General features: G+C 35.5%; 1 long non-coding RNA gene across 1 annotated transcript; it reads left to right on the forward strand.

Moving 5' to 3' along the window:
• Positions 1-20613: 20613 nt before the first annotated feature.
• Positions 20614-31005, forward strand: LOC134853854 (uncharacterized). Its single transcript, XR_010164375.1, has 2 exons — positions 20614-23589; positions 30418-31005. It is a non-coding gene; the product is annotated as an uncharacterized LOC134853854 (long non-coding RNA).
• Positions 31006-72089: the final 41084 nt, after the last annotated feature.

The raw sequence follows: 72089 nt of genomic DNA on the forward strand, positions 1-72089 counted from the left end.
ATTATTTCTCCTAGCAACATATTCTTAACTGTAGTTGATCTAATGGTAAAAAGGTTTTTCCGTAATTCGAGGTTTGCCTTCTTCGTTATCACTTTCTTGTCGTTTGACCTTGTGTCAAGATTGTAGCTTTTGTATCATAATGTAGCTTTTGTAGCTTTTGATCATGATGGTTATAATCATAATGGTCGTAATGGTTGTAATCATTCTGGATCATAATGGTTGTAACCTATTTTTAACAATTCGATCATTGTTCCTCGCCTTCTGCGGTATTCAAGTGACGGTAGGTCTAGTTTCTTCAACACTTCCTTGTAGCTTCGAGTCAATCACTTCTCCTGGCAACATATTCCAATCTGTAGCTGGTCTATTGGTAAAAAAGTTGTTTGATTTTTCCTTGTAGCTTCGAGACAATTAGTTCTCCTTGCAAGATATTCCAATCTGTAGCTGATCTAGTGGTAAAAAAGTTTTTCCGCAATTCCAGGTTGGCCTTATTCGTTATCACTTTCTTGTCGTTTGTCCTTGTGTCACGATTGTAGTTTTTGGATCATAATGTAGCTTTTGTAGCTTTTGGATCATAATAGTTATCATCATAATGGTCGTAATGGTTGTAATCATTCTGGATCATAATGGTTGTAACCTATTTTGAACAATTCGATCATTGTTCCTCACCTTCTGCGCTATTCAAGTGTCGTATGTGCTAGTTTCTTTAACCTTTTCTTGAAGCTTCGAGTCAATTACTTCTCCTGGCAACATATTCCAATCTGTAGTTGATCTAGTGGTAAAAAAGTTACTTTAACCTTTCCCTGTAGCACTGATCTTGTGGTGAAAAAGTTTTTCCTCAATTCGAGGTTGGCCTTATTCGTTATCATTTTCATATCGTTTGTTCTTGTGTCACGATTGTTGCTTTTGGATCATAATGTAGCTTTTGTAGCTTTTGGATCACAATGGTTATAATCATAATGTTTTAATGGTTTTAATCATTTTGGATCATAATAGTTGTAACCTAATTTGAAAATTTCGAGCGTTGTTCCTCACCTTCTGCGCTATTCAAGTGTCGTATGGGCTAGTTTTTTTAACCTTTCCTTGTAGCTTTGAGCAATTACTTCTCCTGGCAACATATTCCAATCTGTAGTTGATCTGATGGTAAAAAAGTTACTTTAACCTTTCCTTGTAGCTTCGAGTCAATTACTTCTCCTTGCAACATATTCCAACATATTGTAGCTTTTGGATCACAATGGTTATAATCATAATGTTTTAATGGTTTTAATCATTTTGGATCATAATAGTTGTAACCTAATTTGAAAATTTCGAGCGTTGTTCCTCACCTTCTGCGCTATTCAAGTGTCGTATGGGCTAGTTTTTTTAACCTTTCCTTGTAGCTTTGAGTCAATTACTTCTCCTGGTAACATATTCCAATCTGTAGTTGATCTGATGGTAAAAAAGTTACTTTAACCTTTCCTTGTAATTTCGAGTCAATTACTTCTCCTTGCAACATATTCCAACATATTGTAGCTTTTGGATCACAATGGTTATAATCATAATGTTTTAATGGTTTTAATCATTTTGGATCATAATAGTTGTAACCTAATTTGAAAATTTCGAGCGTTGTTCCTCACCTTCTGCGCTATTCAAGTGTCGTATGGGCTAGTTTTTTTAACCTTTCCTTGTAGCTTTGAGTCAATTACTTCTCCTGGCAACATATTCCAATCTGTAGTTGATCTGATGGTAAAAAAGTTACTTTAACCTTTCCTTGTAGCTTCGAGTCAATTACTTCTCCTTGCAACATATTCCAATCTGTAGTTGATCTAATGGTAAAAAAGTTACTTTAACCTTTCCCTGTAGCACTGATCTTGTGGTGAGAAAGTTTTTCCTCAATTCGAGGTTGGCCTTATTCGTTATCATTTTCTTATCGTTTGTTCTTGTGTCACGATTGTTGCTTTTGGATCATAATGTAGCTTTTGTAGCTTTTGGATCATAATGGTTATAATCATAATGTTTTAATGGTTTTAATCATTTTGGATCATAATAGTTGTAACCTAATTTGAACATTTCGAGCGTTTTTCCTCACCTTCTGCGCTATTCAAGTGTCGTATGGGCTAGTTTTTTTAACTTTTCCTTGTAGCTTTGAGTCAATTAATTCTCCTTGCAACATTTTCCAATCTGTAGCTGATCTAATGGTAAAAAAATTTTTCCGCAAATCGAGATTTGCCTTCTTCGTTATCACTTTCTTGTCGTTTGACCTTGTGTCACGATTGTAGCTTTTGGATCATTATGTACCTTTTTAGCTTTTGATCATAATGTTTATAATCATAATGGTCGTAGTTGTTGTAATCATTTTGGATCATAATGGTTGTAACCTATTTTGAACATTTCGATCAATGTTCCTCTCCTTCTGTGGTATTCAAGTGACGGTAGGTCTAGTTTCTTTAACTTTTCCTTGTAGCTTCGAGTCCATTACTTCTCCTGCAATATATTTCAATCTGTAGCTGATCTAATGGTAAAAAAAATACTTGAACCTTTCCTTGTAGCTTCGAGTCAATTATTTCTCCTAGCAACATATTCTTAACTGTAGTTGATCTAATGGTAAAAAAGTTTTTCCGTAATTCGAGGTTTGCCTTCTTCGTTATCACTCTCTTGTCGTTTGACCTTGTGTCAAGATTGTAGCTTTTGTATCATAATGTAGCTTTTGTAGCTTTTGATCATGATGGTTATAATCATAATGGTCGTATTGGTTGTAATCAATTTGGATCATAATGGTTGTAACCTAATTTGATCATTTCGATTATTGTTCCACGCCTTCTGCGGTATTCAAAAGACGGTAGGTCTAGTTTTTTTAACATTTCCTTGTAGCTTTGAGTCAATTACTTCTCCTGGCAACATATTCCAATCTGTAGTTGATCTGATGGTAAAAAAGTTACTTTAACCTTTCCTTGAAGCTTCGAGTCAATTACTTCTCCTTGCAACATATTCCAATCTGTATTTGATCTATTGGTAAAAAAGTTACTTTAACCTTTCCCTGTAGCACTGATCTTGTGGTGAAAAAGTTTTTCCTCAGTTCGAGGTTGGCCTTATTCGTTATCATTTTCTTATCGTTTGTTCTTGTGTCACGATTGTTGCTTTTGGATCATAATGTAGCTTTTGTAGCTTTTGGATCATAATGGTTATAATCATAATGTTTTAATGGTTTTAATCATTTTGGATCATAATAGTTGTAACCTAATTTGAAAATTTCGAGCGTTTTTCCTCACCTTCTGCGCTATTCAAGTGTCGTATGGGCTAGTTTTTTTAACTTTTCCTTGTAGCTTTGAGTCAATTAATTCTCCTTGCAACATTTTCCAATCTGTAGCTGATCTAATGGTAAAAAAATTTTTCCGCAAATCGAGATTTGCCTTCTTCGTTATCACTTTCTTGTCGTTTGACCTTGTGTCACGATTGTAGCTTTTGGATCATTATGTAGCTTTTTTTAGCTTTTGATCATAATGTTTATAATCATAATGGTCGTAGTTGTTGTAATCATTTTGGATCATAATGGTTGTAACCTATTTTGAACATTTCGATCATTGTTCCTCTCCTTCTGTGGTATTCAAGTGACGGTAGGTCTAGTTTCTTTAACTTTTCCTTGTAGCTTCGAGTCCATTACTTCTCCTGCAATATATTTCAATCTGTAGCTGATCTAATGGTAAAAAAAATACTTGAACCTTTCCTTGTAGCTTCGAGTCAATTATTTCTCCTAGCAACATATTCTTAACTGTAGTTGATCTAATGGTAAAAAAGTTTTTCCGTAATTCGAGGTTTGCTTTCTTCGTTATCACTCTCTTGTCGTTTGACCTTGTGTCAAGATTGTAGCTTTTGTATCATAATGTAGCTTTTGTAGCTTTTGATCATGATGGTTATAATCATAATGGTCGTATTGGTTGTAATCAATTTGGATCATAATGGTTGTAACCTAATTTGATCATTTCGATTATTGTTCCACGCCTTCTGCGGTATTCAAAAGACGGTAGGTCTAGTTTTTTTAACATTTCCTTGTAGCTTTGAGTCAATTACTTCTCGTTGCAACATATTTCAATCTGTAGCTGATCTAGTGGTAAAAAAGTTTTCCGCAATTCCAGGTTGGCCTTATTCGTTATCACTTTCTTGTCGTTTGTCCTTGTGTCACGATTGTAGCTTTTGGATCATAATGTAGCTTTTGTAGCTTTTGGATCATAATGGTTATAATAATAATGTTTTAATGGTTTTAATCATTTTGGATCATAATAGTTGTAACCTAATTTGAACATTTCGAGCGTTGTTCCTCACCTTCTGCGCTATTCAAGTGTCGTATGGGCTAGTTTCTTTAACCTTTCCTTGTAGCTTCGAGTCAATTACTTCTCCTGGCAACATATTCCAATCTGTAGTTGATCTAATGGTAAAAAAGTTACTTTAACTTTTCTCTGTGGCACTGATCTTGTGGTGAAAACGTTTTTCCTCAATTCGAGGTTGGCCTTATTCGTTATCAATTTCTTATCGTTTGTTCTTGTGTCACGATTGTTGCTTTTGGATCATAATGTAGCTTTTGTAGCTTTTGGATCATAATGGTTATAATCATAGGGTTTTAATGGTTTTAATCATTTTGGATCATAAAAGTTGTAACCTAATTTGAACATTTCGAGCGTTGTTCCTCACCTTCTGCGCTATTCAAGTGTCGTATGAGCTAGTTTCTTTAACCTTTCCTTGTAGCTTCGAGTCAATTACTTCTCCTGGCAGCATATTCCAATCTGTAGCTGATCTAATGGTAAAAAGTTACCCTAACTTTTCCTTGTAGCTTCGAGTCAATTAATTCTCCTGGTGACATATTCCAATCTGTAGCTGATCTAAACGTTAAAAAAATTCAGCAATTCGAAGTTGGCCTTCTTCGTTATCAATTTCTTGTCGTTTATCCTTTTGTCACGATTGTTGCTTTGGATCATAATGTAGCTTTGGTAGCTTTTGATCATATACGTTGTAATCACAATGGTCGTAATGATTGTAATCATTTTGGATCAAAATGGTTGTAACCTATTTCGAACATTTCGATCATGGTTCGTTGCCTTCTGCGGTATTCAAGTGACGGTAGGTCTAGTTTCTTTAACCTTTCCTTGTAGCTTCGAGTCAATTACTTCTCCTGGCAAGATATTCTAATCTGTAGCTGATCTAATGGTAGAAAAGTTACTTGTAACTTTCCATGTTGCTTCGAGTCAATTAACTCTCCAAGCAACATATTGCAAACTGTAGCTGATCTTGTGGTAGAAAAGTTACTTGTAACTTTCCATGTTGCTTCGAGTCAATTAACTCTCCAAGCAACATATTGCAAACTGTAGCTGATCTTGTGGTAGAAAAGTTACTTGTAACTTTCCATGTTGCTTCGAGTCAATTAACTCTCCAAGCAACATATTGCAAACTGTAGCTGATCTAATGTTAAAAATGTGTTACTTTAGCCTTACCTTGTAGCTTCGAGACAATTAGTTCTCCGGGCAACATATTCTAATCTGTAGCTGATCTAATGGTAGAAAAGTTACTTGTAACTTTCCATGTTGCTTCGAGTCAATTAACTCTCCAAGCAACATATTGCAAACTGTAGCTGATCTTGTGGTAAAAAAGTTTTTCCACATTTCGAGCTGTCACGATTGTAGCTTTTGGATCTTAAGGTAGCTTTTGTAGCTTTTGATCATAATGGTTGTAATCATAACGGTCGTATTGGTTTTAATCATTTTGGATCATAATGGTTGTAACCTATTTTGAACATTTCGATCCTTGTTCATCGCATTCTGCGGTATTCAAGTGCCAGTAGGTCTAGTTTTTTTAACCTTTCCTTGTAGCTTCGAGTCAATTACTTCTCCTGGCAATATATTCCAATCTGTAGCTGATCTAATTTTATAAAAGTTACTTTAAACTTTGCTTGTAGCTTTCAGACAGTTAATTCTCATGGCAGCATATTCCAATCTGTAGTTGATCTAATCTTAAAAAAAATACTTTAACCTTTCCTTGTAGCTTTGAGTCAATTACTTCTCCTTGCAACATATTCCAATCTGTAGCTGATCTAATGGTAAAAAAGTTACTTTAACAATTCGTTGTAGCTTCGAGACAATTACTTCTCCAGGCAACATACTCCAATCTGTAGTTGATCTAATGGTAAAAAAGTTACTATAACATTTCATTTCCTTGTAGCTTCGAGACAATTATTTCTCCTTGCAACATATTCCAATCTGTAGCTGATCTTGTGGTAAAAACGTTTTTCCGCAATTCGAGGTTGGCCTTATTCATTATGACTTTCCTGCCATTTGTCCTTGTGTCACGATTGTAGCTTTTGGATCATAATGTAGCTTTTGTAGCATCTGTTCATAATGGTTGTAATCATAATGGTGGTAATGGTTGTAATCATTTTAGATTACAATGGTTGTAACCTATTTTGAACATTTCGATCATTTTTCGTCGCCTTCTGCGGTAATCAAAAGCCGGTAGCTCTAGTTTTTTTAACCTTTCCTTGTAGCTTCGAGTCAATTACTTCTCCTGGCAACGTATTCCAATCTGTAGCTGATCTAATTTTAATAAATTTACTTTAAACTTTGCTTGTAGCTTTCAGACAGTTAATTCTCATGGCAGCATATTCCAATCTGTAGTTGATCTAATGTTAAAAAAAATACTTTAACCTTTCCTTGTAGCTTTGAGTCAAGTACTTCTCCTTGCAACATATTCCAATCTGTAGCTGATCTAATGGTAAAAAGTTTACTTTAAACTTTGCTTGTAGCTTTCAGACAGTTAATTCTCATGGCAGCATATTCCAATCTGTAGTTGATCTAATGTTTAAAAAAAATTCTTTAACCTTTCCCTGAAGCTTTGAGTCAATTACTTCTCCTGGCAACATATTCCAATCTGTAGTTGATCTAATGGTAAAAAAAATTCGTTGAACCTTTCCTTGTAGCTTCGAGTCAATTACTTCTCCTTGCAACATATTCCAATCTGTAGTTGATCTAATGGTGAAAAAATTACTTTAACCTTTCCTTATAGCTTCGAGTCAATTACTTCTCCGTGCAACATATTCCCTTCTGTAGCTGATCTAGTGGTTAAAACGTTTTTATGCAAATCGAGGTTGGCCTTATTCGTTATCACTTTCTTGTCGTTTGTCCTTGTGTCCCGATTGTAGCTCTTGGATCATAATGTAGCTTTTCAGCTTTTGATCATAGTGGTTGTAATCATAATGGTCGTTATGGTTGTAACCATTCTGGTTCATAATGGCTGTAACCTATTTTGAACATTTCGATTATTCTTCCTCGCCTTCTGCGGTATTCAAGTGATGGTAGGTCTAGTTTCTTTAATTTTTTTTGTAGCTTCTTGTCAATTTCTTCTCCTTTCAACATATTCCAATCTGTAGCTGATCTATTGGTAAAAAAAAATTTCCGCAATTCGAGGTTGGCCTTATTCGTTATCACTTTCTTGTGTTCGTCCTTGTGTCACAATTGTGGCTTTCAGATCATAATGTAGCTTTTGTAGCTTTTGATCATATAGGTTGTAATCGTAATGGTCTTAGTGGTTGTATTCATTCTGGTTCATAATGGTTGTAACCTATTTTGAACATTTTGATCATTGTTCCTCGCCTTCTGCGGTATTCAAGTGACGGTAGGTTTGGTTTCTTTAGCCTTTCCTTATAGTTTTGAGTCAATTACTTCTCCTAGCAACATATTCCAATCTTTAGTTGATCTAATCGTGAAAAAATTACTTTAACCTTTCCTTATAGCTTCGAGTCAAATTCTTCTCCGTGCAACATATTCCAGTCTGTTGCTGACCTAGTGGTAAAAATGTTTTTATGCAAATCGAGGTTGGCCTTATTCGTTATCACTTTCTTGTCGTTTGTGCTTGTGTCACGATTGTAATTTTTGGATCATAATGTAGCTTTGGTAGCTTTTGATCATATACGTTGTAATCACAATGGTCGAAATGGTTGTAATCATTTTGGATCATAATGGTTGTAACCTATTTCGAACATTTCGATCATGGCTCCTTGCCTTCTGCGGTATTCAAGTGACGGTAGGTCTAGTTTCTTTAACTTTTCCTTGCAGCTTCAAGTCAATTACTTCTCCTGGCAACATATTCCAATCTGTAGCTGATCTAATTGTGAAAAAGTTTTTCTGCGTTTCGAGGTTGGCCTTCTTCGTTAACAATTTTTTATGTCGCTTGTCCTTGTGTCACGATTGTTGCATTTGGATCGCAATGTAGCTTTGGTAGCTTTTGAATCATAATCGTTGTAAACTGTTTCGAACATTTCGATCATTGTTCCTCGCCTTCTGCGCTATTCAAGTGACGGTTAGTCTAGTTTCTTTAACCTTTTTGTGTAGCTTCGAGTCAATTATTTTGCCTGGCAACATATTCCAATCTGTAGCTGATTTAAGGGTAAAATTTTTTTCCGCAATTCGAGGATTGCCTTGTTTGTTATCACTTCTTGTCGTTTGTCCTTGTTTTACGATTGTAGCTTTTGGAGCATAATGTAGCTTTTGGATCATAATGTTTGTAACCCATTCGAACATTTCGATCATTGCTCCTCGCCTTCTGCGGTATTCAATTAACGGTTACTGTAGTTTCTTTAATCTTTGATTGTCGCTTCAAGCCAATATCTTCTCCTGGCACAATATTCCAATCTGTAGCTGAATTAATAATAAAAAAGTTTTTCCGCAATTCGAGGTTGGTCCTCTTCCTTATCGCTTTCTTGTCGTTTGTCCTTGTGTCACACTTGTAGCTTTAGGATCATAAAGTAGCTTTTATAGCTTTGGAGTCATAATCGTGTAAATGGTTTTGAACATTTCGATCATTGTTCCTCGCCTTCTGCGGTATTCAAGTGACGGTAGGTGTGGTTTCTTTAGCCTTTTCTTGTAGTTTCTTGTAGTTTCGAGTCGATTACTTCTCCTAGCAACATATTCCAATCTGTAGTTGATCTAATGGTGAAAAAATTACTTTAACCTTTCCTTATAGCTTCGAGTCAATTACTTCTCCGTGCAACATATTCCAGTCTGTAGCTGATCTAGTGGTAAAAAAGTTTTTATGCAAATCGAGGTTGGCCTTATTCGTTATCACTTTCTTGTCGTTTGTCCTTGTGTCACGATTGTAATTTTTGGATCATAATGTAGCTTTGGTAGCTTTTGATCATATATGTTGTAATCATAATGGTCGAAATGGTTGTAATCATTTTGGATCATAATGACTGTAACCTATTTCGAACATTTCGATCATGGTTCCTTGCCTTCTGAGGTATTCAAGTGACGGTAGGTCTAGTTTCTTCAACCTTTCCTTGCAGCTTCAAGTCAATTACTCCTCCTGGCAACATATTCCAATCTGTAGTTGATTTAATTGTGAAAAAGTTTTTCTGCATTTCGAGGTTGGCCTTCTTCGCTAACATTTTTTTATGTCGCTTGTACTTGTGTCACGATTGTTGCATTTGGATCAAAATGTAGCTTTTCGTAGCTTTTCGTAGCGTTGTAAACTGTTTTGAACATTTCGATCATTGTTCCTCGCCTTCTGCGATATTCAAGTGACGGTTAGTCTAGTTTTTTTAACCTTTTTTTGTAGCTTCGAGTCAATGATTTCGCCTGGCAACATATTCCAATCTGTAGCTGATTTAAGTAAAAATTTTTCCCGCAATTCGAGGATTGCCTTTTTTGTTATCACTTCTTGTCGTTTGTCCTTGTGTTACGATTGTAGCTTTTGGATCGTAATGTAGCTTTTGGATCATAATGTTTGTAACCCATTTGAACATTTCGATCATTGTTCCTCGCCTTCTGCGGTATTCAATTAACGGTTACTTTAGTTTCTTCAATCTTTCATTGTAGCTTCGAGCAAATTACTTCTCCTTGCAACATATTCCAATCTGTAGCTGAATAAATAACAAAAAAAATTTTCCGCAATTCGAGGTTGGCCTTCTTCCTTATCGCTTTGTTGTCATTTGTCCTTGTGTCACGATTTTAGCTTTTGGATCATAAGGTAGCTACTGTAGCTTTTGGTTCATAATGGTTGTAATCATAATGGTCGTAATGGTTGTAATCATTTTGGACTATAATGGTAGCTTTTAAACTTTTTGGATCATAACGATTGTAACCTATTCTGAACAATTCGATCATTGTCCCTCATTTTCTGCGGTATTCAAGTAATGGTAGGTCTAGTTTCTTTAACCTTTCCTTGTAGCTTGATGCCTGCACCCCTTGTACCATTCGTGTCACCCGTCGTTGCACATTTGCGATTAATCTTTTGTTCTTCTTTAATCGCGGGTACCAGGCTTGATTACCAAATTCCAAACAAAGCCACATGGATAATCATTTTAATGATTTTTTCTTAAAAACTGCAATGACCGAATTTGCCTGTTCAATTTTTGCAAAGATATCAGAGTCAAAGTAGAGTTCATTATCGATGATCACTCCAAGGTCTTTCTCTCCTGTTTCAAGCTGTTTATCGCAAAGTTCAAATTAATTTATTTCACGATTTGATCTTCGATTTGAGATTATCATATGTACACATATATCTTCATTAAAATGCAAAAGACTATCTTTTGACCATTCTTCCAGTTTGCTTAGATCTTGCAGCAATTCAACGTCTTTGTCACTCTCAATAGACTGCTCCAGATGAAAATTCGTTTCTGACATGCATTTCAAGCTATTCTGGTCGAATGTCACAACATCAACACCAGCCTAATTGTTGTGATAAACTAACTGTTTTGAAAACTTATTTTAAGTGATAAGTGATAAACTTATTGTTGTGATAAACTTACTTTAGCTTAATTGTTGTGATAAACTTATTAAAAAGATTTGTTAAATTTGATGTTTGTACCTGCTTGTGGAGCATTTCTTTAACCTTTCATTATAGCTTCGAGCAAATTACTTCTCCTGGCAGTTATGGCTTTTGGATCATAATGTAGCTTTTGGATCATAATGGTTGTAACATATTTTGAACATTTCGATCATTGTTCCTCGCCTTCTGCGGTATTCAAGTGACGGTTCCTTTAATTTCTTTAACTTTTCCTTGTAGCTTCGAGCCAATAACTTCTCCTGGCAACATATTCCAATCTGTAGCTGAGTTTATGGTAAAAAAGTTTTTCCGCAATTCGAGGTTGGCCTTCTTCCTTATCGCTTTTGTTGTCGATAGAGCCATTTCAAGTGGCTTTCTGTGGGAAGGAGGGAAACTGGAACTGGCTTGAAGAGTCTGGCAGTGCACCGCTGGACCTACTGAGCTCGGTTGAGATTGTTCCTGGTTTTTGATTTTTGTAATTCGAAAATTTAAATTAATTTTTTTGTCTTTTTTTTTATTTGCTGATTTATAAAATTCGTACTAACCGCTTATCATGGGTTAGTTCAGTCCCCTAAAGTCCAGTCAAAATCCTTTTTTTACCTTTATGCTGCGTCAAGATGAGGAGAAACAACAAAGAGTGTACAAGCAAAGATTGCTTAAAACCTGCAGGACTGATCAATTGGATTGGATGTGATTGTTTTTCTAGTTGGTATCATATCATTTGTGTTAATATTTCTCTTAGCGACTCTAAGAAGACCCAATGGTTTCAATTTCCCTTATGCGTTGATGTAAAATCTGTTAATAAAGCAACAATAGCTAATGATTTAGTGCTAGACAATTATGTTAATACAGCCATCTCAAAGTTCCGAGTACTCAAGAGAGTACCAAAAAACTCGCGTGTTTCCTTGGCGGAAAATCTGTCGGACAAACTAAATGAAATCGTCTACAATGTAGAAGATGTTAATAAATGGCAAATTTTTTTAACGTCGTTCTCGTTTTTTTTTGGAGCAACCGAAAAGAAATGGACGCAAACAGACCCAAAAATTCGAGCAAATGACGTGTCACTTCCAAAACCCCATCCCAAAGTTTCAAGCCTGCCTCTGAGTGACCTCGAGCAGAGAATAAAGCTAATAAGTAGTAAGCTCAATGAAGGAAATGTAAAGGGAGGAATAAGGCTTGCTACTTCGGTTGACAAATTGGCTCCTTTTTCATGTGATAACTATCAAAAATTGTTGTCTAAGCACTCTCAGCGAGCCAAATTTGTGTAGCAAATAAAATTAGTTCCTCAAATTTTTAAAGATCTTGTTAGTAAGTCGAATGGCAGTGCAGGACATAATTTTCTGAAAACGCTTACTAAGCTGATAAACCTAAATGCGCTGGAAGCAAGGCCCTCTCCCAGCGAAATTTTTTTTCCGGAAACGTACAGGAAGGATGAGGTACCAAACGAGGAGCAGAAATAGCTGCACACTCGTTTCGAAACCTAATTGAACGCTACGACAATCCAAAATCCACTGTTTTTTTAATACTAGATTTTAAGAATGCCTTTAACTCTCTAAATAGAGAAACAATGCTAAATCATGTTTATTCAAATCGCCCCGAGCTGTACAATTACACCCATTGTGCGTATAGCAAACCTAGTTACCTTTTTTATGGAAGCTCTGTCATAATGTCAGAAAACTGAACTCAGCAAGGTGATCCTGAAGCCCCACCCCTTTCTGCCGAAACAATTCAGACACTAGTCAAACAGTTGGAGTCGAAAATAATAATCTAGTATTTAGATTATGGAAATTTAGCCGACGACTTTTAGGTAGTACATCGGGACCTTAAAACATTCTGAAATCGGAACAAATTTATGGCCTGAGCTTGAACACTGAGCAGTGCGAACTTTGTTTTTTGGGACCGGCTACGATTACACAGTATAATTCAATTGAAACATAACTTCGAAAAATATGCACCTAAATGAAAACATAAAGAAAAAACGAACTCCTCATTTTAGGATCTCCAACCGGCGAACTTTGCCCAGAAGAATTGCTCGACAAAAAAATTAAGGAGTTTGAAAAAATCTCGGATGTCATTGACAAACTAGACGCCCATTATGGTTTTTACATCCTAAAAAACTGCTTTAGCATGCCAGAGCTCCTTTAGTTTTTGCGTACGAGCCCTTTTTTTAGCAAAATGATTTTTTGGAACGTTACGACAAATTACTAAGAATTTCGTTATGCAAGGTCATTAATGTGAAAATGGATGATAACCAGTTTTTACAAGCAGTTCTCCCGGCAACTAAAGGTGGCTTGGGCGTTTCTTCCCCTCGTCTACTCGCTTTATCCGATTTCTTAGCCTCAGCAGTAGGAGCCAAAAATGCCTTGAGCGAAATCTGTGGTTTGGAGCATGTGGATGGAAACTATGGTGATGCGCTTAAATGGTGGTTTGAACTTGGAAAAAGTGAAATGGCTCCGGAAAATGAAATCAAAAAAAATTGGACAGAGCCAATTTTTGACAGCGAAACAGCAGACTTGATTTTACGACTCGAACTAACGGACGTAAAAAGATTCAACGCGTTCAAGATAGATTTGGCTCTAAATGGTTGAACGTCATCCCGTGCAAAAGTTTAAGGTTAAAATTGTCGAACCAACAACTCAGAATTGCGATAGGAATTCGATAAAGCTCAAAAATATGCGAACGGCATAAATGCGTGTATGGAAAAGACGTTACCGAGGATGGTTGGCATGGTCTTTCATGCCTCGAAAGTGCAGGGAGATTCTCTAGGCATTCAAACCTGATTGCCCTAATAAAGCAGAGTTTATCTTCTACTCATAATCCATCTGTTTTAGAATCACGACACCTCTACAGGACCAATCAGAAGCGACCAGACGGTTCGACGCTCGTTCCATGGGCTGTGTTGAAATACTCGCCTGTGACTGGTCGTTTTCAGATATGGTTGTTTCGAACCAAAAGACTCTAGGCGAAACTGTAACTGCTATTTTCGAGAAAGGAGTGAAATAATATTGACTTATGGCTTTTAACTTTTTAAATGAAATCGAAAATAATGCGGGTAAAACAAACGTTGTTGGTTTTGACTTAAACCACTTTCATGGAAAATAAATGATAAGAAATTCTTTTTGTTTTAAACATCGAGGCGTACTATTATAAGAGGTGATGGACGATTGAAGCTTCCAAGTACCAAAAATCTTGATGGTTTCCGAACAAAGAAAAATGCTCAATATCAGTGGAAAACTCGAAAATTTTCCTCTATGGTGGAACGATTCCTAGCTTATATTGAAGATAAAAACCTAAATGTAGAATCTGAAAAAGTTAGCGAAGCCAACAGAGATGCTGTTCAGAGGAAGTGGTATCAGGAAATCCTTATGCACCTCAATGATGCTACTTTGCAGATGATCATTGCTCAGAATAACAGAAATGGATTCGATAAATGGAAATACTTAAAAAAAACATTTGGGCAGATTGGAACAAGACAAATCATTGTGTTTTGGCAAAAGTTTCTGGAACTCAAGAAGAACGGTGAGTCGATGATAGAATTTCTAAACAAAGTGGACAACATTGTGTTCAAACTACAATCTGCCGATGAAAAAATCAGCGACAACCTGAAAATAGCCATAGTTTTTAAAGCATTGCCACAAGAATACGACTATTTCATAGCTGCATTACAGTTCCAGCAGATATCGTAACTACAACTGAAAGAGCGACTGATTGAACGATAACTTGGGAGGAGCTCAAACAAACAAGATACGAGTTCTACATCCATTGTAGCTCCACCGATTCATAGAACTGGCCGAGGACGATACAATGGACTAACTGGACAAGAAAACAAGAAAAACTTGTACTATACAAAGTGTGGACGTAACAATCACACTGCTGACAAGTGCTATGCAAAGCAGCATGTAAACAAGCAAAATTCAAGCAACCGTCAGGGCAGTTTCTCTGGGTTTGCACTAACTGCAACTTCAAATGATTCGATGGATATTGTGATAGCATGTGGATGCACGAACCATATCATTCCAGACAAATCAATGTTCAAGACGCTTCTTTGCTGGAAGGTGACGGAAGTGCGATGTTTAATATTAATGGGGGATGGGACGCAACAGCGAGTACATGGTGTTGGAGAAGATTGCCTCCCATTCTACGATTCTAATCAAGCTAAGTACACGTTTAATCTCCAGCGCGCATTGTATGTGTCGAGCTTCAAATTTCATTTGATATCAGTTTCCTTTCTAGTTAAGCTAGGAAACACAGTGATTTTTAATCAAAATCCGCATATACGTGTGGAACAACAAAAAGCTTTTTTATTTAAAGAGATTCTTTGCTTTAAATATAGTGCAGAAGAGACAAATATGTCGGCATTTTCTATTGCTAATCGACATGCAAGGTTTTCACATGCAAATTGTGAAACATCGAAGAAAACTGCCAGTCAAGCAGTAAAAGGCATGGTTATTTCCGGTTCATTGGCAACCGATAAGTGTACTACGTGTTCAGAATGTGAGATACCTACGTCTGACATATCTAAAAACCCTCAAGTGAGGGCAACACAAAAATTTGAACTAGTCCACAGTGACGTTTGCGGATCTTTTCCGGAATCATTTAATAGAAACAAATATGCAATATCTTTTATTGACGACTTTACAAGATATGCAACAGTATTTTTATGGCCTCTAGAGGCGATTCGTTAGCAAAACTACAACTTTTTCTTAATACGGTGGTCCAACCATGTAATGTAATTGAATTTACACTCAGGTCAGATATTGGTGGGGAATATATTTCACGCAAATTTCAAAACTTTTGCAGGAATAACAGCATTGCACAGCAATTTACAAGTCCTTATTCTCCTCATCAAAATGGTATAGCTGAGCGCTATTGGCGTTCAGTTTTTGACAATGCACGGGCTTTTTTTATCGTCAAAGTTACCAGAATCTTTTTGGGTAAGGGTACTGTAGTATACACAAGAAATCGTGTACTAACATCTGCTATTAATGATGATGAAACACCCTACGAACGTTTTTTGGAAAGCAACCCAGTGTTCATCATTTAAGAGTTGCTTATGTATATCAAAAATTGAAACCCACGAATGCAAGTTATTACCCAAATGCAAAAAGGCAGTTTTTACTGGTCATGACGGTTCAAGTCCTGCATATTATTTATTTGATTTTGTTAAAAAGAAATTTTATCGGTCTCGTAATGTGACATTTTTTGAAAAACAATTCCCAGGTCTCGATAACGGATCAAGGCCTGCTATTGTTTTGCTTTTTCCGGGGGGCAATGATTCAGTGGGGGCTGTCACAGATTCAGTGGGGGTCAAAAATGCACAAACAAATGCAACTGATGCAAATGAAGTTTTGCCTACACTTGAACAGCCGTTATCACCGACACGGGTAGCTACTTCTACAACTATTGATACTTCTCAAAATGTATCTTCAGCACCTAGTCCTCATAATGTGCAAATGGAGATTCAAGATACTCCAATTTACTTAGATACCCGTGAAAATTACACAACTCGCGATGATTTTGATATATCTGATGCCATTGAGTCTTCTCCTCAAACTCCAACTGCAGACAATCTGCAAAATATTACTTCTCCCACTCCTGACAGTTCGATAAAGTTTTTACCAAAACGGTCCACATCATCCAAATCAAGAGAGCAATCTGGGAGTGATGAAGAACATTCTACTGCTTTGGGAATTGACATTCCTACAACTAATAGGACTGGTCGGATGTTTCGAAGACCTGCATGGCACTACGATTGTGATTTTTCTACTGATGAAAACTGTAATTTTGCAATGGCTGCTAGCGTCAATGGTAAAGTTCCACTTAATTATGAGGAAGCAATTTTGTCACCTGATGCTGAAAAATGGCAAACTGCAATGCAAAATGAATTCAAAAGTCTTGTAGAAAAAAAAACATGGGATCTTGTGGCTTTACCTTCTGGAAAACCATTAACGAATGGGTTTAGCAAATGGGTTTTTGATATAAAGCGTAAAAGCGATGGTTCAATTGAACGATATAGCGCACGTTATGTGGCTAAGGGATTTAGTCAAATTTATGGACAAAATTATACTGATACTTTTTCACCTACTATTTTGAGTCTGGTGAACATGATGTATGCAAGCTCAATAAATGCATTTACGGTTTAAAACGAGCAGGAAGAGCTTGGAATCAGTTTCTAACAAAATTTTTATTGGAACTTGGTTACCTAAGAAGCTCTGTAGACACCTGTTTATTTTATCAACCTAAGAAAATGAATTTCATTGCTGTGCATGTTGATGACATGATAATTTTTGATGTTGACGAAACTTCAGTGCAAGAGCTGATTGCCGATCTTGGTAAGTGGATTCGTATTGAAGATAAAGGCGTTCTCAAATGGTTCTTGGGAATAAAATTGAAGTTAATGAAAAACGTATAATACTTTCTGGCAAGCAGCAAAAAAGTACTACGCTATTTACAGGGCACGAATTATTTCTCTTCTTATTCACGACATGATAATGGTCTAGGTGTTTTTGCGTAAAATGATGCCGATTGGGCAAGCGGCGTAAAGACCAGAAAATATGTATCTGGCATAGTTATTGAAAGATACGTCAAAAATTTAATCGAAAAATAGAATATGCAAAATTGCAAACCATTTTATGAACCTGTGGTTACATCTAAAAATGAAACTGATGATAAAAGTCTAACAGATCGTTCCCTTTTCCAGCAGTTTCTGGGGGCGTTATTGTATTTAGCTGTAACAATTAGGCCGGATATTGCTTTTGCAGTAAACTTACTCTGTCAAGCGTGCAAAAGTTCAACAGTGCAAACTTTTATTGCAGCAAAAAGAATATTACGTTATTTGAAGGGCACGCAATGTAAAGACCAGTAAATCTGTATCTGGCATGGTTATTAAATTAATTGAGTCAGACTTACCGGTATTTTGGCGGTATTTTGGCAAGGTTCGGTATCATTATCTACAAGTGAACCGGAATATATGGCTCTATCTGACTTGGCTCAGGAAGTTTTGTTCGTGAAACATGTATTTGAGAGTGTTAACTATAAAACTACTCTCACTATTTTTTAGTGACAATCAAGGAGCAATCTGTGTAGCTCATGAAACAGCTTCAAGATCGAGAGCCAAACATATCGACATTGAATTACACTTTGTTCGAGAACAAGTTCGCTCTGGTAAGATGACATTAAAATATCTTCCTACTACAGTTCTGGTTGCGGATGTCCTGACAAAAGGACTTCCACGTGTTCCTTTGGCGCAGATATGCAAGCTACTCTTTGGAAATGCCTTTTGAGGGGGAGTGTTGAAATACTCATCTGTGATTGGTCAATTTTCAGACATGGTTGTGTAGAACCAAAAGACTCTAAACGAAACTGTAACTGCTATATTCGAGAAACGAGTGAAATAATATTGACTTATGACTTTTAACTTCTTAAATGAAATCAAAAATAATGCGGGTAAAACAAAGGTCATCGACATTAAAGTCCCCGGGGAGGCTTTTATTAATCGTAAAGTCCCCGGGGATGCCCTTTGTGAGATCGAAGCTGTGTCAAAAGCCTATACTAAAAGGGCGAAACAAATACCATCTGACAAAGGCGTTGAGAAGGCCCAAAAGTATCTGAAGAGTAATGGATTAGTTGCGGTACCGTATGACAAAGGCGTGGGTTTTTGTGTAATGAGAAAGGACACCTACGAGAACAAGTTGTCGGATACATTAGATTCAAATCAATTCAGCAAAAGTAAAGAAACAAAGGATGCGATTGTTTTGAAGATAAAAAAAAGCATCAATAAGGATTTTTTCGCTATGAAGAAAAAAGACGAAATAAGTGAGAATCTCTACTCAAAGATGAGGTCTACTGGGGGCAGCCTGCCAGGCTTTATGGGTTTGCGAAAGTGCATAAAGTGGTTACTCAATTAAGACCGGTCCTCTACTTGCCTGGTAGCTCTTATTATAAATGAAACAAGGTTTGCAAAAGTTTTCGATAAAATTGAGGGCGCAAACATCGAAACCAACTCATTAAATGCGAGAGAAGTCTTGGAGAGCACTAATCTTGAGCCCAATGAAAATTTTATATGTCTAGATGTGAAGAGTTTGTATACCAATAGTCCACTGAAAGGAGCAATAGACATAGCTCTGAAAAAACTGTATGAGCAAGAAGAACCACCATCAATTGCTAGGAAAACCATGAAGAGACTGTTGAACATGGCAGTCAGTCAAGTCCATTTCAAGTGCAAGAAAACATGGTACGTTCAGAAAGATGGTTTGGCAATGGGGGCATCTCTTGCCGTTATTTTGTCAAATTTTTGGCTGAAGCAGTACGAAACTGCACTATCGAGGGGTTTTCCCGAAATGTTTTTGCCGAGAAAGATCTTAACGGAATATGTCCCGAGTGCAATAAGAAAGTCACGTACAGGTCAAAAGGTGTAGAATATGAATGCTGTTTGAACTGGTATCACGTAAAATGCGGTGATATATCAGATGATGAGTATCGAAATATAAGTGAAACCGTCTGATTCTGCAGAAAATGCATCGCAATAAGAGAGAAAAATATGTCGGTGCATCAAGCTAAGTTATTCCTCCGTTACGTTGACGATATAGTAAGAACAGTGAAGGGTGATCCTGAAAAAGTGCTACGTGCTGCAAACATCCAAATTTACAGTTCACAATAGAGACACCAAACACAAACGGAAAATTGGCATTTTTGGGTGTACAAATTAGTATTGATAAAAGCAGGAAAATTAACTGTGGGTGGTATCAAAAACCAACAGATACACGTACCATACTAAATTTTACAGGCTGCGCCCCTTCGAAACAAGAGAAGTGTGGTTGAAGGAACTGTTCACCGGGTTTTCCGCAGTACATCAACATGGGAAGAATATGATAAAGTATGAAAATCAACCGTGAGCAGTGGTTGGATAACCAATATCCGGAAAATTGGTCGTCGCGGGTTGCATCCAATGCCCTTGAAAAGATCATCAGGGAGGGCAAAAACAAAAAGAACATGGCTGAGAAAAAGAAGCCCTGTGATTATAGCAAAGATTCACCACCCATCTTGATGTCCAATATAGGGGGAATCACAGTCGGACATCAGCAAAAAAAGTGCGCCATACCACCAATGCGCTGATAGTATTCACGACGAGGAAAATGAAAACTTGTATGCCCTCTCTAAAATCCTCCTTTTCCAGTGAACTGAAATCAGAAATGGTGTGCAGACTTGAATGTTGTGGTTGCAAATCCATCTATAATGGTCAGACGATCCGACATCTGACCACAACGATTGAGGAACAGCGAAAAAACGATACCCCAGTTGGACAGCATATAAGGCAGTGTGATAGTGAGAGTGGTAAGTCTGAGTTTAAATGGAAATTAATCGAGCAGGCGTCCAGCAGCATCAAGTTACTTACATTAGAGGCGCTGCACATTAGGAAAAAGAGACCGACAATTAACACGAGTTCAGAAATAGGGAGCTGACACTAAGGCTATAGTTCCAGAATCAAAAATTCTGGCTAAAACAAAAAATTTTGAAATAATTCACATGTTAGCATAAAAATTAGTGACAAAACGAAACTGTAAGATTAAAAAAGGTGAAAACTCTCAAAAAACTTGTGACAAAATGTTTAAAATTGTTACATAATAGTTGTTGCATAGTTTCAGTAACATTTGTAAAATTTTGATTAGTTGAATTTTTAAAATTTGAAATAATGATGTGTTTGACACTTTTTATGATCTTTGATCATTTTGTACAGATGGTTTAGAATTTTTAAAACCTGAAATTGCACAAAAAAAGGCGAAAACTGTTTTTTTTTTTGAATTTACAATTTTAACGCATTCTCAAAACAATTTTATTTTAAACATAGAGACGGACTATTATAAGAGGCTGTTGGTAAGCAGTTCTTGTAGGATGTTACGGTAGTAGACTCCTTAGCTCCTTGTAGGATTAATGCCGGGTCTGTTTGTAACCCTGGTACGGCTGCCGCTGAAGCGGAGGAGCGAAAAAATGACAAAATCAAAGATCTTGTAGATGATGGATAACTTTTGAGATTCAGGGCCAGGGAGTTCAATTCCGGTTCTATTTCCGGGGGGTCAATTCCAATTCCTTGTAATTCAATTCCAATTCCTGGAGAGACTAAAATTCAATTCCAATTCCTGGCTACTTTCCGTTGCCACAATATCACCTAGGTTGCAAACTCTGCAAACTCAAGTTGGATTTCAGATACCAAGCATATTGAAATAGTACGATTGATCATGTAATTTAAGTTTGTTTTCAAGCATTTTTACGTTTATTAAGATTAAGACCGAGCCATTTTTCAAGATATCAGTTTTATTTGACAATTTTTGACGTCAATTCCATGTCAATTCCAGCCAAAAATTCAATTCCCATTCCCGAAACTGGAATTGACCCCAATTCCCAATTCCTGTCAATTCTCAATTCCAACAAAAGTCAAGTACTTGAATTCCCTGTTCAGGGCGCGGCCGGCCCCAGCGCAGAAATTTTTTTGAGCAAGCTTTGTAAGAACCTAAGCATATACACTGAGGAACACAGAGCAGGCAGCTTTTTTTTAAACGGTCTCCCTGGCAATACAGACTGCGAACGCTGCTTGCGTACTCGGAACAAAAAATGACAAAATAACTGACGAAATTTTTTAGTTGTAACACTTGTTTATTATATTTTCTCGTGTCGAGTTGCGTGTTCTAATTGAAGAAACGTAACCCGTATCGATTTTAATTGAAAAGGACTTCAACACTTGTCATCTCCTTTTATCATTATCACTTCCATATCTAGAAAATTCCAAGGATTTTGACTAAAATACGTAATGAAGGGACTCCTGACTGTAACCTCGGTTACTATGACACTTTTGACCTTCTGATTATCCTTTTAAAAAGAGGAGAAGAGAAAAAAACATCAACACTAATCATCTCCCTTTTATAATTATCATTACCAAAAAACTAAATTACAAAAGGGGCCCTTCCGTTTAGTTACGGCAAGTGCACAAGCTGGATAGGGCCATACCAGCGGTATCAAAATGCATATATATCAGCAATGAAGTCATAAATCAGCATTAAATGCATCGTCATAATGTTAATTTATCTTAGCCGTCCTTCCTCTACAATAGCGCTTATGGAGTTGTCGATAAATTGAACTTTGCGTAGCGATCTGCACCCCCTTATACAAAGTATAGAGCTCCTCAGGAGCGCGAAGCTTATTTTAGTTCTTAAATACTTGATTACCATATCTTGAAAATTCCAAAGATTTTGACTGGAATATGTGATGAAGGGACTCCTGACTGTAACCTTGGTTACTATGATACTTTTGACCTTCTGATTGCCTTAAAAAACGTAATCGATCTTAACGAAAATCTAATTAATCTATAACATTCATCTTTTGATCATTTGAGTTGCTCAAGGTCACCCATATTGTTTTAATTTTTTTTGACCTACTGATGATGTTCAAAGAACTGTTTTCGGTGGATGTCTGTCAATACAAGTTACGCTGAAATTAAACCATCCGGAAAGCATCTGATTGAGCGGAAGCTACGTAAAACCTATTTCAAGTTAGAAGAGCCTAATTTGAAATATCAACCCATTGTGTATGAAACGGAATCATGGCCCAGAATTGATCTCAATACACCCCGAGGATATTGTCCGTTTATCTGTTCCCGCGAGGAGCACCTAGAACGACAAAAGTTAAATAGAGAACCTGGCAAGGGATTGCCGGGTACTTACATACAGAAAGATAGAGAGCTTATCAAACGAATCATTACTTTTTGTGAGTGTTGCTCAGTTTCACTTAACAACCTGGCTAACCATCTTGAGTCTGAAAGTCATAAGGATTTCGTATCCAATGAGAAGTACTTTCTCCTAATTGATAGCCTTTTGAAGGAAATAAACAATACCGGACATTTTTTCCTCTGTGTTTTTTTTGACCAAGAGTTTGCATTCGAGAGAAGTCTCCTCAATCATGAAGGATCAGTTGAAAACACGGATCAAGCAGAAAACAAAGAAAACTGTTCTTCCGAGCCGATTCCTCAAGAAGGACTGGATTGTTTGAGTAAAGGTGACAAAAGCACTTGCAATATAGGGCAAACAGATTGCAGAGAAAAGGACAGTTTCAAGCAAATTGGTAATTCTGGTATTCGGGCAAAAGAAACTTATCAGATAGACTCAAAATTCTCAAAACCGAAAACGCCGGCAATTGAGAAAGTTTTGAGCTCTGCTTTTTCTCTTCAAAACTTCAATATTTCGGTTTCCCCCGGGTCTATGATTATTACACTGGGAAGAAACAACCCGAGTTCTACTGGAATTTGCAATGATATAAGGTCGAATACTTGTGATCTGAGAAAGCGAAAAAAACGACTTTTCAGTCCAATCAAGGGTGATCAGATTGTAGACAGATCGAGCATCATCCAAGATGTAAAGAGCTTACGATTAATTCGGAGCGGTTTTGCCGATTGGGGAACGAACAAAAAGACGCGCAGGATTTGTCATTCGACATCTGTCAAGAAGCATCAAACAAATATAAATAATTCAATTACGCAAAATTTCCATACTTTTCTGAAAGGTCCCGCTGACGATTATCTCGTTGTGAAGTCCGATGACACTACTCCTGAAATAAGTGAGGAATCTTTCACAGACAGCTCGGAAAACTTTCTACGTGATCGAGGTCTCGTGGGTTGTAGCGAATACGATTCTGAGTGCGCTTTTTCGCCACAAATTGGGACAAAACAGAGTAAAAGAAACAGCAACAGTGTCTTCAATTTCGACCAATATGATACTCAGAAGGAAACAGAAGAAGGGCAATTCGAAGAGGCAAGCAATGGTAATTTTTGAAGCTGAGGCTATTAGGCATTTGATTACCGTTCAAACCAAATAATAGATAAATTTGTTTCAAAGCTCAGGTTTATGTTCCACATCTCTCAGCTGAAAATTTCACCTCAAATCACATAAATAAGCTAGAGAAATTAGGCGATAGCCATTATTTCAGTCACTATATAGAAACGAACGTATAATCGTTTCTAGTTAACACGGTGTATTTGATCTTTTTCTTGCTTTAAACGTTGATTTGATTATAAATTAGTTGGTTGCACGTGTTTGGTATTTCAGTTGTTCATTTTTCCAATTTTATGTTTGCTGAGTTCAGGTTTTCAATTTCTTTCTCGGAGTTTTCCTGATTGCATATGAAAAATTGAAGTCTTCTAAGATGGTTGTCAATTGTCAAATTGGCGTATAACACTCGACCTCATTTTGCAGTTGCAAAATACTTTCTTTACTTGTACTTTTCCTTTTAGCGTCTTTTTGTCCCTTCTTCTGAAGAGGTTAGACGGTTTATGACAGCTCTCCATTCAGCTCGGTCTTCAGCTGCAGTCTCGTGTAAACCAGCGGCTGCCATATCTTGCATGAGGCACTTTCCAGGTTTTCTTGGGTCTTCCTCTTGGTCTGCGACCTGGTGCCTCTGTGTGCATTATTTGCCTTAGCGGATTATCTTGATCTTGTCTTCTGTGGATGTTGCCAAACCAGGTCAATCTTCGCTTCCTTGTCACCATTAGAATATCCTCTAGACCACATCTTCTGAGGGTTTCTGAGCTTGGCATTCGGTCTGACAGCGACACATTGCAGATCATTCTGAGCATCCGGCGGTCACACTCTGTAATAACTGTTTTTTATGTGTGAGTGCCCACGTTGCAGCTCCATACAAGATGGTTGAGCGGATGCAGGTATTGTATGCCCTTGCCCGATGCGACCAGTTGCATTGGAGTTTTCATAGTTATCTATGTCTTTTCTGAATGTCATGTTTAATAGTTCAACACTCGTTATTGCAATTTATCGGCTTCGAAAAAAATATTTGGTCTGAATTAACACGTCTTTATTTGTTGCCAAATCAATCAACTTGGGCTGTTTCACCTGACTGAATGTTTGCAAAATTTCTATTATAAAAAACGGCAGTCAGAATACGCTGTGGATGCAGTGTTCAACTGAACACAATATTTTATTCTGCTTAGTGCAAAGTTTGATAAAAAACACTGAGCTGAGATTATCTTCCCTAACGCGAGGTGCTGTCAGGCTAGATACAGTGTTGGCAAACTGGCCATCAAAAATAACTCTCCAAGTTTTTGTGGTTTCCGAAAAATGGCGTTTTCATGAATTTTTGTTTTGGGGTTGCAAATCTGGCCTCCAAATTTTACTGCTCGAATCCTTTTGGTTTCAGAAACAGCATTTTTTGATCAAATAGTTTTAATATTAAAGAAAAATACTTACGATTTATGAACTTCTGTTTCTAAAAGTGGGGTGCTGTCATAGTAGATACAGGAGATGCAAATCTTGACTCCAAATTTTTTTTGCTCGAATTTTTGTGGTTTCATCACTTGCCTCTTTTCCTGATTTTTTATTCAATTTTGTACGAATAACGTTGATTTAAAGACAACATATTTTAAAAAAAACACGAAGTTTGAGGGTTGCAAATCTGGCCTAAATTTGTTTTTGCTTGAAAACTTTGCCTTTTGCAATATGGCGTTTTTTTCTTTTTTTTTTGTAAAACTTTGATTCAAAAAATACCATCAAAACATGAATCTAGGTTCCTTATAAAGGGTTGCTTTCAGGGTAGATACTGGATAGCAAGTCTGGCCTTCCAAGTATTACTGCTCGAATACTTTTTCTTTTCGAGATAAGGCGTTACTTTTTGATCTTATCAATTTTTGGAAAATTTCCAACCCCACTTTATAGTGCTGTCAGGGTACTCCGAGGGATTGCGAAATTGGCTCTCTCTGTTGTTTTCTTTATTAGTTTCCGATAAATGACTATTTGAATTTTAATTTTTTGCCCTAATTCTCAGTAATTTAAAGATTTTCTTCAAAACAACCGCTGTATGCTTTATCTTTATGGTGAAACTCATCAATTGGCCTTACTGGTGAATCTATAAAACGTTGCAAAAACGAATTTGAAAAGTCCTATAGATGAAAAAGTCCTATAGTTGGAGTAAAACCTAACGCTCACCTTATTCAAATAGAAATCGTACATTTTGATGTTTGAGAAACATCGAGAACTAGAAACGGCAGAAAGACACAAGGGCTTGGGTATTATCTATATTAAGCATAGTTTTTTCTTCCAACAATGCCGCTGGTCACGCTTTTATAATTTAAACTCATCCCACGTCATGTTGTTCAAATCAACCACCGATATCCAGCTACTTGATCATCTCCAAAGGCAATTATTTTGACCAGTTTTTTAAAACTAATTTAGTATGAACTGGCAACAAAAGACAACTTCGGACATCTTTCATCATATTTTGATTTCCGAACATCAGGCTGTTCGAGATACTCTTCAAATATTAAACTGGACCGTTTTACATTTAATCAGGCAGAGGTGACACCATGACATTGAACGTGCAAAATAATTTATTCCGCAGTACTTGGTGCAATCGAACCCAAGTCAACTACAGGGCTTAATTAGAAAATTATCATATGCTCTTGCTGACAAATTGAGCACTTTTTTTGAGAACTTTGAATAAAACGAAAGTTGGCTCAACTTATTACACTACCCTCGATTGCGTGAATAATAAGGATTGTTTTTTTTTGTAGCCATGTCAATATAATGAGCTGAAGAATTTGTTAACTCTTTCTAATCTTAAACCGATCAATGACGACCAGTTGCATTGGAGTTTCCATAGTTATCTATGTCTTTTCTGATTGTCATGTTTAACAGTTCAACACTCGTTACTGCATTTATCGGCTTCGAAAAACTTATTTTGTCTGGATTAACACGTCTTTATTTGTTGCCCAATCAATCAACTTGGACTGTTTGACCTGACTGAATGTTTGCAAACTTTCAATATAAAAAATGGCAGTCAGAATGCTCTGTGGATGCAGTGTTCAACTGAACGCAATATTTTATTCTGCTCAGTGCAAAGTTTGATAAAAAACAATGAGCTGAGGTTATCTTCCCTAACGCGAGGTGCTGTCAGGCTAGATACAGTGTTGGCAAACTGGACATCAAACATAACTGCCCAAGTTTTTGTGGTTTCCGAAAAGTGGCGTTTTTATGAATTTTTGTTATGGGGTTGCAAATTTGGCCTCTAAATTTTACTGCTCGAATCCTTTTGTTTTCCGAAACAGCGTTTTTTATGATTTTTCAGTTTTTGATTAAATAATTTTAAATTTAAAGAAAACACTTACGAACTATGAACATCTGTTTCTAAAAGTGGGTTGCTGTCATAGTAGATACAGGAGATGCAAATCTTGACTCCAAATTTTTTTTGCTCGAATTTTTGTGGTTTCATCACTTGCCTCTTTTCCTGATTTTTTATTCAGCTTTGTACGAATAACGTTGATTTAAAGACAACATATTTTAAAAAAAACACGAAGTTTGAGGGTTGCAAATCTGGCCTAAATTTGTTTTTGCTTGAAAACTTTGCCTTTTGCAATATGGCGTTTTTTTCTTTTTTTTTTTGTAAAACTTTGATTCAAAAAATACCATCAAAACATGAATCTAGGTTCCTTATAAAGGGTTGCTTTCAGGGTAGATACTGGATAGCAAGTCTGGCCTTCCAAGTATTACTGCTCGAATACTTTTTCTTTTCGAGATAAGGCGTTACTTTTTGATCTTATCAATTTTTGGAAAATTTCCAACCCCACTTTATAGTGCTGTCAGGGTACTCCGAGGGATTGCGAAATTGGCTCTCTCTGTTGTTTTCTTTATTAGTTTCCGATAAATGACTATTTGAATTTTAATTTTTTGCCCTAATTCTCAGTAATTTAAAGATTTTCTTCAAAACAACCGCTGTATGCTTTATCTTTATGGTGAAACTCATCAATTGGCCTTACTGGTGAATCTATAAAACGTTGCAAAAACGAATTTGAAAAGTCCTATAGATGAAAAAGTCCTATAGTTGGAGTAAAACCTAACGCTCACCTTATTCAAATAGAAATCGTACATTTTGATGTTTGAGAAACATCGAGAACTAGAAACGGCAGAAAGACACAAGGGCTTGGGTATTATCTATATTAAGCATAGTTTTTTCTTCCAACAATGCCGCTGGTCACGCTTTTATAATTTAAACTCATCCCACGTCATGTTGTTCAAATCAACCACCGATATCCAGCTACTTGATCATCTCCAAAGGCAATTATTTTGACCAGTTTTTTAAAACTAATTTAGTATGAACTGGCAACAAAAGACAACTTCGGACATCTTTCATCATATTTTGATTTCCGAACATCAGGCTGTTCGAGATACTCTTCAAATATTAAACTGGACCGTTTTACATTTAATCAGGCAGAGGTGACACCATGACATTGAACGTGCAAAATAATTTATTCCGCAGTACTTGGTGCAATCGAACCCAAGTCAACTACAGGGCTTAATTAGAAAATTATCATATGCTCTTGCTGACAAATTGAGCACTTTTTTTGAGAACTTTGAATAAAACGAAAGTTGGCTCAACTTATTACACTACCCTCGATTGCGTGAATAATAAGGATTGTTTTTTTTTGTAGCCATGTCAATATAATGAGCTGAAGAATTTGTTAACTCTTTCTAATCTTCTAATCTAAACCGATCAATGACGACCAGTTGCATTGGAGTTTCCATAGTTATCTATGTCTTTTCTGATTGTCATGTTTAACAGTTCAACACTCGTTACTGCATTTATCGGCTTCGAAAAACTTATTTTGTCTGGATTAACACGTCTTTATTTGTTGCCCAATCAATCAACTTGGACTGTTTGACCTGACTGAATGTTTGCAAACTTTCAATATAAAAAATGGCAGTCAGAATGCTCTGTGGATGCAGTGTTCAACTGAACGCAATATTTTATTCTGCTCAGTGCAAAGTTTGATAAAAAACAATGAGCTGAGGTTATCTTCCCTAACGCGAGGTGCTGTCAGGCTAGATACAGTGTTGGCAAACTGGACATCAAACATAACTGCCCAAGTTTTTGTGGTTTCCGAAAAGTGGCGTTTTTATGAATTTTTGTTATGGGGTTGCAAATTTGGCCTCTAAATTTTACTGCTCGAATCCTTTTGTTTTCCGAAACAGCGTTTTTTATGATTTTTCAGTTTTTGATTAAATAATTTTAAATTTAAAGAAAACACTTACGAACTATGAACATCTGTTTCTAAAAGTGGGTTGCTGTCATAGTAGATACAGGAGATGCAAATCTTGACTCCAAATTTTTTTTGCTCGAATTTTTGTGGTTTCATCACTTGCCTCTTTTCCTGATTTTTTATTCAGCTTTGTACGAATAACGTTGGTTTGAAAAAAAAGCAAAATTTGAATGGCGGTTGTCGGGTACATTCAAAGGTTGCAAATCTGCTATCCTAATTTAACTACTGAAATCTTTGTGGTTTCCGAGATATGGCGTTTTCAATGATTTTTTATAAAGTTTTCAAATGAAACGGATTTAAAAAAAAGTAAAAAATAAAAACACGGAAATCGAAGGGTTGCAAGCCTGGCCTGAATTTTTTTCTGCTCGAAACTTTCTGATTTCCAAAATATGGCTTTTTTCTTTTTTTTTTCAAAAACCTTAGACTTGGAGGGTTGCTGTCAGGGTAGATACTGGGGTGGCAAATCTGGCCTTCCAAGTATTTCTGCTCGTTTTTTGGAAATTTTTCATCTCCGTTTTGTGCTGTCAGGGTAATCTGAGGGGTTGCAAACTTGGTTTTAATTTATCATTATTAGTTTTCGTTATAAGTTAATTTTAATTTTCTTTTTTTTTCAATAATTTAAAGAATTTCAAAAAAGTCTGATTGATATTGTAAGTTTTGGTTTTTCGAAAAGATGGCGTTTTTTGTTGTTTCATTTGTCTCAAAAACCTTAGACTTGGAGGGTTGCTGTCAGGGTAGATACTGGGCTGGCAAATCTGGCCTTCCAAGTATTTCTGCTCGTTTTTTGGAAATTTTTCATCTCCGTTTTGTGCTGTCAGGGTAATCTCAGGGGTTGCAAACTTGGTTTTAATTTATCATTATTAGTTTTCGTTATAAGTTAATTTTAATTTTCTTTTTTTTTTCAATAATTTAAAGAATTTCAAAAAAGTCTGATTGATATTGTAAGTTTTGGTTTTTCGAAAAGATGGCGTTTTTTGTTGTTTTTTCATTTTTTTCAAAAACCTTAGATTTGGAGGGTTGCTGTCAGGGTAGATAGTGGGTTGGCAAATCTGGCCTTCCAATTATTTCTGCTCGTTTTTCGGAAATTCTTATCTCCGTTTTGTGCTGTCAGGGTAATCTCAGGGGTTGCAAACATGGTTTTAATGTATCATTTTTAGTTTTCGTTGTAAGTTACTTTCAATTTTCTTTTCAATAATTTAAAGAATTTCAAAATAGTCTGATTGATATTGTAAGTTTTGTTTTTTCGAAAAGATGAAAAAAGCCGCTGTATGCTGTCGAAATTTGAAGGTCCTTTCCTGCGTTAAAATCTAATTTATCTGAAGAAACTCAGTGGTTGACCTTTTTGCAGAAAAATAATCTATAAGTTGATGTTTAATAAGAAATGGAATGATTCTTCAAGTTTATGTGAGTGTAATCTGTTGGCAGTCAGTCGTAAATGGCGGCCTAGTTTTTTTGTGCTTTTAAACGACTTAAACCTGGCTCTATTGCATTATTTTAGATGAACTTAGAAGAAAACAAGAGTAACCGCAGGAGAATAGTGTTTGTTTTAGATCATCTTTCGAAAAGATGTGTGGAGTTTGGGGCTGAGGGGTTGTTGGACTTAAGAAGCCGTCAGCCGTCAGCCATCTCGTCTCGCGGGCAGGGAAAAGAAGAGTTGAAAAAAGGTCAAGGTTCCCCTCGTGATTCTAGTTATACGCAACCGAAACAAGAGAAGAAGAAAACCGGATCTGCAAATATCAATGCGAGGAGATGCAAAAATAAAATTTATATTGCGTTCAGGAAGTTGAATGAAAAAAAGTTCGACGTTGAAAACTTGGACTCGTTTGCTTTTCAAAAACTTGGTTTGAACTAATCTTTATTTTTTTGGCGGTTGAAAGAATGAATTTTTTTTGATGATCTATCCAGCTCAAAAGTAGACGCTATGAGCGGTTACATAGTTACTTAATGTCAAATTCATTTGATTTTTCAGGTTTTATTCGCAATCGAAACTTCGATTTTTGTCTAAACTGCATGATTTGGAAAGTTAAATTGCGTCATGTTTTAGGGGGCAAAAGTTATTGAGAAAACATTCAATCCAACAATGAAGGTGCAAGAGTCTAGCAATAACCATTCACGAAAATAAACGGCAAACTAGCAAACGGCAAACTAGCAATAAACGTAGTTCAGACTCTTATTTGGTCGTGATATATTTTTTTATTTTTTCAGGAAAAGTCTTGAAATTGTTTCGGCTCAAATTTACTCTGTTTGAATTTGATTTCTTTTTAAGTTCAGTTCATTTCTTTTGTTTACACAAGCAAAGCTGGTGTTATAGTATAAACTCGTTTTTTCCAACCGAAGTTAAAATTGTCGCGTTGAAAATATTGTTGCGACCAAATGTGCTCATTTTGATCAATAACCAGCTATTAAGTGCAGCCAATGCGAAGGATATTAACACAGACTATTATATTACAAATAGCCTTTTAGCTTCAAGGTATTATGGATCTATAGCGTAGAGATAGTGAAAGAGAACCGCAACAAAGGGGTTTCGAACCTGGGCAGGGTCGGATGTTTTTAATGAACTTAAGGCATGTTAGTTAGTAAATTTTTTTTTCAAATTGACTGGTACTGCTTATGCGTCATAATTGGCTTGCGTCACTTAGTAATTATGTAGACTAATAATTGGCTTGCGTCACTTAAGAAAATTCGTTGACTTGAAGTTTTACTTAATTCATTCAGTTTTTCCCAGTAGCGTTATCGGTCATATTTTTGCTTGTGTATGCGAAGTGCAACTTCGCCTCTGTGAAATGTAGGGCAGCAGCGATAGTGTTAAGGTCACGAAAAACGTGATCAACTTCTAGCTTCAGGTTTCTTATCAGGTTTCGCAGCGAAATAAAAACTTAACATATTGATCCAGTTTTCTCAAATTGGTTCAATTTTTATTAAAAAAGTGTTAACACTCGATATTGCAATTTCTATGCTTCGAAAACCTTGCATTGTGTAAATGAACGCGTATTCTTTTATGGCCAAATCAATCATCTGGGGGCTGTTTGACTCAACTGATTGTCTGCATATCTTATATTGAACGGAAATGAGAATGCGCTGTGGATGCAGTTTTCAACTGTACGAAATGTAATTTGGTCGAGCGAACAAGGTTCTTTAACTTTAAGGTTTAACAGAAGTATGTTCGGTATGTTCAAGTATGTTCGGAATCTTACAATTATCTAAAATCTGGAATGATCAAGGATTTTTTTGAAAAGTCAACTCCTAAGACAAGATGGCCTGGATTCTTCAACTTCGAGGCAAGACAGTGCCTGTTTAGTTTTTCACTAAAACAATGGAATTTTCCATATTTAATCCGTTGAGAACACAGCAAACAAAAAAGTGTTTTTTTTTTCGAGCGTATTCCGCAAGAAGGGCTGGTTGGCTTCACGAAAGTTCACAGAAGCACTTGTTTTATAGAGCAAAGAAATTGCAGAGAACAGGATAGTTTCAAGCACTTTAATGATTCTTGTATTCGGGCTAAGGAAAATTTTTTGCGAACTTGTTTGCAAAAGACCCAGGTCAAATAAGTTAGCTCGCTCTGGAAAAGACCAGTAATTTATTAAGTGTTCATCTGATTAAGAGATCATCTGTTTTTATCATCAAAATTTCCTCTCGATTACTACCAGGTCATGATTATTTCACTGGAAAGGGCACCCGAGTTTTACTGGCAATCTGAAGGGGCGAAAAATACATTTTTTATTCCAACCAAAGTTTGTTGAAAGTTCGATCATCATTCTAGATGTAAGGAGCTTACGAATCTAGCAAAGCGAAATCGGCGATTTGCATCAAGCAAAAAGACGCTGAGAATTGAGGACTTGTCACTCGAATTCTGTCAAGAAGCATCAAACAGGTAAATAATTCAAACAGACAAAGTTTCAAGTTTTCTGAAAGGTCGCATATTGGAACGCTCGTTGACTGACACCTATGAATTTAATGAGAAATCTTTCACTGCGGATCTGCAAAACATAATCCACGCTGGTACTAGTCGAAGTCTCATGGCTTTTAGCCATTGCATCTGAGTGTGCTTTTTTGCCACAGTTTGGTACTGGGCCAATTTAAAAAAGTAAGAACTTAAATAAATGTAACAGTCGCCTACTTAAGTCACATATGAAGTTAAAGAAAAATAGGCCCTATAACCATTGGCTCAAGAGTCAGGGACACTATCTCTTGTGTTTTTCTACCTCGAACGGTCGGAGCCAATTCGGTTCACTTGCGACATGAGACTAAAACCCTCGTTACAGCTTAAAGGCCACTACCAAAATACCCCCACTCTAGAAATTAAGAAAATCCCCATACTTAGGTCTCAAAATACGCGAACGCCGTTAAAAACAGGGTCGGAACAGTACGTATAGTTACTTTTTACTAGACAGTGGAACTTTGATCCATTTCAGATGGATCAACCTAAACCTAAAACTCTCCTTACCTCAACATAACAATTACAAAACACACTCAAGAAAACTAAATTGGGTACTCACATACCAGCACACTTGAGAATTGGAGTAACTAAATTAATCAGCAACTCTAGCCTTAAAGGAAACAAAGTTTGTAATTAATGAACTCCAGCAAAGGAAATGAGTTTTGACTTGAGAAATAAGTTTTGGGGCTGGACCATTGGGAGACTCCGGTTGTCCACCTTTCCACCAAAGGTTCACTCTGGTCCACTTCAAATTAATATCTTCTCTTCTCGTAATCGTTCTACCTCCTATTTCAGGATAAAACAGCTCTACTCTAGTGTGATTTTTATGTCTGGAAACTGCGAATAGCAATTTCCCGCTGCTTTTTTGATCACTTTCCCGCGATTGTAGTTCGATTGTTCTGATCTTGTATTTCTGAGATTTTCAGTTGCGCGAGAAAGTTGAGCATGACAGGCTCAATTCGAATTTTTGAAAAATTCCATTTCACCCCAAAATTACGTTGTTCGTATTGCTCAAGGTCAAACTTCCAAATATGACCGACTGGCACAAAAAAGTGTACGATATCAAGCAATTCGATCACCGCTCTTAACAATAAATATATAATTTTGTGCCATAATCACGACCAGTAACCTTGGAAATTTCTTAGCATCTATTGTCTTCTCTTACTTTATAGAAAATCATATGGGCGCCATGCTCAACAAGTCTTTTCATTTAGCTATAGACGCCGTGTTTAAGAGTTTATTACTCGTTATTGCAATGTATCGGCTTTAAAACAATGTCTGAATGAATCGTACTTTTTTCCAGCTAACTAACTCATATTGGACTATTTACATTAATTGAACATGTGCATATCTTCTTAAATTTTAATGAAAGTCACAATGCGCTGCGGACGCAAATTTTAACTGAACGCAGTTATTCAGTTTGGTCGACCACAATTGTAAAAAGAGTTTTTTAGGCGCAAGGCTTAAAAGAAGGCCAAGAATATTCTAAAACTTCTTGAATGTTCTAAAAAATTTTTTTGAAAAAGTCAACTATTTTGACAAGATGAACTCGATATATTTGAAAGGCTAGACAGCGCATGTCCACTTATTGTCAAAATTTTTGCGTACGGAGATTCATATCAGTCTGAAACAATTATGAAAACTTCAATGTTTATTCAGTTGAGAACAGCGCATGCAGAAAACAATTGAAAGTTTTTTTTTCGAGCCGGTTCCGCAAGAAAGGCTAGATATGAAAAAATTACAGAAGCACTTATTTTACAGAGCAAGTAGGTTGCAGACAAAAGGATAGTCTCAAGAAAATTGATAATTTTGTTATTCAAGCAAAACAAGTTCATAGCTAACGTTTAAGTTTCCAAAACGAAAACACCAGCAATTGAAAAATACTGCTCCGTTCTGTGTTTTTTTTCTCTTCAGTGTTCAAGTTATTTGATTGTACCCAGGTCCATGATTGTTTCACTGGGAAGAATCAGCTCGAATTTTTTTGGCGTTTGCAATGATCTAAAGTAAAATGTTTGCGATCTGAATCAGTGAAAGAAATTACTAAGTATTCGAATCGAGTGTGATCAGATTGACAGCTCGAGCAGCATAATAGATTTAAAAAGCATACGTCCCTTTAGATCGTATGCTTTTTGAAACAAAGCATGCTTTTTGTCAAAGCATACGTATACATTGACAATTTTGAAACAAAAAAAAACAAGCTTAAGAGTTTCTTTTCGAGTTTTGTCAAAAATTAACAATTCGAGATTTCAAAAGAAATCAAGTACGCAAATTTTCATAGTTTTCTGAAAGGTCGCGCAGACCTAATTTTTTAAATCTGGTGACAACTCTCATGAAGTATGTGTGTAATTTTTAAGCCGTCTTAGAAATCGTTACAAATCTTGATCTTTATTTGGTTTAGTGGGGAAAAGAAGCAGCGCAACTCGAAAAGGCAAAAACTGGTTGTTTTGAAGTTAAAGCTATTAAGTGTTTGTTTGTTGTTCAAATCAATAACTAGATCATTTTGTTTCAAAGTCCAGATTTTCTAAATTTCTCAGCTGAAAAGTTTTCATCTCAAAACACAAAAAAATTGTGAGAATAAGTGATAGCCATTCACTCAGGTAAACGTTGACTCTCCCTCACGATTTTCCAAGTTAAAGCTATTAAGTGTTTGTTTGCTGTTCAAATCAAAAACTAGATCATTTTGTTTGACCAAAATTTCCGTGGGTTACACACGTAGCTCGGTAGATGTAAAACTTTTAGCTTACGGCGTTAACGAAAAAATACCCTTCCACTGTATTGTAGTTGATGATTCTATACCAAAAAAATTCTGTCTCACGAAACTCTACAGGAAAGGATTTGAAAGAAGATTGGCTGCTTGTAAATGATTTTTTGTTAGATTGTTCGTGAAATTGATCATTTCTGAGTAAGGTTGAGTTAACATATTAATCAACGTATCCCACTGTCATAACTAGATAAAACCATTCGGATTTTTTTTGAAGGCCCACTGGACTCAGTTTGAAGCCAGTTGTTTTACATATATTTTTCCTCTTGTGAAAAACTCATTTCTAACCAATGACAACCCATAACTAAATTCTACTCTTTATTTGTAAACCTCAAACCGTTACTTTTTCTCTCCTCTAACTTCGTGATAAAAACGAGTATATCACTAGATGGATTGAGACTATGAAATATAAGATATAAAGGTAGGAATAGGATTGTTATAAGACTAAGAAGTTGTTCGAACCTATCCGGCCTAAAGTAGATAACGTGACAAACAGACGGTGTAGCCTATCCAAAATTCCCCTATGAGAAGGCCATCCTGGACTTTAAAGCATTTGGTGCGACCAATGAGTCTCGATCAGACCTACAACTAACTACAACTAACTTAGTCTTAGCAATCATTGAGCGAACCAAAAGAAAAAAAACAACCTTAGCTTAACAAAAACCGAATCTGCATCGCAAAGCGAAAAAATAAAAGAAAGGGACGATAATTTTCAGTAGACTGCTTGTGCAGTAAAATCCAAAAATACTCATTCCAACTGCTTCAAATTGGGCCGTGATTTGGAAAAATAAATCATAACCTTATAAATTAACCGCAAAAAGAACAAAAGTACAAATAGTAAGATTGAATTGTCCTTGGACATCAGCGTTTGTTGACTTTTTTAGGCTTTTTCCTCTATCGAAAACATTCAATAAAGGTTATTGAATAGACTTTTTTTATTTATTTCTACTTAATTCAACTTTCTATTTCAAAACGTACCTAACTTAATTTGTAAAAGTCATAATTTGTAAAAATCATCGAGGCTTCTCCATAAATCTATGAACTTTGAACCTTTCAAAACCAACCCATACTTCTAATAAAGTGAATAATGACCCATGGTGTCGATCCATTTTCAACATTTTAAAATAGCCAAGACTAACGGATGCTTTTTATTTTCAAACCTCACCAAAAAAATTAGACTAAACACTGAACAACGTCGCCTACTCTTCCTTCATCTGATCCCCACCTCTTTTTTGACCCAGGCTCAAAACAAACTTTCAAAATAGTAAGTTCTAAAACAATATCTATTGATTTGTGTTCTAATTATACCTGAACCTTGAGGATTGATTTAATATTCTTCAACTATCGATCTCATATCAATCTCTTCTAAAGTAAGATAAAAAAACTAAAATACAGAGAACGTCACTTGTTTGTGAGCAGTACAAATTTTTCAAAAGAATCGATCTAATTTCTCACCAACTCGTCTTGCCTTGACAAACATACGAGGATTTTGGATAAAACTTACGAAACAAATAAGGATTAGCAGTTTAAGAAATAGGAGCGATTACAAACTGAAATTCGCATTGATCGTTTATCTTAACAAATTTGTAAATATCAAATATAGCAACAAAAAACAAACAAAAATCTTCACACTATAACATTCAAAATTCTAGATACCATCTCGTAATAATAGCAAAAACAAAGAACATGTTATATGAAGTCGAAAAACGTTCACAACAAAAAGATTCATTTACAAACAAAAAAAAAGTTTTAAAAAACCGTTTTTAAAGAAAACGCAACACAACGCAAATTCAAAATCACATACTACATCAATACGTAAATTGCAACAACTCAGACATCCAAAAACAACTCATCAGACAAAAGATTCAGACGAATGATACTTTTCTGACTCCGAAGCAACAACAACATCATCTTTAAAAAGTTAAATAGGAAGTGTAGGCTATCAAGCATTGATCAGCGCTCACACCAGTAAATATATAATTTTGTGCCATAATCACGACCAGTGACCTTGGAAATTTGTAAGCATCTATTGTACTCTCTTAGTTTATAGAAATTCATATGGGCGCGATGCTCAACAAGTTTTTTCAATATGCTATGGGTGCCGTGATTAAAAGGTTATTACTCGTTATTGCAATTTAAAACAATGACTGAATGAAGTACTTTCTTCCAGCTAACTCACTCATATTGAGCTATTTACCTTAATTGAACATGTGCAGATCTTCTTAAACTTTGAATGAAAGTCACAATGCGCTGCGGACGCAAATTTTAACTGAACGCAGTGATTTAATTTGGTCGACCACAATTGTAAAAAGAGTTTTTTAGGCTCAAGGCTTAAAAGAAGGCCAAGAATTTTCTAAATTTTCCATTTATGTATACTCTTGATTGTTCTAGAAATTTTATTGAAAAAGTCAACTATTTTGACAAGATGAAATTGATTCTTTTTTAAGGCTAGACAGCGCCTGTCCACTTATTGACATTGCGTGCGCAGATTCTTTTCAGTCTGAAACAATCCTGAAACCTTTAATGTTTATTAAGTTGAGAACACAGAGCATGCAGAAAACAATTTAAAGTTTTTTTTCCGAGCCGGTTCCGCAAGAAGGGCTAGATAGCTTGTGAAAAAATTACAGAAGCATTTATTTTACAGAGCAAGTAGGTTGCAAACGAAAAGATAACCTCAAGAAAATTGATAATTTTGGTATTCAAGCAAAATAAGTTCAAAGCTAACGTTAAAGTTTCCAAAACGAAAACGCCAGCAATTGGAAAAATACTGAGACTTTCTGTTTTTTTTTCTCTTTAGTATTTGAATTCAGTTTCAAAACACAAAACAATTGGGAAAATAAGTGATAGCCATTGACTGAGGTAAATGTTGACTCTCTCACGCGCTTTTATGCGGGTTTCCAAGTTTTCCGTGGGTTAAACGTAGCTCGATAGATATTAAACTCTTAGCTTACGGCGTTAACGAAAACATACCCTTCCACTGTATTGTTTGTCATGATTCAATACCAAATTAATTCTGTCTCAAGAAACTCTTAACAGGGAAAGGATTTGAAAGAGGATTTGTTGCTTGTAAATGATTTTTTGCTAGATTAATCGTAAAAATCAACGTATCTCACTGCCATAACTAGATAAAACAGTTCAGATTGTTTTTGTAGGCCCACGAACCAGTTTGAATTCAGTTGTTTTACATAAGTTTTACACACATGCACGTGAGAAAATGTTGAGCCCTTCTTGTTTCTTTTCAATAATCTAACAATCTGATTTTACCCAACTTCATGATTGTTTCACTGGGAAGAATCAACCCAAGCTAATTGGAAATTGCATTGTTAAAGTCTAATTTTTGCAATCTGAAACAGCGAATGAAACCTATTATTTCAACCAAGGGTGATCTGGTTGACAGTTTGAGCAGTACAATAGATGTAAAGAGCTTACGACGCTTTCAGCGCGATGCTGACAATTTGGGAACAAACAGAAAGAAACTAAGGATTTGTCTACTGAGTTTTGTCAAGAATTATCAAACCGAGATTTGGAAAGAAATCAAGTGCTCTATTTTTCAATGTTTTCTGAAAAGTCGGACTGGCCAATACTATTAGTTCCTATAGCAACACTCCTGAAGTATATATGGAATAGATATAAAACTTTTAGCTTAAGGCTCTAACAAAAACATAATCCTTAACTGTCTTGCAGTTAATGATTTAATACCAAAATATTTATGTTTCAAGAAAAAACCAGAGAGCGAAAGGGTTCAAAAGAGGGTTAGTTGCTTCTAAAGGATTTTTGGTAGAAGGTTTGTGAAGTTGATCATTTTTAAATGAGGTTGATAAAACATAATATTCAACTAATCTCACTGTCATAGCCTGATAAAACCATTCGAATTGTTTTTATAGGCCCACTGGAATCAGTTTGAAACCAGTTGTTTTGCATACATTTTATTCCTCTTGTAAAAAAAACTCATTACTAACCAATAACGATCCCTAACTGAATTTTACTCATGATTTGTAAACCTCAAACTCTAGCGGTTCAGAGAACTAATAATTAAGATTGAAATCAATTACTTTTTCTCTCCTCTAACTTCGTGATAAAACCAGTATATCACTAGATGAAATGAGACTATAAAATATAAGATATAAAGGCAAGAATTGGATTGTTATAAACTAAGGAGTTGTTCGAACCTATCCGTCCTAAAATAGATAACGTGACAAACAGACGGTGCAGCCTATCCGAAACTCCTCTATGAGAAGGCCATCCCGGACCTTGAAGCATCTGGTGCAACCAATGAGTCTCGATCAGACCTACAACTAACTTAGTTTTAACAATCATTGAGCAAACCAAAAGAAAAATACAATCTTAGCTTGACAAAAACCGAATCTACAATGCAAAGCGAAAAAATCAAAGGAACGGCGATAATTGTCAGCAGATTGTTTCTGCAGTAAAATTCAATAATACTAATTCCAACTGCTTCAAATTGGGCCATAATTTAAAAAAATAAATTATAACCTTACAAACTAAACGCAAAAAAGAACAAAAATACAAATAGTGTAAGGTTGAATTGTCCTTGGACATCAGCGTTCGTTGTTTTTTTTTTCACAAGCTTTATCCTCTAGTTTTTTTTCTACTTCATTCAACTTTCTGTTTCAAAAGGTACTTAACTTATTTTCTAAAATTCATCAAGGCTTCTCCTTGGATCTTTAACTTTTGAAAAAATTTCTTTTAAATACTAAACCATCGGGCTTCCTTTGGATCTATGAACTTTGAACTTGTCAAAGTCAATCCATACTTTTAAAATAGTTAATAATGACCCATGGGGTCGATTCATTTTCCAACACTTTAAACTATACAAACTAACGGATGGTTTTTTTCAAGCCTCATCAAAAAATTTAGACTAAACAGTGAACAACGTCGCCTACTCTTCCTTCATCTGATCCCCACCTCTTTTTTGACCCAGGCTCAAGACAAATTTTCAAAATAGTAAGTTCTCAAAAAATATCTATCTATTTGTGTTCTAATTATACCTGAACCTTGTGGGTTGATTTAATATTCTTCACCTATCGATCTCATATCGACCTCTTCTAAATTAAGATAAAAAAACTAAAATGCAGAGAACGTCACTTGTTTGTGAGCAGTACAAATCTTTCAAAAGAATCGATCTACTTCCTCACCAATTCAACTCGCTTGACAAACATAAGACCCTCAGATTTAGGATAACAAAACAATTAAGGAGTAGTAGTTTAAGAAATAAGAGCATTTAAAAACTGGATTTTGCATTACTTTTTCATCCTAACAATTTTGTTATTATCGAATATAGCAACAAAAAAACAAACAAAAATCTTCACATCATAAATTTCAAAATTCTAGATACGATCTCGTAAAAACACCACATAAACTCTCGATACGATCTCGTAATAATAGCGCAAACAAAGAACATGTTATATGAAATCGAAAATCCTTCACAACAAAAAGATATTTTTTCAAACAAAAAAAGTTTCAAAATACCGTTTTTCAAGAACACGCAACGCAACGCAACGCAATTTCAGTATCACATACTACAACAACAGGTAAATTGAAACAATTCACTAATCCATAAACAACACCTCAGACAAAAGATTCAGACGAATGAAATTTATCTGACTCGGAAGCAACATCAACATCATCTTTAAAAAGTAAAAGAAAAAACCTACAAGGACAAACCAGTCGGAACTTATGATTGCATTCAACCCATAAGACTTTTTGAACATGATATCTTGTACATGATTCAAGAACACAAGAAAAGTTTTGAGGATGACCCTATCCCGCCATTTGTCATACCCCCAGATACTGATCCATTACGAGGTTAAGTACATTTTTGTCGCAATCTCATAACAAATTTATTTCACAAAGGCTGTAGTGCATGCAAAAATTAATGTCCATAAGTAAAAATCAAAAGACAAATACTTGACCACTATTTATTCAACTTATGCAACATAACCTCCCAATATGGACTACTCATTCTTGAATTTTCACCACCGAAATCATAAAACGAAAATCCATCACAAGAATCCGTACAAACATATGATACAGAAACAAATTTTTCAAAAGTTTTCATTCAGTATAAAAAAAATTCAAAATCAAAATTCACAACGAGCAAACTCAATATTCACAAATGATGTAATTGCACTTATTTATACTTAATTCCCCAACCTAGCTAGGTTCGATTGAAACTTTTTAAAGATCAACACGACGTGCAAATCTAAGAAAATAAATTCATACCTGTTTTCAAAATTTCGAAAAACAATCCGAGAAATTTTTAACGGCACTGATATTTCCGCTATAGTGATACAAGATGTTCAAGGAGTTTCAAGTTGCTTTGTAGTTGACTATTTTCAACACAATATAGATCTTATAGAACAATCTAGCAAAAAATTGTGTTCAAACGACGATGATGTAACCATTTTAGCAGATCAATCAGATTGTGTTTGGGACCCTAAATGGTTTTACGATATTAAATACTCCTGAGCTGTTTCTAGTGTTGTTAGCTTTCGTTTTTCTTTGGTGCAAGACATAGAGAAGGAGTTAAAATTTCCAAGTGATTACTCACTGTCGCTACAAGGGTGCGCGTTGGAGTTAAACAACCTGGTTCATCAAGCCATGGTGATACTGTAGGAGAAGGATCAGCTTTCGGGGTAACTAATAATGGTGACTCAATCTGCTCCAATCCCCAAAAATGGCCAAAAACTCAATTTCTTCAAATTATTGTAACTGGTTTTCACACATAGGAGTAACTTCACAATCGTATTTGTACAAATTTTTTTAAACTAATTTTGATAAAGTTGAAATGTCAATCTGAAGAGCAAGGGGCTCCTCAGGATCCGTATACTTTCCAGAAGAAGTTGTAAGGTAACTCAAATTCTTCATATTGAGTTTTTCGTCTTCCTTTCACATCTTCAAGAAAGTTTACGGATTAAATGCAAAAAAAAAATTGCATATCATTTGTACAAGTCCACTCATCGGAATTAATTTTTTTTCTCCGTTCATTATTGCAACAAAATCATCATAAACGGTTTCATATAAAATGATTATTTCGTGATTAGAATATCCGGCAAAAATATAGCAAGGCTTTTTTGAAAAAAAGTTAGAAGAAAATAACGAACGTAACATGAAAAGAAACGAAATTGAAACGAATTGTCAAAAATTCTTCATGAGATTAAAATAGGAATTGGTCTTCTAAAATTAGAAATATTAGGACGTCCTTTGTAATTTCTCATTAGTTTACTAAGGGAGGGCTTGTAAAACATTTATGTTGCTTTGCATGGTTTTCTATGTATATCTATTTTGCATTCAAACAAATAGCTTGTATTAAATACTACCTTTGAACATTGTGACCTATGACGCCCATTAAATGTTTTATCAGTTGCGCATGCTTAAAACACTAATCCAAATCAACCAAACTGCAATTGAAAACATTTGCGATTTAAAGTACATGTGTGCTTATGTTGAAATAGATACAGCGCAAACCTATACAATCAATTGAAACCATTTCTTTTTATTCAGTTTTAAAATCGAGTTTTTTTGAAAATTTACTCAGTAAAATGTTTAAAACGAAAACAAACACCACAGCAAAAGCAGATAAAGAATTTGGCAATTGCTCTTTCGATATTTCGGAAAACAGTAAAAGATTAGTGCGTGCTACATTGAAGACATATGACCAAACTGGTACTTAAGTATTCTTGAAAGTTTTCAGAAAAGCAAGGTAATTCTTTTTCAACAGCTTGGAAGTTTCGTTCATGAGGAGATCTATTTGTTTTGTTGAAAAAATTTTAGACATGAGTTTTACTTGAATTCGCTCTGGAACTGTTTTGAAGCAAAGCAGGAAAGGGAATGAATCAGTTAATTTACTGCAAGTAGTTTTGATTCCTTTTCCCTCCTCGGTTTGAATTTGAATTACTTTTCCCGCCTAACTTTGAATTTGAACTCTTTTCCCGCCAAAATTTGAATTAGAATAAAATTTAAACAAAACTGACTGGAAACCATAACAAAATTGTTTCTTTTTTACAATTAGAAATGTTTGAAAAACTTTTTGGAAGGAACTTTTAACAATATAAAGAAGTTAATTACCTTCGGTTACCAAAGTTTTCAAAATTATAAATTTCGATTAAACCAGCAAAGTTTGAACATGTTAAAAAAAAAGTTTTTTCCCGTCAATATTTGTTTTGTACTTGTTTTCTCGCCAAAAAACACATAGAATCAAAATTGATTTTCTTTCAACTTTTTAAAAAAATTCGAAAGCGTTGCAGTTAGAAAACCGATAACAGCAAAAAAATGAGTATCTTTTCATAAGATACCTTATGAAAATTGTGAAATCAATTAATAGTTTTTTTGATTTAAATAAGATGTGAAGTTCAATGTTAAAGAGGTTAAACCAACTACTAATTTTTCCACTGAAACCAACCCATTTTTTATTAACCCAAAAAACAACTCCTAAAAATGATAATTATCGGGCTTGAATTGTTGATCTCCACAAAATTTTGCAGTACTTGTTCTGACTCCTGGTTAAAAAATGATTAGCTCATTGAGCGCAGAAATATGAGTGGTCGGAAGACTATATTCGGACCGTGCAACGAAAGTTTAGAAAATTGGCATAGGATGAGGCCTTTTCAAAAAGAAATGTCTGTGTCTCTTCAATAGATGGTCTGAAAATAGTCGTGCAGCATATCAAAATACTGCTCCCAACCAGTTAATTACTTTTGTTCAGAAACCTGAAGACTATAGGAGCTCAAGTTAACGAGATGAAAGTTTTCAACAATTTTTCGAGATTAAAAAATTTAATTTTTTTTTTGTATTTTGATTAAAGATTTGGCAAACATTCGGTTGCAAAATCATTTTTGATGCTCTACTTTTTCTAGCAACTTGACAAGTGAAGCATTAAGAGGCAGATAATTTTAATTTACAAATTGTTTATACATGAAAACTGCAAATTAAAGCTATCAAGCCTCATTTTGAGTTTCAGGCTTAAATGTTCATACACAATAAAATCAAAAGAAAAGCAAACAAACGCAATCTCAGTTTATATGTTAAATAAAATCTGAATACTTCTGAGCTGTTTCTAGTGTTGTTAGCTTTCGCTTTTCTTTGGCGCAAGACATAGAGAAGGAGTTAAGTTTTCCAAGTGATTACTCACTGTGGCTACAAGGGTGCGCGTTGGAGTTAAACAACCTGGTTCACCAAGCCATGGTGATACTGTAGGAAAAGGATCAGCTTTCGGGGTAATTAAAAATGGTGACTCAATCTGCTCCGTTCCCCATAAACGGTCAAAAAATTCAATTTCTTCAAAGTATTGTAACCTGTTTGCACACATAGGAGTAAATTCACAATCCTATTTGTACAAACTTTTTTTAAACTTAATTTGATAAAGTTGAAATGTCAATCTGAAGAGCAAATGGCTTCTCAGGATCCGTAAATTTTCAGAAGAAGTTGTAAGGTAACTCAAATACTTCATATTGAGTTTGCGTCTTCCTTTCACATCTTCAAGGAAAATTTACTGAATAAATGTAAAAATAAATTGCGTATCATTTGTACAAGTCCACTCATCAGAATTAAAAATTTTTTCTTCGTTTATTACTGCAACAAAATCATCATGAACGGTTTCATATAAAATGATTATTGCGTGATTAGAATATCCGGCAAAAATATAGCAAGGCTTTTTTGAAGAAAATAACAAACGTAACGTGGAAAGAAAAGAAATTGAAACGAATTGTCAAAAATTCTTCATGAGATTAAAATAGGAATTGGTCTTCTAAAATTAGAACTATTAGGACATCCTTTGTAATTTCTCATTAGTTTACTAAGGGAGGGCTTGTAAATAATTATAATGCTTTGCATGGTTTTCTATGTATATCTATTTTGCATTCAAACAAATAGCTTGTATTAAATACTAGGTTTGAGCATTGACACCTATGACGCCCATAAAAAACTTTATCAGTTGCGCATGCTTAAAACACTAATCCAAATGAACCAAACTGCATTCATCGAAAACATTTGCAATTTAAAGTACATGTAGGCTTATGTTGAAATAGATACAGAGCAAACCTATACAATCATTTGAAACCATTTCTTATTAATCATTTTTAAAATCGAGTTACTTTGAAAATTTACTCGGTACATTGAATAAAACGAACACAAAAACCACAGCAAAAGCAGATAATGAATTTGGCAATTGCTACTTCGATATTTCGGAAAACAGTAAAAGATTAGTGCGTGCTACGTTGAAGACATATGACCAAACTGTTACTTAAGTATTCTTGAAATTTTCCAGAAAAGCAAGTGAATACGTTGAATTTGAAAGTGTACAACGACTTTTCTCAACCAGCGAAGAATTTTCAAAATTACTGAAATCGGGAAAGTCAACCGAGCACAAACGTGTGAAATTTCTGATACTGTTGAAAACAAAGCCAAACCATCTTCTAATTGCAAACGTGCCAGGAAATCACAACTTTCCTCAAACAGAAAAAATTTCAAGCGCGACTCGAAACAATTTTTATTCTCAAATTGGCAAAAGCTCTGTTCGAAGTTGTGTTCCCTGATTAATTCAAAATTTTTCAAGCAAATTTCAATTTTATTACTTCTGAAAAAATTCCCAATTGCTCTAATTTCAAAAACTATGCTTCAGGGAGCCACTTCAAATCTGAGTATTGTCCTTTTTCAGTTGAAATTGAAAAAAAATCCATTAGCATAAATTGATTCAAGTAGATTCAGAGGAACAATTAAACCAATTTTTTCCTAGGCAAAAAAGTTTTAATGTTCCTCGCATTTTCACATGCTTCAAATAATTAGTTCCGCCTGCTAAAGATCTCAAAGGAAACGGTGAGGTAATTGACAAGCTTAAACTAGCTCTCATTTGTTCATCGCAACAACCTGTTGCAGCCAATCTCGTTTTGTTAGATTTTACTGCAATCAAAAACATTTTACCCAATTCATTGTTTTCTGCAACATCGTCTAAGAAACAAATTTCATCAAATCAAAATTTCTGCCAAAATCTTCGGCTGTTGGGGGACAGTAACGAAATAATTTGAATGATGGATAATACAGTTAGGCCTGCTGCATCGTCGACGTCAAACAAATTTACAAGAGTTTTGACTGCAGTTTCAAAGAAACACACAGAAAGCAGACTTGTTCAAACTGATGAGATGAATTCAGAAACATTGAAAAGTTTTGAAAATTTAATTAATGGGCCCCATTCTGCCGCTTTTTTTTTCTAAAAAATTGATAAAATGACAAGTGGAAATGGAAATGAGACTTGATGGAGACATTGATGTTCTATGTGTGAAATTTATTGTTGAAGAAAAAGTTAAGTTTTAATTGATACTTTTCATTTTACCTTTTTTTATGCTGAGTTCAATAGACATGATTTCAACTTTCGATTTAAAATTTATTCAAGAACTTTTTTAAATATTAAAACACAATATCCAGAAAAATTAGTCAGATTTCTGTACTTTTTAGTCGCTTGTTTGTATTTGGATGTTAATAATAATTTGGATTTTTTTTTGAAAAACAGACCATATGGTGGTTTAATTGGAATAGACAACTAGTCGCTCGAAAAACACTTGAAGCAATTCAAATTTTTAAAATAGAATGCAATAGTGCATGACGCAGCAGGATATTTGCAAGAAAAAAGAATACCGGACCAGGGTACCCATAACTTTTGCCTTCTCCAATAAAAAAAGTGTTACCTTGGTCAGGTGACAGATATAGCGTTTTGCTAATTTATAAAAGCCTTCAAAATTCATACCAAAGTTATATCATTTGTTGGAATGTTGAGTGAAAGTAATGTTTACCCAAAGAAAGAAAACTAAAAATTTGTTTTTCAACTGTCCCTTTTTATTTTAGATATTGACTTTCATCATAAAAAAAAACATTTCGTTTGCTCTGTTGATACAAATGATACAATTCAGTTTCTATACCAGTTCTATTTAAAAATTCGTCAAAAGAAGAGAAATAAGCCTACAATTGTGTATCTAAATTTCTGCGCGGGCTTCGTTGGGACAAAGGTGATTACTCTTACTCTTACTTGGATCTAATTTGAGACAACATTCGTTTGAGGGTACACAAAAACTTCTTTGATCAACTGAGTACTTGAAATATCCTGCGACAAAATTGGAAGATATTGGCTGCACAAAGGTTGAATAGTTTTTGGGTCAAGAAAAAATATTTGCAAATGAAATTCTCTTTTACTTCCACCGCATCAATTATTAAAACATTGTACCCGTAGAAAATCCAAAGTTTTTCGATTGGATACAAAATGAATTGTCCAATTATGCAAACAACCTTATCTCCAAATTTGGTGGTTTACGCTTCGATGACTAACCAGAGTCCAGAAAACAATTTAACAACATTAATTAAAGTTACTCTTACGCGGACAGGCATAGTAGATTTTCGAGGAAAACCTCTCCTACAAAAACTTGAGCAACTTACACTGAGCGATACCGAAATCGATAATATTTGGAAATTCTTTACAGTTCTTGACTAGTTTCACTTGTACAATGTCCACACTCTAAGAATTTCGACAGACAATTCAGTTGTTCAATCTCAACCTGAAAGGGCTGCAACCTCAGCTGGGAGAGAGGAGAGAAGTCCATTTACATGACCAAGAGCTTCCAGCTGAACTGAAAGAATTAGTCAAAACTGATAACGTTGAAGAAATACATTTAGTTCAAGCCACTATCAGAGTTCCTGCTCATTTTTCTGTAAAAATCAAATATAATTGTAACCATGATAAATTCATAAAATCTGAATTCTTTGCGATTGAACGAGGAGTTGATTTACCTGTTGAACCGAAAAAAAGAAGCACATGTATACAAAACTTTGTGAATTTTAGTAAATATATTTATTGATTGTCTTCATTTTTATTTAATCTTATGTGATTACTAGTTGATAACATGTCGTATTTGAAAATTCATTATTTGAAAAAAATATTTTTTCCAAAAAAATACACAAAACGTGAAAAAAACAGGTGAGAATTCACCAAAAGAATTTTCAGACAAAATCAAAACTGGAAACGTAGAACAAAATGTTCTGATACGTATGGCAGATAAAACCATAGCAGTATAAATATATTAAAATACAAACCAAAAGACAATCGGTCGGAGAGAAAAAAGGCAATTGATATGCAGTTGTAACTATCAAACTTGATACAAATAGGCAAAAATAGTCTTCTAGTAGACGCTGAAATTAAAGAAACCACCGTCGAGAACGATGATTGCGACTTTGTGGATATTGGCGGTATTGTACAGTCTTTATCCGATAGAAACAGATCCTGGAAACTTTGTAGTTCTTTTTTTCTTCCTTCTGCAGAAGTTGCCTTTTTCACACAGGTATGTTTTACTTTCATTTTGTTATCAATATCTACTTCAAAATTGTTTTTTTACAACATAAGTTGTAGCCAGACTGCCAGTTGGCTATCGATACTGTCCAGTACAGCTGGTTACATGTTAGCAAATCCCAAGTAATAATAATGAATGAGATCATTTCAATAAAAGATCGTCTTTTTATGTCCGTTTCAGGTCCCTCGAGATCCGGCAAAACTGATTTAACTTTTCAAATGCTTCTCAGAGGTACATTCTATCCATCGTATAACAAGATATTCTTTTTTTATCTTCACAATCAATCCAAATACCGTTCCTTTGTTTCTCACAACGAAATTGATTTTGAATTTTTGAAATTGTCCAGCTTCGAAATTGTTAATAAATTAAGAGATTGCATGATTGTTTTTGATGACATGAAAACATTTTTAATGAAAAATTTTTTGTTAAATTTTACAGCAGGCGGATATAAAAATGTTCATGTTATATATGTCAAGCATAATTTATTTCAGCAAAGTAAACAATCGCGTACAATAGATTTGAAAACAAATCACTTGATTTTTTTCAAATCACCTCGAGACATTCAACAAATTGATTATTAAGGCAGACAATTGTATAATGCTAAATTTCTCCGTCATGCTTCAGTTGGCAACGAAAGAAGATTTCGGTCATTTGTTGATAGACTTAGATCCCAAAACTTCAGAATGTCTTCGTTGTTTGTCAAACATAGTTCCACCATCGCCAACCGTTTTTATTCAACATCCTCAAAAGCGGTCATCACATCTCTTGAAATTGGAAGAGAAAGAGTTATGTACTTTGAAGCAAATGCTCAATAGTCACCATTGTAGATCAATTTTGGCAAGAACTGATTCATTTTTTATTAGATATGTTTGCGACTGTTTCGTAAATTTTTTTCGTGGGCATGTTCCAGCTAACAAAAATTTTATCGAGAGTAAGAAAGTACCATTTGAAAAAATTGTTGACCCTATGTTTAGTATCCGAGAAAAACGAAAAGATTGGCAAACAATATTTCACTGGTTAAATCAATCGGAAAATCGTGTTACTTTTATTTGAAAAACTAGAACATAAGGCATGTAAGCTGAAGAATTCATCCTCATTCCCCGCAAGACATATGCTCCAGATTAAAAAAACTGTACCACAACCTCAAATTCTTCATAATCCATCAATCAATGGCAAATTTTCTAAACTCAATTACATACAGCGACTTCGAGAACGAAATACCAATCGTGACTCTCCACCACCATTAAACCCAAATCCTAATCCTTTAACCCCTATCAGTTTAGTACCAAATTTTCGAGAAAGAAATCTATCTGCACTTACTAATTTCAGTAGAGATGATGACGATGAAGCAGAAAAAGATGTTAAATCAGACACTTCTCAGCAGAAATCAAATTCCAAGAGAATAGAAAAAGACGATGAAAAAAGTAATGGAAACACAGCGGAAGTGTTTCGAAAGGTTATGGAATCCATCCAAGACCTATTGGAAGCTAATAACTTGGAAAGAGCAAACGTAGTATTAAAGCAATTGTTCAACGTTAAATCTTTGAATGTAGACGTTGAAGGATAGGTTTTAATTCAAGGAAAATCAGTACTCGTTAAAATTTAACCTTTGAACGATACACAGTAAAGCACAAAAAAATTTGAGGTTGTATTTTATGTTCAAATGTGTGAAATTTATTGTTGAAGAAAAAGTTAAGTTTTAACTGATACTTTTCATTATACCTTTTCTTATGCTGAGTTCAATAGACATGATTTCAACATTCGATTTAAAACTTACTCAAGAAATTTTTAACAATATTAAAACACAATATCCAGAAAATTTAGTCAGATTTCAGTACTTTTTAGCCACTTGTTTCTTTTTGGATGTTAATATTAATTTGGGTTCTTTTTTGAAAACAGACCATATGGAGGTTTAATTGGAATAGACAATTAGTCGCTCGAAAAACACTTCATACAATTCAAATTTCTTAGATAGAATGCAATAGTGCATTACGCAGCAGGATAATTGCAAGAAAAAAGAACACCGGACCTGGGTACCCATAACTTTTGCCTTTTCCATTAAAAAACTGTTACCTTTGTCAGGTGACAGGTATAGCGTTTTGCTTATTTCTAAAGCATTCAAACCAAAGTTATATCATATGTTGGAATATTGAGTGAAAGTCATGTTTACCCAAAGAAAGAAAACTAAAAATTTGTTTTTCAACCGTCCTTTTTTTTAGATATTGAAGGATTTAAACGTGGCAAGAAAACTTTCATCATAAAAAAATTTTTCGTTTGCTCTGTTGATACAATTGATACAATTCAATTTCTACACCATTTTTATTTAACAATTTGTCAAAAGAAGAGAAATAAGCTTACAATTGTGTATCTAAAAATCTGCGCGGGCTTCGTTGGGACAAAGGTGATTACACATCTTCAAGGAAAGTTTACTGAATAAATGTTTAAAAAAATTGCGTATCATTTGTAGAAGTCAGAAATAAATTTTTTTCTTCGTTTATTACTGCAACAAAATCACCATGAACGGTTTCCTATAAAATGATTATTTCGTGATTAGAATATCCGGCAAAAATATAGCAAGGCTTTTTTGAAGAAAAGTTAGAAGAAAATAACGAACGTAACGTGAAAAGAAACGAAATTAAAACGAATTGTCAAAAATTCTTCATAAGATTAAAATAGGAATTGGTCTTCTAAAATTAGAAATATTAGGACGTCCTTTGTAATTTCTCATTAGTTTACTAAGGGAGGGCTTGTAAAATAATTATGTTGCTTTGCATGGTTTTCTATGTATATCTATTTTGCATTCAAACAAATAGTTTGTATTAAATACTACGTTTGAGCATTGTGACCTATGACGCCCATTAAATGTTTTATCAGTTGCGCATGCTTAAAACACTAATCCAAATGAACCAAACTGCAATCGAAAACATTTGCGGTTTAAAGTACATGTAAGCTTATGTTGAAATAAATACAGCGCAAACCTATGCAATCAATTGAAACAATTTCTTATTATTCATTTTTAAAATCAAGTTAATTTGAAAATTTACTCGGTACAATGAATAAAACGAAAACACCAATATAAACACACATAAAGAGTTTGGCAATTGCTATTTCGATATTTCGGAAAACAGTAAAAGATTAGTGCGTGCTACATTGAAGACATATTACCAAACTGTTACTTAAGTATTCTTGGAAATTATTCAGAAAAGCAAGTGAATACGTTGAATATGAAAGTGTACAACATCTTTTCTTAACCAGCGAAAAATTTTCAAAATTACTAAAATCGGGAAAGTCAACCGAGCACAAACGTGTGAAATTTCTGATACTGTTGAAAATAAAGCGACTCGAAACCGCGACTCGAAACAATTTTCCTTCTCAAATTGGCAAAAGCTCTGTTCGAAGTTGTGTTCCCTGATTAATTCAAAATTTTTCAAGCAAGTTTCAATTTTAATACTTCTGAAAAAATTCCCAATTGCTCTAATTTTAAAAACTATGCTTCAGGTGCCACTTCAAATCTGAGTTTTGTTCTTTTTCAGTTGAAATTGAAAAAAAAATCCATTACCATATATTGATTCAAGTAGATTCAGAGGAACAATTAAACCAATTTTTTCCTTCGCAAAAATGTTTTAATGTTCCTCGCATTTTTATGTTCAAATCATTAGTTCCGCCTGCTAAAGATGTCAAAGGAAACGGTGAGGTATTTGACAAGCTTAAACTAGCTCTCATTTGTTCATCGCAACAACCTGTTGCAGCCAATCTCGATTTGTTAGGTTTAACTGCAATCAAAAATGTTTTAGCCAATTCATTGTTTTCTGCAACATCATCTAACAAACAAATTTCATCAAATCAAAATTTCTGCCAAAAACTTCGGCTGTTGGGGGACAGTAACGAAATAATTTGAATGATGGATAATACAGTTAGGCCTGCTGCATCGTCGACGTCAAACAAATTTACAAGAGTTTTGACTGCAGTTTCAAAGAAACACACAGAAAGCAGACATGTTCAAACTGATGAGATGAATTCAGAAACATTGAAAAGTTTTGAAAATTTAATTAATGGGCCCCATTCTGCCGCTTTTTTTTCTAAAAAATTGATAATATGACAAGTGGAAATGGAAATGAGACTTGATGGAGACATTGATGTTCTATGTGTGAAATTTATTGTTGAAGAAAAAGTTAAGTTTTAATTGATACTTTTCATATGCTGAATTCAATAGACATGATTTCAACATTCGATTTAAAACTTATTCAAGAAATTTTAAACAATATTAAAACACAATATCCAGAAAAATTATTCAGATTTCAGTACTTTTTAGCCACTTGTTTGTGTTTGGATGTTATTAATATTTTGGAATCTTTTTGAAAATAGACCATATGGAGGTTTAATTGGAATAGACAAATAGTCGCTCGAAAAACACTTGAAACAATTCAAATTTCTTAGATAGAATGCAATAGTGCATTACGCAGCAGGATAATTGCAAGAAAAAAGAATACCGGACCTGGGTACCCATAACTTTTGCCTTCTCCATTAAAAAAGTATTACCTTGGTCAGGTGACAGATATAGCGTTTTGCTAATTTATAAAAGCAATCAAAATTCAAACCAAAGTTATATCATTTGTTGGAATGTTGAGTGAAAGTAATGTTCACCAAAAGAAAGAAAACTAAAAATTAGTTTTTCAACCGTCCTTTCTTATTTTAGATATTGAAGGATTTAAACGTGGCGAGAAAACTTTCATCATAAAAGAACTTTTCGTTTGCTCTGTTGATACAATTGATACAATTCAATTTCTACACCAGTTCTTTTTAACAATTTGTCAAAAGAAGAGAAATAAGCTTACAATTGTGTATCTAAATTTCTGCGCGGGCTTCGTTGGGACAAAGGTGATTACCCTTACTCTTACTTGGATCAAACTTATGACAACATTCGTTTGAGGGTACACAAAAATTTCTTTCATGAACAGAGTACTTGAAATATCTTGTGACAAATTTGGAAGATTTTGACTGCCCAAAGGTTGAATAGCATTTGGGTCAAGAAAAAAGATTTGCAAACGACATTCTCTTTTACTTCCACCGCATCAGTTAGTAAAACACTGTATCCGTAGAAAATCCAAAATTTTTTCGATTGGATACAAATGAATTGTCCAATGATGCAAACAACTTTATCTCCAAATTTGGTGGTTTACGCTTCGATGACTAATCAGAGTCCAGAAAACAATTTAGCACCATTAACTAAAGTTACGCTTAAGCGAACAGGCATAGTAGATTGTCGAGGAAAACCTCCCCTACAAAAACTCGAGCAAATTACACTGAGCGATACCGAAATCGATAATATTTGGAACTTCTTTACAGTTCTTGACTAGCTTCACTTGTACAATTTCCATACTCTAGGAATTTTGACAGTCAATTCAGCTGTTGTTCAATCTCATTATGAAAGGGCTGCAACCTCAGCTGGGAGAGAGGAGACAGATCCATTTACATGACCAAGAGCTTCCAGCTGAACTGAAAGAATTAATCAAAACTGATAACGTTGAAGAATTACATTTAGTTCAAGCCAATATCAGAGTTCCTGCTCATGTTTCTGAAAAAATCAAATATAATTGTAACCATGATAAGTTCACAAAATCTGAATTCTTCGTCATTGAACGAGAAGTTGATTTACCTGTTGAACCGAAAAAAAAGAAGCACAAGTAAACAAAAATTTGTGAATATAATTAAATAAATTTATTGATTGTCTTCATTTTTATTTAATCTTATGTAATTACTAGTTGATAACATGTCGTAGTCGAAAATTCATTATTTGAAAAAAAAGACACAAAACGTGCAGTTAACAGGCGAGATATTACCAAAAGAACTTTAAGACGAAATCAAAACTGGAAACGTAGAAAAAATTGTTCTGTACATATGGCAGATAAAACCATAGCAGTATAAATATAACAAAATAAAAACCAAAAGACAATCGGTCGGAGAGAAAAAAAGGCGATTGGTATGCAGTTTTAACTATCAAACTTGATACGAATAAGCAAAAAAGTCTTCTAGTAGACGTTGAAATTAAAGAAACCACCGTCGAGAACAATGATTGCGACTTTGTGGATATTGGGTGGTATCGAAATTTCTTTATCTGATAGAAACAGATCCTAGAAATTTTGTAATTCTGTTTCTCTTCCGTCTGCAGAAGTTGCCTTTTTTCACACAAGTACGTTTTATTTTCTTTTTGTTATCTTTATCTACTTCAAAATTATCTTTTTACAACCTAAGTTGTGGCAAGACTGCCAGTTGGCTTTCGATACTGTCCAGTACAGCTGGTTACATGTAAGCAAATCCCAAGTAATAATAATGAATGAGATCATTTCAATAAAAGATCGTCTGTTTATGTCCGTTTCAGGTCCCTCGAGATCCGGCAAAACTGATTTAACTTTTCAAATGCTTCTCAGAGATACATTCTATCTATCGTATTACAAGATATTTTACTTTTATCTTCACAATCAACCCAAATACCGTTCCTTTGTTTCTCACAACGAAATTGATATAGAATTTTTAAAATTGTCCAGCTTCGAAAATGTTAATAAATTGCGAGATTGCATGATTGTCTTTGATGACATGAAAACATTTTTCATGAAAAGTTTGATGTTAAATTTTACAGCAGGCCGACATAAAAATGTTCATGTTATATATACAAGCATCATTTATTTCAGCAAATTAAACAATCACGTACAATAGATTTGAGAACAAGTCACTTGTTTTTGTTCAAATCACCTCGAGACATTCAACAAAGTGATTATTAAAGCAGACAATTGTATAACGCTAAATTCTTCCGTCATGCTTATCAATTGGCAATGAAAGAAGCTTTCGGTCATATGTTGATAGACTTAGATCCCAAAACTTCAGAATGTCTTCGTTATTCGTCAAACATAGTTCCACCATCGCCAACCATTTTTTATTTAACATCCTCAAAAGCAGTCATCACATCTCTTGAAATTGGAAGAGAAAGAGTTATGTACTTTGAAGCAAATGCTCAATAGTAACCATTGTAGATCAATTTTGGCAAAAATTGATTCAAGTTTTATTTGATATCTTTGCGATTGTTTTGTAAATTTTGTTTCGTGGGCATGTTCCAGCTAACAAAACTTTTATCGAGAGTAAGAAAGTACCATTTGAAAAAAGTGTTGACCCGATGTTCAGTATCCTAGAAAAACGAAAAGTTTGGCAAACAATTTTTCACTGATTCAATCAATCGGAAAATTGTGTTACTTTTACTTGAAACACTAGAACATAAGGCATGTATCCTGAAGAATTCATCCTCATTTCTCGCAAGACAGATGCTCCAGATTGAAAAAACTGTACCACAATCTCAAATTCTTAATAATCCATCAATTAATGACAAATCTTTTCAACTCAATTACATACAGCGATTTCGAGAACGAAATACCAATCGTGACTCTTCACCACCATTAAACCCAACTCCTAATCCTTTAACCCCTTTTAGTGTAGTACCTAATATTCGAGAAAGAAATCTATCTGCACTTACTAATTTCGGTGGAGATGGTGATGATGAAGCAGAAAAAGATGTTAAATCAGACACTTCTCAGTAGCCAACAAGTTCCAAGAGAATAGATAAAGACGATGAAAAATTTAATGGAAAAACAGCGGAAGTGTTTCGAAAGGTTATAGAAACCATCCAAGACCTATTGGAAGCTAATAACTTGGAAAGGGCAAACGTAGTATTAAAGCAGTTGTTCAACTTTAAGTCTTTGAATCTAGACGTTGATGGATAGGTTTTATTTCAAGGAAAACCAACACTCGTTAAATTCAACCTTTGAACAATACACAGCAAAGCACAAAAAAGTTTGAGGGTGTATTTTACCTTCAAATGTGTGAAATTTATTGTTGAAGAACAAGTTGAGTTTTAATTGATACTTTTCATTGTACCTTTTTTAATGATGAGTTCAATGGACTTGATTTCAACTTTCGATATAAAACTTATTCAAGAAATGTTTAACAATATTAAAACACAATATCCAGAAAAATCAGTCGAATTTCAGTATTTTTTAGCCATTGTTTGTATTTGGATGTTAATAATATTTAGATTCTTTTTTGAAAAACAGATCATATGGTGGTTTAATTGGAATAGACAATTAGTCGCTCGAAAAACACTTGAAACAATTCAAATTACTTAGATAAATGCAATAGTGCATGACGCAGCAGTATATTTGCAAGAAAAAAAGAATACCGGACCTGGGTACCCATAACTTTTGCCTTCTCCAATGAAAAACTGTTACCTTGGTCAGGTGACAGGTATAGCGTTTTGCTTATTTCTAAAAGCATTCAAACCAAAGTTATATCATTTGTTGGAATCTTGAGTGAAAGTCATTTTTACCCAAAGAAAGAAAACTAAAAATTTGTTTTTCAACCGTCCCTTTTTGAAGGATTTAAACGTGGCAAAAAAACTTTCATCATAAAAGAACTTTTCGTTTGCTCTGTTGATACAATTGATACAATTCAATTTCTACACCAATTCTACTTAACAATTTGTCAAAAGATGAGAAAAAAGCTTAAAATTGGGTATCTAAATTTCTGCGCGGGCTTCGTTGGGATGAAAGTGATTACCCTTACTCTTACTTGGATCACATTTGTGACAACATTCGTTTGAGGAACACAAACTCCCATTTTTCGCTAAAGGTATACAAAAATTTGTTTTATCAACTGAGTACTTGAAATACCCCATGACAAATTTAGGAGATATTGGCTGCCCAAAAGTTGAATAGTTATTGGGTCAAGAAAAAAATATTTGCAATCGACATTCTTTTTTACTTCCACCGCATCAATTATTAAAACATTGTACCCGTAGAAAAACTAAAGTTTTTCGATTTGATGCAAAAAGAATTGTCCAATGACAACCTTATCTCCAAAATTGGTGGTTTACGCTTCGATGACTAATCAGAGTCCTGAAAAAAGTTTAACACCATTAATTAAAGTTACTCTTACGCGGACAGGCAAAATAGTTTGTCGAGGAAAATCTCTCCTACAAAAACTCGAGCAAATTAGACTGAGCGATACCGAAATCGATATTATTTGGAAATTTTTTCCAGCTCTTGACTAGTTTCACTTGTACAAGGTCCATACTCTAGGAAATTTGACAGTCAATTCAGTTGTTCAATCTCAACCTGAAAGGGCTGCAATCTCAGATGGGAGAGAGGAGAGAAATCCGTTTACATGACTAAGAGCTTCCAGCTGAACTGAAAGAATTAGTCAAAACTGATAACGTTGAAGAAACATATTTAGAGCAAGCCACCATCAGAGTTCTTGCTCATTTGTCTGTAAAAATCAAGTATAATTGTAACCATGATAAGTTCACAAAATTTGAATTCTTCTTCATTGAACGAGGATTTGATTTACCTGTTGAACCGAAAAAAAGAAGCACGTGTATACTAAACTTTGTGAAAACTAATAAATATATTTATTGATTGTCTTCATTTTTATTTAATCTTTTGTGATTACTAGTTGAAATAACATGTCGTGTTTTAAATTTCATTATTTCAAAAAAATAGTTTCGCCAAAAAAAATTACACAAAATGTGAAGTTAACAGGTGAGAATTTACCAAAAGAATTCTTCGACAAAATCAAAACTGGAACCGTAGAAAAAAATGTTCTGATACATATGGCAGATAAAACCATAGCAGTATAAACATTAAAAAAAAAGAAACCAAAAAACAATCGGTCGGAGAGAAAAAAAGGCATTTCGACAAAAGATCGTCTGTTTATGTCCGTTTTAGATCCCTCGGCAAATTGATTTGACTTTTCAAAAGCTTCTCAGAGGTACATTCTATCCATCGAATAACAAGAAATTCTATTTTTATCTTCACAATCAATCCAAATACCGTTCCTTTGTTTCTCACAACGAAATTTATATTGAATTTTTGAAATTGTCCAGCTTCGAAATTGTTAATAAATTAGGAGATTGCATGATTGTTTTTGATGACATGAAAACAATTTTAATGAAAAGTTTTTTTGTTAAAATTTACAGCAGGCGAATATAAAAATGTTCATGTTATATATGTCAAGCATAATTTATTTCAGCAAAGTAAACAATCGCGCAAAATAGATTTGAAAACAAATCAGTTGATTTTGCTCAAATCACCTCGATACATTCAACATATTGATTATTAAGGCAGCCAATTGTATAATGCTAAGTTCCTCCGTCATGCTTATCAGTTGGCAATCAAAGAATATTTCGGTCATATGTTGATAGACTTAGATCCCAAAACTTCACAATGTCTTCGTTATTCGTCAAACATTGTTCCACCATTTTTTATTTAACATCCTCAAAAGCAGTCATCACATCTCTTGAAATTGGAAGAGAAAGAGTTATGTACTTTGAAGCAAATGCTCAATAGTAACCATTGTAGATCAATTTTGGCAAAAACTGATTCAAATTTTATTAGATATCTTTGCGATTGTTTTGTAAATTTTTTTTCGTGGGCATGTTCCAGCTAACAAAAATTTTATCCCGATGTTTTATCCAGCTAACAAAAATTTTATCCCGAATGGGAGATTAGGAAAGTACCATTTGAAAAAATTGTTGACCCGATGTTCAGTATCCTAGAAAAACGAAAAGTTTGGCAAACAATATTGCACTGGTTAAATCAACCGGAAAATTGTGTTACTTTTATTTGAAAAACTAGAGCATAAGGCATGTATGCTGCAGAATTCATTTTCATTTCTCGCAAGACATATGCTCCAGATTTAAAAAACTGTACCACAATTTCAAATCCCTAATAATCCATCAATCAATGACAAGTCTTCTCAACTCAATTACATATAGCGATTTCGAGAACGAAATATCAATCGTGACTCTCCACCACCATTAAACCCAACTCCTAATCCTTTAACCCCTTTTAGTGTAGTACCAAATCTTCGAGAAAGAAATCTATCTGCACTTACTAATTTCAGTGGAAATGGTAATGATGAAGCAGAAAAAGATGTTAAATTAGACACTTCTCAGCAGCAAACAAGTTCCAAGAGAATAGAAAAAGACGATGAAAAAAGTAATGGAAAAACAAGTGTTTTGAAAGGTTATGGAATCCATCCAAAACCTATTGGAGGCTAATAACTTGGAAAGGGCAAATGTAGTCTTAAAGCAGTTGCTCAACGTTAAATCTTTGAATCTAGACGTTGACGGATAGGTTTTAATTCAAGGAAAACCAACAATCGTTAAAAATCAGTCTTTGTACGATACACCGCAAAACACAAAACAAATTGAGGGTGTATTTTATCTTCAAATTTTGAAAGAACTGAGTCTTGATCCTAGTTTAGTGTCCAACACTTATGACAAAAAGATTCTCCGCTCACTTAAGAGCGAAGCAGCTAAGCCCTCAACTTCTTCCTTTGCCTCAGACAGTCCGACTACAGAGAAATCGAAGACATTAAAACTCTCCTCAACGAAGACTCGATCGACAACTCTCAAACCCAGAATCAAGCAAACCCACAAAAAAGAATTTTCTACCACCAAAGACGACGACGATGAAAACTACGAAAGCAGTAAAGAATCGTTTGCTACGTCAACAAAAGAATGGAAATCATACTATCAGTGAAGAGAAGAAACTCGAATTACTCTACTCGAAGGGTCCAGCTGCATTTGATAGCGTAACAAAATTAACAAATGCTAGTCAACTCTCACCAAAAAAACTTTAAGAATTTCTGCGATCTCAATCATCACATACAAAATACGGATTGTTAGTTGCTGTCGATTGCCTATCTCGTTACTTACGAACTCCTGAAGACCAAATATGCTAAAGAAACATTACGAGGCCAAACTGTGTCTTCTCTGCATTGTAAGCGGAATCTGCAACAAGCCAAAATCAGTTTTGTCGCGGAATTCGCAACATTGCTACTTTTTTTGATCTTCTATGCTGTTTTGGATTCCACAAACAAATACCCAAATCATTGTACCACTCAAAATTGCTCCAAAAATATGCGAATTTGCGGAATCCGCGACAGTATTTGTGAAATCCAGAACAGTTTGTGGAACCCACAAACAAATGATAAAACATTTGAATCGTTAAATTGAGATGTTGCGGAATCCGCAACTGTAAGTGGAATCCGCAAATTGTAAGTGGAATCCACAAATTGTAAGTGGAATCCGCAAATTGTAAGTGGAATCCGCATTTTGTTTGCGGATTCCATTTACATATATGTATATATGTGGTAACGTTTTAATTTATATCTTTTATTAACTACATGTGTTCACTAACAACGGTTCACCAAATATACATGACGTCTACCAGTCTGAATTCGAGCTCAACTTCGATCTGACCACCTTCGTCACCAAATTCGATCCCAGTTCCTGTAATGCAATTTCAATCCAAATTCCTGTAGCCCAATTTCGATCCCGATTCCTGTAACCAAGCTTCGATCCCGATTCCTGTAACCCAACTTCGATCCCAATTCCTGCCATCAATCTCAATTCCTGCAAAAGGAACAAATTGAACAAACATATGAAGTAAACTCGCATTTAAATTAATCAGGTAAATTCAAATATAATTAAGGTAATTTCAATAAATAAGGTGTTGTTTGATAAGGCAAATTTTTCGGGAACTTATTTTTGTTTTTGCAATTAACCACTTATTTTAGCTGTAGTTGTTCAAGTTTTGTTAATCTTTTTACCTAAAACGGATTTACTCAAATTCGTTTTTCTTAATAGATAATTTACTTTCTATGAGCAAATTACACCAAATAGATAGTTTACTTTTTATGAGCAACTTTGACGGGCCGGCATATTTTTCAGACCATAACACATACTGCATACAGCAAAAAGAATACGGCAAATTACGGTTAATTTAAAGAGATCAATTAACAACAAACGTAAGAAAACAGTCATGACAACAAACAGTATAAACAGTTCAAGTTAATCATTCCAAGTCATTGAAAAATCCTGGGTGGACCTGGCCGTATTATGTCTAAATACTTCTCGGTACATATCTACCACGGCATGCATTTATATGGCATCAGATTGTGCTCATAAGGAAATCTGTGTTCGTTGAACTTGAGAGATTTGATCAGAGTGTCTAGATCACGTTCGTTTCTTACTGGCAACAAATTCCATTTTCCCCCCAGCACAGAATCCCGTGATTGATGGCATCCAAAAAGTCCTGAGGTTATACTGCCCAAAAATTTAGCAGCTCACTGTGTGGATGATAAACCAATGGCCTTTCTGGTTACTGGTGTAGCTGGAACCAATATGAAAATTTGGCCAGTTTTTTTCCTCATCAAGTCAACGCATCTTTTTATTGCCAAAAATTTCGCAAAAATTTGGCCAATTGGGTGAGTAATATCCCTCAGATTGCAGCTAAAATCGATCTAAATCGAAGCACAAGAGAATAAAAGAATAAATCATATTTGTTTTTGGAGAAACAACGAAATTGAAAAAAAAACAGCCACAAACCAAAAAATCTTCTTCAGCAAGCTCCGCCAATACAGAAGGCATTGTCAGGGTGACATCCGCATTTTCGATGGAACTCATTCCAGCAAATGCTCGTTTCTTCGGATAATTGAATTTCACATAATCAATCATGATTATTTAGTAGATTAGTTTTACATTTGATTAGTTACTAGATAATTTCACCTGTATTACACCGTTGATGCATGGAACAAAATTCAAGGGTTTGTCACTTTCTGGCAACTCAAAATAATCAAGGTGACTCAAAATATCTTCCTGCGGTTTTTCCTCCTTGTTTGCTTTTTTGGCCTTGGGCTCTGAGGGTCTTTGTTCGGGTCTAGATTTCTCACCATCCGAATCATGGATTTTAAGAAATCGTCTGGCAGTGATTCTCCGGCGACTCGTTTCCTTGACTCGCCTTGTGACTCGTTTCTCAACTCGGAGTACCTAATGTATAAATTGCCACTGCATGATGGTCCATTCCCCGCAGTATTCTGAGGTTTGTCGACCAAACGAACTGTGCACTGGTACACGAAAGGGTCGTTGATGATGACAGTCCCTATTTTTGACACTCCCAGCATGTTCAAAAGAGACTATCGAGTCCCTGTGCAGCCGTCTGGGGTTGAGCGATATTTTATCTTTTCTCAAATTCCGCAAAAATATCATTGTGTTCGTGGAATTTCCTTATATTCCTTCTGTAGCGTTTTCTTTTCTGTCTTCTGGGACACTAAAGATGGCACTTCCCGGCCAATCAGACCATTTAATCTTTACGCACCAATGGCTGATTAATGATAAAATTACAGCACTTGCCCAGATGGAAGTGACGGCATCGAGGACTTGTGTTTTTTTCTTTAACCGAAAAGTTCTACTTAGCATGATGACATGGATGAAAGACTCAAGTATATGGCTGAACTGAGGAGCGATTGAATGATTGAAATGAAATGATCCTTGGTTCAAGAATTGACTAATGACAGTTTTCCCTGATAATGACGGCTTTACTGATAGAACTGCACGGTCTAGTTCCACTTATCAGTTCATTGTCAATTAGCTTTCTCATGATTAGGCAGTAATTATTGCATTGATGCTACTGTCATGTGGTGTGCTAAAAAGAGAGGAAAGTGTCGAAGCTATTCCTTGGTGGACTCTTATCTAGATATCATGGTGTTTCGATTAAATTGGTGCTGATAAGCGATGGGAGCTTTGCCGCTAAATTGGAGTCAGTTCATCCTCATCTTGTGCTCAATATTAGTTGCATTAGATGATCATCAACACCACGGTACATATTGTCGTCCAGGAGATTGTCAACATAGAGGAAAATAATGAAGACGATACCGTGGAGGTGAGAATAGAACCAGCAGCCTGTAAGTATCTTTTTAAATCTAAAACACTGACGTGATAAAAAAAACACTGATGACTCGATTTGGTGACTCAATTTTATAGTGTCAACTTCTCGCGTCTCCCACAGACTTCCAGTCTGGCTATTACAGTGTATGAAATTGTAATATACAGAAGCCATAACCCATTTAAAGAGGAGCAATATGAGCTATGTTGTTCAGCGGGCTTTTCGGGGCACAAAAAAACATGGTGACGACTCAACTGTTTTTCATCAATTCGTTTGGGAACGCGGTGTTCCGAGTTGCTCCACTAGTTGATCAGTTCAAACGCCAGGTAGATCAATTGATATAAATCTTCAATGTCTTCCAAAGGGATTTGTTTATCAAAATTGAAACCGACGTGGAATCACAAGTAATAATTTCGTTTTTAATAGAACATCATCATAAATCTGGAACAGCCAAAGCGCTGTCTCGCAGGCAAGGTTGCGAAGCTTATGCCTTTTTCTACCAGCCCTACGTTTGAGATGCAAGTTGAAGAGGCAAGCTTCAGAAGTTCACCAGAAATTGGACGGATACACCAATGAGGAAGTTCTGTTGGCAGTGCGATCCGGACAAGATTCTCAACGTTACGTTCGTCAGGTGCAGCGCGCACAGATCTTTGTTCAGCAGATGACGACTTCCCATGAGCTGTCAAGTAAAGTTACAAAGTTTTACTCAAAGCAGAAGTGGGCAACCCATGACCTGAAGAAGGAGGTTGACCATGTGGCGAAGCTGCTCAATGATGGATCAAAGAGAAAGTTTCAGCCGCTTGAGAAAACCACAAGCCTGAAAAATACCGCCAACGACATTGAGAATTTTCTATATGAGGCTCAGGAAGAGTTGCAGAGTCGTGCATTGAACCAGAGCTGGGTCGGCATATGTGATGTGATATTTCCCATCTTTGGAAGAGGTACTTTATAATTTAAATTACTCGATAAATATAACCTACTAATCAAATTTCATTTTTGAATCAGTAATTTTTGAATCAGTTCATTTTTCAATCAGTGACTTTTTTCACTAAGTTCGATTGCTTTGCAATGGTACAAGAAAGATGACGTGTCGGTGGATTACCACGGCAAAGTAGTCACCAACATCAAAGCCGACCAGTACTGTCTCCAACCAGGAGTTCTAAGCGAATACGTATTGCAAATTGCTGGTCCTCCTAGGCGATTGATCGATGCTTCAAGTGAGGAGTGCCCGTTACTTGAATGGAACGTTTGCCTGGGTTGTTTAGCGAACCACGCCACCTAGAAGAAAAACAAGGCCAATTTGAAGATGGTAGAAGTTGTACTTTCCAGCATAGGTGACAGAATAGTCATCCTAAAAGCCAGGAGAGACATTGCACCTTTCGAGCAACTGCGATTTGACTATGGAGACAAAGTTGCTCAAGCGTTGTTTGACGACAGCAGTTAAGTGGATTTTGGGTATTATACAAAACTTTAAACTCGTTTCGTTTCGGGGAACGTTTTATCAGTTTTCGAATCAATTTACAATTTATAAGAGTGCGTATGTGTTCATGATCTTATATTTTAATTCTGCTCTAATTTATGTTCAAATTTACTAATTAATTTTTCTAATAATAAACCCTGAATATATACAATTATGTGCATTTACTAAAAAATTGAGAAAATAACGTGATTAGGAATGAATTAACATTAAAAAGTGAATGATCGAACTAAACTGAAAAATCTAAATAGCCGTTTTCAATCAAATATTCAAAATATGAAAGGGTATATCCACGAATTTGGTTAAGTAAAGGTTTAACATTTGTTCATGGATTCCACAGACAATGGCTAAGTATTTGTTCGTAACTTCCGCATTCGTTGTTCTAGCTTGCCATTGTTCAAGCTGGCTAGTGCTGGATATCTCACTTACAATCTGCGGAATCAATAAAAACAAACTGTCGCGCTCTAATATAAATTTATTAGTAAATATTACGTGAGATCATAAAAGCCATTGTCGCCCAAAAATGTTACAAGGCGAGTGATCGACGCTTCAAGTTGATCGACTAAGAAATTGAGAGAATAACATGATTAAGAATGAATTACGAATGCCGTAATCTAAAGCAACATTAAAAAGTGATTGATCGACCGATGGTCGATATGAACCATACTTAGCACGTATCTAATTACTAAAGCTTGTGGTACGTCCTGATCTATCGACGATATTTCGCTCCCGGAATCTTGCTCTGCGACTATGATGGGTGTTTTACCGGTGGGAGACTTCCGCGATGTCTGAACGCACCCCAATTTCGCGAGGGGAATGAGGACATCAGAGGGTGACCAGCACATGAAAGCAGGCGGTCTGATTGTAGATCTGGGCTGGCTGGCAACAGGTGCGTTTCCTCTGGTGTGTTTTCCAGCAATATTGGGTCTAGAGCGGATCCGATGGACGATGGTCCAGGTAGACTGCTGTCTTGAGACGATTTCTGAGGGGAATCCGGAATGACGATAACTTCTGTTGACGAATTTGTGGTCATTTCTATGAGCGTCGGGTTTCCGCCAGTCAACTTCCCACTGGTCGTCTTTTTCTGAGGGTTGGCTCTGGTTGACTTCTGGGGAGGCGACGATTTCCTCTTTTCCATCTAAAATATGTCCATTTTCCAAAGAGACCGAGAGGTTCGAAGAATCAACAATCGCCTCTTTAAATGGATTAAAATACAACTCTCCAATACATTAAAAAAGGTTAACTCCAGCAGTGGCCAATTTCGCTAGAGAAGGTCGTTTCTGATTAGGGATTGTCAGTGGGATGTCCGAGTCTGAGGAGAAGATTGGGGTTGCTCGACTTCCATGGGTAATCTTTGCCAGTGGGATGTCCGAGTCTGAGGAGAGGATTGGGGTTGCTCGACTTCCTTGGATAACCTTTGCCAGTGGGTTGTCCGAGTCCAAGGAGGAGTTCATTACCGTGTCTTCGTATCCGTCCTCTGCTCCATCGTGTAGCTCCCAACTCTTTGCCTGGCAGTCTGATATGATTGACTTTTATTGATCTAAACGATTATCAATATAGATCAGAAAGCGTTCAAAGGGCCGGCGAAATCTGAACTAATCGTTTATCGTTAATGAAAGTTCAGGTATTTGCTCATATGCTCCAATTCCAATAAAACATTAAGGTTCTTACCGGCTTTTGAACGTTTTTTTCAAGATTTGCCGTGGTGCTAAATTTCCCTATAAATTTGTGGCCACGATAAATTCAGCCAGAAACTTCATGCCAAACTGGCCTGGATGGTACTCGTGTAATATCGAACTGAATGCGCCTCGGGCTGCAGGTGGTATTACTATTTTATTGTCCAAGAAAAGTAGATCATCTCTGGTGTGCAGGTCCTTCTCATAATTTTTCATGTAGAATCCATGAGTTTCCAGTGGGCGTCCTGTCTTCAGTGTTGTGATTAGATCCCATAAGACTTTGTCATCCTTGGTCATTATTTGTAGTAAATCCTTGGAGCAATAATTTTCTGGTATAATTGGGGAAGAAGGTAAAGATAAGTTAGCTTTGTAGCGTTTCAATAAGTTAAAGTGGTCATTGTTAAATAGGTTGTCTTTAAATTTCAAAACAATATTGCGTTCCTCTGTAACGGGGACCGATCGTTTAGCAGTCCAATCTGGGACAATTACTAAAGGGTACGAAAAATTCGACAATGAATTTCCCGTGGTATTCAATCTTTTTGGTAGCAAACTATTGTTCAGCATTATGAAAAATAGTAGGGCCGAAAACGAAATGATTTTGTAGTTAAAAAGCGAATTATCTAGCGGTAAAAATAGCAGCAATAGTTCTATGATAAAATGAAGTTTAAGAGCTATTGATTTGATTTTGACCAATCAAATTGCTTGAATAACTCGTTCCCGACGGGAAAAAGTAATTACAATTGAATTTACTGCGACCGACGGTCACTCGAATTTTATTTTATTTAAAATGGTAAAATTTTGCGAAGTCTAGTTTTTTTTCAACCGTGTAGGTTAGTAGAAAATAGATCAGTAGAGCTGGAATGTGAAAATTATTGCCATGATTACACTTGTAAAAACCATAGCCTCAACCAGAATCTACCACAAGGTTGAATGTCAACTTCCATAGGGAGCAACTGTGCAAATTGACATTGAACTTCGGCATAGGCTATGTTTTTGACGTTTGATCCCTCTAAAAAGTTGACGATAAACCTTATTTTAATAGCTTCAATATTGAACTTATGGAAGCTACCAATCAATTTGAATTTACATTCTTTGAATTCACGAATTATTTCGCAGTATGCGTAGTTTTAAACTTAAAACTACAATTAGTTGTCACTGTTAATCCATCCTATAATGAAACTGGAATCAATTCTTACAATAACAGCAAATACATAAATTTTTGCTTAGTGAAGTTAAACTAAACCAACAACATTGTTAAAAATTTTTTATCCCTAGGCATTTTGTTAATTATTTATGCAATTTAACTAATCAAATTATTTGGTTTCACAGTTTCAATTGGTTGCGTTAAGCCAAAAGCATGACTCATTTTGACACGGCTACCAAGATTTTAAATTCTAAAAGGGTATATCACGAAGAGTAAGGATTTAAAATTTGTTCATGGATTCCACAGACAATGGTTAAGTCTTTGTTCGTATATTCCGCATTCGTTGTTCTAGCTATATTCTTTGCTCAATGCTGCTGGGTTATCAAATTACGGATTTACAAATCAAAATGGCCATTTCAATCAAATCTTTAATTTCTACTGGATGGTAGCAGTGACAGTTTTTCTTGCCAGCTCTCTCGTTTCGTTTTTGCCCAGTATCACTAGATTCCAAATCAGTTGTTGACTCGTTTTTAGCTGCTCGGTTTTGCAACCGTTCCTCTGCAGTCATCATTCCTTTGACTAATTTTTGTCATCTTTCAGCAGAAGAAAGCAGTTAGGTGTCCTGGAATGTCCCCGAAGAATAGTTTGAGCATTGTCTTTGGTTAGGACAGTACCTCCTGAATCATGGATCCACTCTTCCACCATAGCTTGCGGTGCTAGATTCGGTTTTCTTTTCTTTCCCGCAACTGCTGCCGCTGTACATCCGAAAGTACCCAACACATAAAATTGCAAACGAGAAAGCAGCAGACTAGATTGACGCTTTTCACCGACGGCAAGTTTCGGAAATACTAGACTTTTTTGACATATTTGTAAATACGGCGGCATAGGATTGGTTCCTCCCAAGACGTCTAGGGCATTGTTCAGAAAACTACGTGTGCACTTGCCAGATTTGATGAATTTGCAGAATGAAAAAAAACATTTTGAGGAATAATAGGTCTTATTATGCAATCTTTCTCCGCCTCGCATTTTCCTACTTTGAAAAATCTTGTCCGCATGGTGGCTGCAGTTTTCGAGAGCTTCGCACAAATGTTCCCACGGACTTCGTATAAAATTGCTCACCACAAGTTGTGGCATTAGGAGTAATTTTAGTTTGTAGGGAGTCAATCCTTGTTCTCCAAAGATAAGCACTGAAACTTGATAGAAAATTTCAGCCCACTTTTTGTACTCTATAGCGGTAAAATCACCTCTTGCTCTTAGTAATTGCGTGCATTCATTCAAGCTTTTTCTCAAAAGTTCACTGGCATCTTTAGTGGTGATGAACCCGAGGGTTTTTCCAGGAATTTTTGTGACGAGACTCGGGTAGATGACTTGTACCACTTTAACAGACTTAACGTACGTCACTGTATTTTCTTTGGGGTGAACATCAACTTCATTTTTTCATACTCCTTTGATGAAATGGAAAAATTTCTTCCTATCATCTCTTCCTTGTCAGCGATGACAGTCAGCGCACAGATTCCAGAAAGAGAGACTGCACCCACTTTGCCAGCTTTGTCTGTTCCTCCTATCGAGACAGTGGTGAAAAGAAAAATTGGCTTTTTGGCCCACCGTCTGGTCAAATTTTCCTCAAAGCGCTGAATGGCAAACTTTTCGTGAGGATGCTTATCATCGATTATTTTTTGTACCATTTTACGAAGATCTGTTTCCACACATCGAGTAATCATGTGGGTGCCATCTGGACAAACGCATCGAATGTCCTCGATGCTGACCAGTGACGTCTTGGGTAACTTTTTTTTCGAAATGGCACATTGAGTTCAGTTCTTTTACCAGTCTCTGGCTCGCAAGTTAGTGGACGGAATACTGTAGTGTGTTTTGAAAGATACAGTGGGAGCCACGAGACTGTATCAGATGACTGCTCATTAGAGACACCAATAACCAGCCGCAACAAAAATGGTGAATCGCCACTATAGGTCAGCTTTGCTCCTAACGGTCTTAGGGAGTTTGTTTGGCTGTACAACCAACCCGATTTTTGGTCGCCTGCTGTGGTGAGACCAACGTTCTGCTCCATAGCGTATCCGCTGTCTTTTCGATGGTACGCTGAATTTAATAACAAAATTAATCAAAGGGGTACGTACATTCATAAATTTGAACTCTCAGTGTTTTAAGCCTTGGCTGAGGATTCTATTAACAATGATTAACTATTTGCTCTTAAATTCCGCACTGGCTTTTGTCCGTACGCAGAAATATTTTGCGCTCTGCTCCATTTGATAAATTTTATTTTTTGAAAGATAGTACTGCGTGGAGCCAAAGTGCCTGATTTAGTTAAAGAGCAAATAAAGTTAACCATACTGACTATATATAACATAAAAGTGATGCCGAGACTAATAATCTTGAGAGATGTTTTTCCAAAACAAAATTGAATTACCTGCGAATCAGAAAACGCTGCTAGTCGACTGTACACTAATGTTGACATCGAGGAGCCTGAACGCGAGCCTGGTAACCTCCACACCACCAATCTCACAGCTGTCTCCCCAGATATCCACGCGTTATCATTGAAGCTCCGTCGTTTTCAGTGAAAGAAACGCAACTGCTTTGACGCAAGAAACTAGGTTACTTCTAAATCCAGAAAATGTTTTCTCGCGCTTACAGAAGTTTGTAAAGTGAACCACTATCTCGGCGGTTGCTCGACGAACGTGACTAGGAGAAAGAACGAATGATTTAAAGCCTGTAATTTCAAGCCGAGATCGAATAGTGTTGATAATACCGTCACCGTTTCCGGTTTTTGTCGCCTTAGCCAAAGCGTACTTGAAATCTTCCGAAGATCCCCGTTTCTTAAATAAGCGAGTAATTATAAAACGTATCGGAAAAGTAAATCTACCCTTTTTGCGACCACCTTTACCGCGTTTTTTTTTCTCTATGAGTCTTTTTCAGCTACTTCCATTAGTCTTTGGAGGCTAATTCTATGACATCCGACATAAAACAGAACTTGGCGCCAAAGTTATTCAGATCCTTTTGGAGTGCACCATTCTTGTAGTTTCTCCAGTGCTCTCTTCCCAGTAGTGTTGCGAGGAATCACATGCTTCGAAAATTGAATCTGATGGTGCCTGTATAACGATACTGCTTGATGGTTCTGAGGGTGATGGAAGAGCTGATGGTTGTGAGATTGCTGTTTCTGTTGATGTCGGGTTTCTTGTTGAATTTCCTAATTGTTGTAAGGGCGGTGTCGATCTGTTCTGATGATTTATAACACTAAAAGGTGAGTATTCAAGTAGCATTGTTTCTGAAAAGAGAAACTTGACCAGGTTCCTCCGTTTTTCGTTCCTCAGTATTTCCTTGAAGCCCCGTAGAATTAACATCTGCATGATTCCTGCTGCTACTGCAATTGAATGACTGCGTTGCCCTGGTATTGCTATTTTTCGTAAAAGATCGTCAACTTCCAATGTAGTATCATCGACCATTTCTGAAACTAGTCTTTTCATATTTGTTCGATATTTGTTTGCCAATTCTTTTCGTCAAGAATTTTGGCGTCTACAAATTTTCGATCATTATCTGATGCTATCGAACAGCAATTCCACATTTGTTGATCCATACTTTTCTCGGTCATCGAAGAGTCATTTTTTGTATCCGGCGAGTCGTTCAATTTATGTCGTTTTGTACGCGTCAGTTTGTGCGTCCGGTTTTGCATCTCGTTTATTTGACTGTCGATTCGTATGTCGGTTTGTTTGTCGGTACGTCGAGTGTCGTATCGGTTTTTGTCGATATTCCTGTCGGTTTTGTTTGTCGGAATTGTTTCAGGTGCAGTAAAGAATGAATTTAGAAGATTTTCAAACTGAATTTGAAAGAGGTGCAGTGATGAATGAATACAGGGGGTTACTTAGGTTATCCATATCCGTGGAATTACCAATTTGCTTAATTGGAAAATTTGGCCTACCCGGTTTGGCCAGACTTATCGAATCAATAATGAAGCTTCATAGCGTCATAATTGTTTCGATACTTTTTAAACCGTCAACTAAATTAGTCACTAATTGTCTCTTGAGTTTGATTAATTGGATTTTCAAGTGTTTAGATTTCATAATCCAAACGGTTATGGTAATCGGAGGAGATAAACCA

The sequence above is a fragment of the Symsagittifera roscoffensis genome, chromosome 9 (genome assembly GCF_963678635.1).
Source record: "Symsagittifera roscoffensis chromosome 9, txSymRosc1.1, whole genome shotgun sequence".
In the NCBI taxonomy this organism is placed as follows: Eukaryota; Metazoa; Xenacoelomorpha; order Acoela; family Convolutidae; genus Symsagittifera; species Symsagittifera roscoffensis.